Here is a 72089-nt window from a genome sequence, read left to right on the forward strand (position 1 = left end):
AATTTAAATTGAAGTTTCCTCTGAAGAAAACACACTGTTCATGTGAATCAAAAATAGTTTACCTTATAATGTCAAAGGTGAACTCAAGCTCTAAGATTCTGTAAAGAATGATGTGATGCCTACAACAGCTCTTTTAATGATAATTTATTGTTACAGAGAAGAAAAATGGATCGTCTGTACTTGTTTGAAAGGCATCAGGTTTCATTTTTTTACTGCAGTGTTCAGTTTTCTTCAGGTCATAGGGAAGAAAAATGAATAATAATTGATTTTCAAGGTTGCCAGCAGCCACTAATACTTCCAAGTTGGCATTCAGATATTATTATATTTTACATTACAAAATCTTAAATAAACAATAAAGAAAATTAAATTTTGACACAGAATCATATGTCAGGGTAATACACACAATATTTTGACTCTGTGTAGATTCTGTTGTTTTTGACAATGTATTAATGAGATCTTCAGTTCAGTTCATTTCAGTCGCCCAGTCATGTCTGACTCTTTGCGATCCCATGAATTGCAGCACGCCAGGCTTCCCTGTCCATCACCAACTCCCAGAGTTCACTCAAACTCACGTCCATTGAGTCGGTGATGCCATCCAGCCATCTCATCCTCTGTCCTCCCCTCCTCCTCCTGCCCCCAATCCCTCCCAGCATCAGAGTCTTTTCCAATGAGTCAACTCTTTGCATGAGGTGGCCAAAGTACTGGGGTTTCAGCTTTAGCATCATTCTTTCCAAAGAACACGCAGGACTGATCTCCTTTAGAATGGACTGGTTGGATCTCCTTGTAGTCCAAGGGACTCTCAAGAGTCTTCTCCAACACCACAGTTCGGAAGTATCAATGAGATCTTAAAAATCCTCTAATAACTTTTGCCAACTTAGTAAACAAAATAAATGCTAGTAAATAGTAGTTAGTGAATATCAATTGAAAGAAGAAAATAAAAAGGAAATAAAATATTTTGTCAATAACAAAAATGTTAAACTTGTTGCAAAATATCTAATTTTAAATACTTAATTGTTGGAGACAAAATCTAAAGAAACTAATGTAATAAAATATGTACCAGTGAATATTAAACTGTAAATACCAGGAGGTATATGGAGTTAGACATAGCTATGATTATCGTAATGCAAAAAAAAAAAAAAAAAACAGTGTTTTTCACTTTTTTAGTTTTCAAGTGAAACAAAGAAAATAATATAGAAGTGTACTTTGATTAAATGTATTTTCAATCATTAAAAATATTATTTAGCTTGGTTTCTAATTTGAACTCTGAAACTGCAATCTATGTAATTTATGATACCCACTAAGTGATTAAAAGTTTAGTCTTTTCTAATATTGAATTAGTTATATAACTACCCATCTCTTGTTTATACAAGTGGAATATTGTAATGATCTTCGTTTAAAAGGTGCATGCATTTCTTTAGAAATGAATAACAGCATCATGTTACTGAAAAGCCAGACACTGTTTTCTTATATTCTTCTTACTAATGGTATTAAATAATAGCATACTATTAATGGAGTGAAACAGATTTTAGGTGATTTAAAAAGATTTTGAATTGACTGTATAGACAATGGTGTTGTTTTTGTAGCTGTTGTTTAGTCACTAAGTCCTGTATAGCTCATTTGCAACCCCACAGACTGGAGCCCAACAGTTTCCTCTATCCATGGAGTTTTCCTGGCAAGAACACTGGAGTGAGTTGCCATTTCCTTCTTCAGGGGATATTCTAGACCCAGGGATCAAACCCACAACTCCTGCATGGCAGGTGGATTTTTTACCACTGAGCCACCAGGGAAGTCATAGACAAATATTATAAAATATATTTTATGTATTGTCAGTGTTTACTAAGATTAACTTTTTTATTCATTACTTCTCATAAAAAGATACTTAAAGTGTTACTTGTAGTCAGGGGTAGTATCAGAATCGCTACGGCCACTCCCACTGTAAATAATTAGAAAGATGAGCAAAAATATAGGCAACTACAGTTTCCAACCTTTGCAAAGAGTTAGTATAATTTTATGATTGTTCAGAGAAGGAAATTGTTGATTTGGACTTCTAGTGAGGGAGAGGACACAGAGCAAGATAATGATGAAGACCACAAAAAATGGAGCTGTTTAGCAAAAGGGCTTTAGGAAAGCTCTACCTAGGGATCCGCTTGAGTCTTTGCCTAGATACTAATCTATGCATCTATGAATGGAATTTCCAAAATGCCAGACAAAAATTAATTTCCAGGTTAAAAAAACAACTATCAAGGAGCTGTAAGTTGAAAGAATTACCATAGCTCAAAAAGGGCTAGAAACTGTTGGACATGCCAACAGCCAAAGTGCAAAGACCTTGCTAAGTATAGGGGCCATTCAATAGAAAGCCCAGAACAGTCTCATCAGAGTAATGGGGCTGAATGAGCCACAAAGTAAAGACTGCTCTGGTTTGGCCAAAATAATAAAAATAAACTTCCGGCTGTGCAAATTCATGTTTAAATAACTTAGATGCCTATCAGTAAAAACTACAACTTTCCTTAAAAGAGTACAACAATATCAAGTATTTGGCAACATAAAATTTATCACTTTTGACATCAAATGAATGTATGAAACAGGTGAGGTAACAGAAAAATATGACCCATAGCAAGAAGAAATATCAGATTAATGGACAGAAATGAAAGTTTTAAAAGTTATCATTCATATGCTCCAAAATTTTCATGAGAACATGTATATAATGAAGAGTCTATAAATAGGCAAAAGTTTTCCAAAGATAAAGAGACATGTGGAATGGATATTTCACTGAAGAATTAATAATTAGTCAAACTGAAGATCTAACAATGAAAACTATGAAATAAAATCATAGAAAGAAAGAAATAAAGCTAAAACACACATATATGCATGCATACATACACAGGGACAAATATTAGGTGGATTTTGGAACAAGAGTAAATAATCTGATATATATGTAACTGGCATACCAGAATGAGAATAAAGACACAAGAATAATTAAGAAAATAACACCCAAGTTTTTCCAAATGAAGTAAAAATGATAAACTCATCATTCCAAAAATTAACAACAAAATAAAGGCTTATGTATTAAGCTCTAAAAGAAGCAACATTGAAAATTAAAAATATTTAAAATTCATATTTTCTCTATTCTATTCAACTATTCTTGATCTGTTTTTTTTCCAGTATTGTACACATGGTATTCCATTTTCTTAGAATATCATTATTCTAAATAAATACTTTTAAATCTACCAATGCTAATAATTTGGTCAATGATTCCATGTTTTCCCATATGTGAGTTGGTTTCAGGCCTAAGCATTTTAATAGCATCCCATATTGTTTTATTATTTACTCCTTTCTGCTACTGCTGCTGCTGCTGCTAAGTCGCTGCAGTCATGTCCGACTCTGTGCGACCCCATAGACGGCAGCCCACCAGGCTCCCCCGTCCCTGGGATTCTCCAGGCAAGAACAGTGGAGTGGACTGCCATTTCCTTCTCCAATGCATGAAACTGAAAAGTGAAAGTGAAGTCGCTTAGTCGTGTCCGACTCTTCGCGACCCCATGGACTGCAGCCCATCAGGCTCCTCCCTCCATGGGGTTCTCCAGGCAAGAGTACTGGAGTGGGGTGCCATTGCCTTCTCCATTACTCCTTTCTATAATTTCTCAAATATTTGTCTATTTATGCTTCCGCATGTTGCTGTTTGTGGCTAAGTCATGGCAGTGCTTTTGCAACCCCGTGGACTGTAGCCCCTCAGGTTCCTCTGTCCATGGGATTTCCCTGGCAAGAATACTGGAGTGGATTGCCATTTCCTTGTCCAGAAGATAGCCCCAACCTAGGGTTTGAACCCATGTCTCCTGCTTTGAAAGGCAGATTCTTTACCGCTGAATCACCAGGGAAGCCCCTCTGCATGTTAAGCGACTTCAGAGCATAGACAGCATGTTGCTCATTTTTGCTACATCCAGCTCCTGCTTTCATCAACACAAAGTTACAAGAAAGAAAATATGAAAGATAATATCATCAGTTATCTAAATTCCTAAAGGGTACCATTGTCTTTTTTTAGGATTCTACCCTCTAATAGTAAATGCAGTCCCAAAATGTATTTAACTATAGGAGATAATGATTTCTACAAAATAGAAATAAATATTTAAAATCTAACCAAAATCCTATATTGAAATTATAGCAGAAAATGGTTGAACTGGTATCAACAATAAAATCTCAGATATATCATTTTCTTATCATGACAAAGTGCACCCCTCTGAACTGTATGCCTGCTATTTCCTGTCAGTTCAAAAGGGGTCTCTTGACAGTAGGAAAAAAAAACTGTGAAAAAGTGAAAGAAATATGTACACAGTAGCTATTTACATTGTCATGGATTATCTATCATTTTGAGAGTTTTGTGCCCTGAGCAGATATGGAGTAATAAAACATTACTGAATAGGACAGAAATGAGATAAAAGTGGCTTCAGCCCTTTAGTAGGGTGTAACCCAGGGCAAGTGTCTTGACCATTCTGATCTGCCCTTTAATAGTCTCAAGATTAGGACTGAGATATGACCAAACTTGCATGGTTTCATGGTTTAATGAGGACTCAGTTAAGTAACAACAGGAAACAGTATTTGTGAAGTTTTAGAATTTGCTCAATAAATGTTATTTGATTTTTAATATTAAGAGTGATATAACTGTAGACATATTGTCACAGATGTAGAAAACCAAACTTATGGGAGAAGAGGGGAGAGGAAAAAATGGGGAGATTGAAACTGACATATACATACTACTGTCTATAAAATAGATAACTACTAAGAACCTACTGTATAGCATAGGGAACTATACTCAGTGCTCTGTAATGACCAATATAGGAAAGAACCCCAAAAAGAATGGATATGTGTATAACTGATTCACTTGTTGAACAGCAGAAATGAACACAGCATTGTAAATCAACTATACACCAATAAAAATTATTTTTTTAAAAGAACAGTACAATTGCATATTTCCTTTTGGCTCCACATCTACTGTCCATGGGGTTGCAAAGAATTGGACATGACTTAGCAACTGAACCACAGCAACAGTAATCACAATCTACCAGGCAAGTCCTGCAGGCATTCTGGCAGATCCACTCAGTGTATTTAAATTCCTAGCTTCCTCACCTTCATTTCCGTTCTCCAGCTGAGGCCTTGGGCAGACACAGGCCTGTATTTGGGGAAAGAAGGGAAACCTTGAAAAGAAAACTTATCCCCACTCTGACTTAATACTTAACTACATTCCCATAGTCTTTTGGACTCTGTGGGAGAAGGCGAGGGTGGGATGATTTGAGAGAATAGCATTGAAACATGTATATTATCATATGTGAAACAGATCGCCAGTCCAGGTTTGATGCATGAGACAGGGTGCTCAGGGCTGGTGCACTGGGATGACCCTGAGAGAAGGGATGGGGAAGAAGGTGGGAGAGGGGGTTCAGGATGGGTAACACATGTATACCCATGGCTGATTCATGTCAATGTATGGCAAAAACTACCACAATATTGTAAAGGAATTAGCCTCCAATTAAAGTAAATAAATTAAAAAAAAAAAAAAACTTAACTACATTCCCATGCCCGGCCCTCCCTAAGTTATGTCACAGCCCCATTCACCTCCCCAACCCCTAGCTTGGGGTGCCTAAAACTGCTGGAGCCTTTTGTTCAGGGCTTCCTCCAAAGCAGAACAGTGTCCTTATCTACCTGGCTCCACATGCCATTTCATGGGGTAAAATGCAATGCAGGCCTGAGCCTTTCTCTTATTTCATTGTAGTAAGTGATTCAAGTCTTAACTCTTTCATTCCTGCTCTATTGCTTTTACTGGCTACCCCAATAACTGGTAGCTCCCCACCCTCCAAGCTCAGCCAAGCTTCTGACACCTATTAAAATAAAACAAAGCCAGAGGTATATAAATTCCTATATTTAAATAAAATTTCTTTGAATAAAAGGCTTCCCAGGTGGCGCAAGTGGTAAAGAACATAAGAGATGCAGGTTCAATCCCTGGGAGGGGAAGATCCCCTGAGAAGGGAATGGCAACCCACTCCAGTATTCTTGCCTGGAGAATCCCATGGACAGAGGAGCCTCGTAGGCTACAGTCCATAGCAAAGAGTTGGAGATGACTGAAGCGATTGAGCACAGCAGCCATGCATGCACACACTTTAAACAAAATGTAAAAGGAAATGATTTGTGTGCTCAGTGGCTCAGTTGTGTCCAACTTTGCGATCTCATGGGAATGGATTGCTGTTTCCTTCTCCAGGGGATCTTCCCAATCCTGGGATAGAACCCCCATCACCTGTGGCTTCTGCTTGACAGGCAGATTCTTTACTTCTGAGCTACCTGGGAAGCCCACCCAAAACTACACAATGCATCTTACTTAATTCATGAATATCTTTATAAGGAGCATCATTTTTAGTATTATATTTTTTAAATTAATTTTAATAACATTTTATGTCTTTTAACAACATTTATTAATAGAATGCAGTATTATAATAAACATTCCTTTTGGCTGAAATGTAATATTTATTTGGATTTTTATAACAATTATATATATTGGAAATATACATGTTTTCCAATTTTTAAGAAGACAAAGCTTTCATATAAGAAGCCCCGTCTGCAAACCTCAAATATTTGCTTATCTGTCGATTTGAGAAACTGATATTGAGTATAAAAAAATTAGTTGCTGTTCTTATGTGAGGAAAGGCAGTAAATATCCTTTTTTTCACAGGATAAGTGGATTGTCAAGGAAAGTTGCAATTCAAAACAATGTATTCTTTTGATGAAACTTGCAAACCTTATTCAAAGTCAAGAGCAGGAAAGAGACCCCTTGTCTCCATGAAAATAATGTAAAATAATTTGCTGCTGTGTTTTTGTTTGCTTGTTGTATTTTACCTTGTGTTATTAAGGGAATTGAAATTGCAAAACTACAAGGTTGAAGCTAAGGTTTTAGGTTTTAGGGCATTTCAAAAAGTCTATTTGCAATGGGGTTCTGAATCTGAAATTTTTTTTTCCTCTGTGATTGTTTTCCTTAAATTTCTCACTACAGAAGAAACTAAAAAAAAATGTGAACAAGAGGGTACAATACGTGCATGTATGCATGCTAAGTTGCTTCAGTCGTGTCCAGCTCTTCGTGACCCCATGAACTGTAGCCCACCAGGCTGCTCTGTCAATGGGATTCTCCAGGCAAGAAAACTGGAGTGAGTTGCCATGCCCTCCTCCCAACCCAAACCCATGTCTCTCAAGTCTCCTGCATCAGCACGTGGGTCCTTTACCACTAGCGCCACCTGCATACGTATACAGTATGTGAGTCCTGATACTTTTCTTCCTCGGCTGGTGAGCTCACTAATAAAGCTGCGTTTGTTGGAGACAGGGGTTGCATAGTTACAACAAGGCAGACTCATGGTCATTTTAAAACTTTGACATTTTGTGCATCTTTATCCATGCAAAGTGTTAAAGTATTTCAATTAAATACTTTAGTGGAGAACTGTAAAAAACAATTTAGAAACCTAAATTGAAGATGTTTCCTTTGTTATTCAACATGTAATGTATTAGAACACACTTTTCTTTCCATAAAGAATTGATTTTTAATCAAATACTCAACATTTGTAGGGATTTTTTTTTGAGCTAGCAAAGTAATTCCTTTATTCAAATTGGATTAATGAACCTAATTTGAATTAATGAACCTAATTTCAAACCTTTTGATATATTTTAGTACACATGTATTCATTTCTTGTTAAATTATATGCATACAATTGATTGATATTTTTAGAAGTCTTCTGATAATGATTTCTTCAAGGAAAGTATTAAAACTAGAAAATAAAAGTCATTTTGTGTATTATTTGTGTTTAGTTTTTATAACAACAGATCATATGTAATTTATCACCCTGTGTTGACTTATTTGATTGTCAAAATAATCTCTATTTCTAATTTTTTTTTATTTAAGCAATTTACCTTCATTTTGCATGAATTAAATTGTAGCAATAGAATTAAGAATATATACTCAAACCATTAGATTAAATATTTTGTATCAAAACTTATTTTTTATTATGGTAGTTATATTATCTTCTCACCTCAAAATGATCTACATATGGAATTTTATGTATACATTACTGCTGGATTTATTTTAATCTGGTAACAAATATTCATACTAAGGTTATGATTATTTATTAGCTCATTATTTTTCTTTGTGGTTACATTTTTCTGATAACACTTTTCTCCATAACATAAACAAAGAACTTTCAGAACATATGTTAGAAGGTGAAAAACACTATTTCTAAGTATAAAACATTTTTAATTTCAGATTTATTTGTGTAAAGGGTTAAGGTTATGTGAATGTCGTCTCTTTATGAAGTACTACACTTTAGTTTTATTACTAATTCCCCTCTTCATCAAATCAAACACTGCATATGGTTATAACATTGATTTCTTAATTTTATGAAAATTACTCTACCAACAGCTGGTCTCTTGAACAAATGAATATGTCAATGGCTGATTACAGATTAATGATATAGCTATTTTTCAAAGGTGTAGCATTTCACATTCAAATTTAGCCTCTTAGTAGTTTAGAATGTGTATTTAAAAGGAACATTCTCTAACTTATGCATTTAAATACTTTTATTGATATGAAATTGAATGCATTTGAAGGCAGAGCATAAGCACTTTGGGAGGAAAAAAGGACTGAAAGAATTTAAATTTAGGGTTATTGAAAAGCACATCTGCCTTGAATGTAATGATTTATCAAGATCAGCAGGAAGCAACTGCTAATCAAATTTGCCTGAAGACATCAGACAATATTCTATTATCAGACAAGCTTATTTAAGGTCATTTTTTAAATGTTTATTCAACTTGTAAAAATTTTAAAGTTGAATTAAAAATCAGAAAGTGCACTGAAATTCTCCTTGCCAAGCATATTCTGAAAAACTTGTGTCATCAATGCATTTTAAATGATAAGGGCTGTTAATCATAGCAATAGTTTTCTTACCCTTTGGGATGCTACAATAATTTCTGAAAATGAGTACTTTTTTTTTTTTTACCATTTTACTTTTTGGCCTATCAGCTACTGTCATAAATGATTTAACCATAAATGATTTAACTATATACTTGAAAAATATATTTTATATTGGGTCTCCAGACCATGGTTAGGTAAGCAATAACAAAGGTAATGGAATAAAATTAACAAATAAACCTATTCTTCATATTAATACATTGAACATACCACTGTGATGCTTCATAGTTTTGAAGAATTTTGCTTTCTTGTATTACTATGATTGACATATTGAAAGATGAATTTCATTTGAAATTCATCTTGCCTGCCATTCAGTTTGGAGAAAACTTTTACTGATATTAACACACAATGTATTGAATGCACATAGATAAATAAAAGTCCTCCAGAACTGAAAAGTCTGCTGAAAAATGCAAGTAGTTGAAGGTGCTCCAATGAAAGCTATATTTTCACAAAATTACTATTTAAAGTCCTATAGATTTTTAAATTGCCATTTAAGTAAACCTGTAAATTTTAGTTACTGGAGCATGAGTTTATTTTGTCACTTAAGTGAAACTCACTCAGTCGTGTCCAACTTCTTGTGACCCAATGGACTATATGGTCCATAGAATTCTCCTGGCCAGAATACTGGAGTGGGTAGCCTTTCCCTTCTCCAGGGGATCTTCCCAACCAGGGATTGAAACCAGGTCTCCTGCATTGCAGGCAGATTCTTTACCAGCTAAGACACAAGGGAAGCCCTGTCACATAACTTTTCTACAATTTAATTCTAGCAATGGCAAAAATGTCAGCTGAGATCACAAGAGCATTTTAAGGAACTTAAAACAAATATACCAAAACATAGTTATTAATGTTATCTTTTGAACAGAAGACAAATTCTTTTAAGTGTATGTTACTGCAAATCTCAACTGCCCAAGCTGATGAGTAACCGATATACTCACACATGTAGTCACGTACTCAAATTTAGTCAATTTACCTGTAAGTTTTTAGGTACTTGTGCAGCAAATAAGCTCCATAACCCAAGCTTGAAACTCTGCTGTTGTTCTAAAATAGTGTCTAAATGAGGTGCGAAGAGCAAACTCATTTGAAAAGACCCTGATGCTGAGAAAGAGTGAGAGGAGGAGGTGAAGCAGTTGACAGAGGATGAGATGGTTGGATGGCATCACCAACTCAATAGATATGAGTTTGAGCAAACTCCAGGAGATATTTTAGCACAGGGAAGCTGGCATGCGACAGTCCATGGGGTTGCAAAAAGTTGGACATGACTTGGTGACTGAGCAACAACAAATGAGGTGATTGAGGAAAAGGGAGCATACTTCAACCAAGGTCACATGATAACTAAGTGGTGGAAACACTTATACAAATTATACAAATATAACTTAAAGACAAATTTAAATGCTTAGAACTGAATTTTTAACTCTCTACTTGAGGACTTTCCAAGGGTGCTATTTTTGAAAGACACTGTTTTAATTAGTTCAGACTACTATAAAAAAAAAATATGTCAACTGAGTGGGCTATGAACAACCAAAATTTGTTTCTCACATTTTCTTAAGACTGGAAACTGGATATCAAGATGCCAACATGGTCAGATTCTGGTGAGGACCCTGTTCCAGGATGCAGATCACTGATTCTCATAAACTCACATGGTAGAGAGAAGAGAAGGAAGCTCTCTCCTGACTCTTAAAAGGGCACTAATTCCACTCATGAGGGCTTCACCCTCATTACCTCATCCAATCCTGGTTACCTCCCCAAGGTCCCACCTCCTAATTCCTATCACATGGCAGGTAGAGTTACAACATAGGAATTTTCAGGGGGACACAAACATTCAGTCTGTAACAGTCCCGATTCTATGCACTAAAAGCAATGTAAGAACACTGAAGGAAAATATTGATTTTAATTATAATTTTCTTATAAAATTAGATCTAGAAAACCTATAATTAATATGATTCAAATATTAGAATTAGAGCATAAGCCCTCACATAAAATAATACCTTGAGCACAAGCTTTAAAAATATTTATTTGCATTCCCATCAAAAACATAACACACTTATATCTTGGGCTATAGAACTTAGATAACATTTTTATAATTTTTCAGTTATCTTAATACATTTTAGAAAGCCAGAAAAAATCACTTGCAAATATATGGAGAAAGTCATTTATTTTAATTATTAAAATTCTTTTCTATGCACAGGTGGTATTAATATTTTTAATTTACTATCTCCCACTTAGACTAGAAATAGACGTAAAAACTTGCATTAAATACACAGCTGTGCTTAATGCTGTCTAATTATGTTTTTTTCTCATTTGTACTTTTTGTATTTATACAAACACAATTAATTATATTGATTAAACCAATGATATACAATAATTCTTAACAGCATCCCAAAACATGTATAGTTTTTATCAAATTAGTAATTATTGCAATTACTTTAGTAAGAAATATTCTCAATAGTAGAAGATTCAAGAAGCTTAATACTCAAGGAAAAACAAATTTGGGGGTATTTGGGGTGTAAAAGACACATATATGGAATAGATAAATCTTTCAATGGGGCTACCATATGCAGTTTGCTTTAGAGCTGATAACAGAGGTATTTACTATGAAATAGTCTCAGATTCTTAATTCATTATTTTAGTGAAAAGTTTTACTAATAAATATAAGGGAAAGTTACCCTCAAAACCTATTATCAAATCATTTCTTTTCCATGGTTCTAGAACTATACTTGTGTTTCTTAAATAGAACAGTGATAATTTCTCCAAGAACAGGATCAATATGAATCTTTATAATCATATGATCTATGCATAAGTTTTTTTATTTTAATAATACATTAGTAATAATTCTGTCACATTTTGAGATTTACAAATTTTCTTGAGACTCTTTTATATCATCCTCAATGTTATATCATTACCACTAGTCATTACTGCCTAAGAGTGAGTGAGTGAAAGTGGCTCAGTCGTGTCTGACTCTTCTCCAGGCCAGAACACTGGAGTGGGTAGCCTTTCCCTTCTCCAGGGGCACTTCCTATAATATGTAAGTAACTATGAATAGTTCTTAAGCATGAACTGGTTAAGTATGGAAAATATTGTACTCTGAATGAAAAATACTCATAAATGCATATGCATAAATAGCCTGTATTGATATTAAAATAATTGTATTAATGGTTTACAAAATTTTACTTTCCTCAGAAAATTTACACATACACATTTATTTAATGTGGATTTCTATGTATAATTGATTTGGCGAAGGCATTCAACAAGCAGTTTGTATAGGTATAGAAAGAAACTCTGAGGATGTAGAGGCCTGTGTGTACTTTTTGTATCAACTACTCTTAGTGCCTTAATTTCAACGTAAGAGCCCCTTGTAAGAGTCAAATGCCTTGCCTTTTCCTGTTTCTTGTTTTCAATGTGTTCAGTCTTCTTTTACTTTTAAGTATAATGTTAGCTGTAGTATCATCATGCTGCTAAGTCACTTCAGTTGTGTCCGACTCTGTGTGACCCCACAGATGGCAGCCCACCAGACTCCCCCATCCCTGGGATTCTCCAGGCAAGAACCCTGGAGTGGGTTGCCATTTCCTTCTCCAGAGCATGAAAGTGAAAAGTGAAAGTGAAGTCGCTCAGTCATGTCTGACTCTTAGCGACCCCATGGACTGCAGCCTACCAGTCCTCTCTTCTGTTCCAAATTCAGCCTGTTCCCTAGAGGGGAAAGTCACATAGCTCTTTGATCTTACTGCCTTCCTCACTCCGAGGTCAATCTCCTGGACCACTGTTGTGGGGCTGGGATGTGGGCAGAGCCAGTGGCCCAACTCTCAGAATGGAATCTCTGCTTCACAAGCAAGGTTCTGGACAAGGGCTGTAGCTTGTGATCCTCTCAGCTTGCCTCTAGAGCATAAAATCTCTACCTTATGAATACTGTTTCAGCTTCAAATATTGAAACTAAAGATCTGATACTTTGCCCCCCAATGTGAAGAGGACCCACTGAAAAAGACCCTGAGGCTGGGAAAGATTGAAGGTAAAAGGAGAAGGGGGAGGCAGAGGATGAGATGTTTCGATAACATCACTGATTCAGTGGACATAAATTGAGAAATCTCTGGGAGATAGTGGAGGACAGAGGAACCTGGCATGCTGCAGTCCATGGGGTCACAAAGAGTGGGGCATGACTTAGCAAGTGAACAACAACAAATGGATGGTGTTAAGCAGGAATGTTAGGAGCAAGTATTCTGGGACAGCCGAACCTGGAACAGAACCTTCTTAGGAATCAGAGACAGATGGGAAAAGGCAGTTTCAGCTCTCTCCCTGTCTATTGCCTGTAATACAGCTCCTATAGCTTGGAGGTGGGAAGCACAGGAAAAGCTCAAGCTCATGCCCTGCATGTCCTGGAGTAATACTGTACAATGGGCTGGGATCCAGAATGATGGAGAACCCTGGCCACATCCTCCTATAGTGATGCCATCATATGGAGCTGGCTGGGTTTGGACAGCACTATGGCTCCAGTGCCACAGTCTCTGGGTATTCTGACCAGTATTTAGTACATTTCATTTTTTTTGTCAATACATTTTCTATTCACTCCTTGTATGTCTTTAGGGCAATATTCAGAGGTTTTAAAGTTTGCTTTTTAAAAAAATAATTTTCACTGATTATGATTGTTTCTCTTTGAAAAGAGTCCATTAACATTTCAGATGTCAAAAGGCATTTTTTTCCCAAAAAATTTATACTACCACAAGAAATCTAATTATCATAATTGTATGTGAATAATTATATGTGAAATATGTTCTGGGTAATGAGCTACTGTTCTCAGCAGTATATAATGATATTTTCTGTATATTAAATGATGAAACACATGAAGTTATCTAGCATAGGATTTGACATGTAAGTGATTCTTGATAAAGTTCTCCTCTTCTTGAACTGGGGTGGGGGGGCAATTTATGATTATGGATGATCTAGAATTCATCTTGCCTGCAATAAAGGGTCTTGAAAGAACCTCTTAAGTTTTCTGTCTCATCAAAAGAAAACAGATGTTGCTAGGGAGATTTTCTGGAACTTACAATGTCTCACATTTCATTTGCAAAGGTGTGAACTATGTTTAGTTGTATATGGTTTCATATCAGTAATTATTTTATGCTAAAGTTTCCATATGCATATTCTTCTACCATCTGTTATGTATGCCTGTAGAAGTATATCCAACTAGTACTTCTAAGACTATAGAGCCTTCAAAGAACCCTGTAGGTGAAAGCAATAAACCCTTTAATGTCACAAGAGTGACAGCTTCCTCCTAGGTTCATTCTTATATTTGATCAAGTTGTATCAATCCTATCTTTTCCTGACCTCCAATATTTACTTCAATCTTATTTGCCTTTTAGATTTGTGCACTGATTTCAGTTTTTTCTGCTTTGCCCTTGGAACTTATTAAGTATGTAATTGAGATTTACCTTTTTGGCTTTTCTCCCCTTTACCTATTTATGAGATTTGATATTAATCCTGACATCCTAACCTGCCATGAGCAGAAGTTAAAAAATTAACTCATCCCTTTGCCAATTCCTAAGCCAAATACCTCTTCCAAATTTCGAACATTGTTACACACCAGAAGAATTTTTTATAGAATATTTATTTTATCATTTGAATGAATTATTTTTACTTGCTTGAATTAGACATAAAGTTTAATACATAAACTTGACTAATATTGTTATCTTTAAAAGTGCAACAGGAGTTATAGGGGCTCTCTCCCTTGGAGGAAGGGTACCTGGGGTAGAAATCAAGAAGAAAGTGGGGGATAACCCAGACCTGAAAGGATTCCATTAAGAGAAGAGAATACTGAGTGAATTAATGAACACTGGTGTAAGTGAAAAACTTAGAATCCATAAATCACTCCAGAGATACTTAAGGGCTAAAGGTTTATTGGCAGCAACACTGGAAGATAATTTTTGAAAGGCAAGCTGAATTCAGACTGTGAAAGATTTAGGTTTGAATAATATAAGAACTCAACACTTAATTCTACTGCTGTTGCTCTGTTCTCCAGAATAAAGGAAGTTGATACATCAGGGAAATATCAGCGAATATTTTGAAATACAGATAAAAGAGACGTGGACAGAGCCACAAGTTAGGGATATGAGTTAATAAGCAGTTAAACAAGGGGAATGGAAAGAAAGGAGACAGCAGTGAGAAAAATCTTGATGACAGGACCAACAGACCTTCAGATGGGAGAGAGAAGTGTCAAGTGTGACCAAAGCTTTAGAAAATAAAATAGGAAAACAAAAACAAAACCAGAGAGTAGTTGATCATGGGGATTTAAAGTTTATGTAATCAGTGTACAAATGTTTATTGCTTCAAGGTAATATTCTGCATTACAACAAGACCTAAAATTTAAAGTAATAAGCAGAGAACATGGTATATGATATCCAGAGATAATAAAACTGTATAGCCTCAAGTGTCTGCTGTGAAATTTCCTTTATAAAACATTAATTATATGAATGCATCACATTAAGCAGTTCTTGGAAAGAATTCTTATGTTCCACTCAGAAAGCTGGATTGATTTTTTTCTGCTCTTGAACCATGAAAATTTCATTAAAACATCGCTTCTCGAGGATCTTACTTTCATGTGTAAGGGGTTATTTAATATTGGCTATCAATTCAGGTAACAATTATTTCCAATGGGCGATCTGTTCTAAAGATATATGGAACAGATTAGAAAGTCCCTGTAGGTTGAATATTTATTTATGAACAGTTTAATTCATTAAATTTCTCCTAATATCTAGAGTCTGAAATGTTGCAGAAGTCAGAAAGATATGCTTTTCCTTTCAAGACACATGATTTATCAAAAATTGCTCAGTGTGGAAAAAATATTGTAACTCCCCATATACTAGAAGTTTATACTTTTGGCAAAATGTAATAGTGCTTGTGATTTAGCTGACTTGAAATTTATTAATTTTCATTACTGGAACTAATTATGGCCATTTCTACTTACTATTTCCCTCATTAGAAAGCTCTAGTGTATGTCATTGTCAGTTAATGACTCATCTCTCACTACCTCATCTGTGTGTTATATTAACTTCATGAGTAGTGAAGGGTTTAAGCATGTAGGTAGTTTTGGTTATTATTATTAATTGTGGGTGGAAAGAGCAACCTTGAAGTGTAGCAAGATGATCTGCATCACATCCAGGTTTTCTCATGCCTAAAGCTTACATTTATGGAGGCACTTTTTAAGAGAAATAACATTTTATATGTATTTATAAAGATATAAATTCTTGAACATTGGAAAGGGCCTATGCAAGTGTGAAGTCCTAAGGTATGCATCATGTTAAATGTGCTTCTAAAAATAGTTGTCAATATAATATTTTAAGGGCTAATTCAGTTCCATTGAAGGAAAAGCCTTTATAATGTGGCATACTAGAAAGTATAGATGAACTAATGACCTCTTTTTTGGTTACATCTTAATTAAGCTTGTGGCTCAAAAGTGGTGTAACCTCATCCTTTGATTTTGTATTATCAAATCACCATACAGAATATTTATCAAAAATCAAAACCTTGACTATAATGTGGTAACTAGTAATCAACCCAATGTCATATCAATATCTACCCTGGAAGAGAGAGAAAACCCATAACAACTGTAAAAGCAGATATTACCTCCATAGAAAACTATCTGTAACACGTGTATTTGACAAAAGGCAAATATTAAAAACATACAGAATCTCTACAAAGTACTGAAAGACAGATAATGATAGAAAAATGAACAAATGATAATTCACACAAATATACTAAATACAAAAATACAATCTGTAATGACAAAAAACAGATCAGAAGTTATCAAAGGATGGGGGTGGGAGGAGGGAAAAAATTTGAAGGGACACAGTGAAACATCTGGGGTTGTTGGAAATGATTGTTATGTTTGGTTTTGAAATGGTTTCATGGAATGGTTTCAGGTGTATGTCAAAACTCATCAAGTTGTACACCTACCACACATGAGTCTATTGTGATTAATTGTACCTAAATACATTGTTACCCAAAAAAAAGAAAGGATGGATGCGTGAAAGGAAGGGACAAAAGAAAGGGAAAGAGAAATAAAGAAGAAGAGAAATAACCAAAATGGAGAGTAATCATCATATACTGCTGTTGGCTGAGAATACCTGTGTCTGCTCTGGAAGAGTATCTCAGTAAATTTTATACTATATCCTAAGGCTATAAATGGGCACATACCCTATGACCCTGCAATTCCACGCTTGGGTGCTTGTTCAATAGAACTACAAGCATCTATTCTGCAAGTAGTGTTGTGCTAGAATTAGGCTTATCTTTTGTCTGAACTAGTTAATCTTTTATAAATTGTACTGTTCATAATACAGCAAAACTTGAAAGTAAAATGTCCATCATCAGTAGAAAGACAAGTAAATTGTGAAATATCTATGTAATTAAATACTATATAGATGAAAACAAGTTAGATAATGCTTGTACAATATGGATTATGATCACAAACATAAAATTAAGAGAAAGAAGTCAGAAAAGAAAATATAATGAATAATAATATTTACAAAAATTCAAAGACCCACAAAATTCTTCTTTAGAGACTGGTACTCTGATCTCCTTTGTGGAGGAGGGAGGTGGCCTGATAAGCCTTCTGAAGTCCCATCAGTGGGAAGGTTTCTTCCTTGGTTTCTCAGCGATCCAAACTTACCTTCATGGTCACTTATTTATGCCTTTTACTTCTCTTTATGCTCAATTTAACAATAAAAATTAAACAATCATCAACAAAGAGATGAAAGAAAGAGAATATTCAAAAACTGTAACTTTTAGTTTGTTTTTGTTTCTTAAATAAGATAAACAAAAAAAAATGGTGATTACACGTATAGCAAAGGGACATTTAGAAATATTAGTATTTTAAGGTCATGTTTAGTTTCAGTTCAGTTCAGTTCAGTCACTCAGTTGTGTCCGGCTCTTTGCGACCCCATGAATTGCAGCACACCAGGCCTCCCTGTCCATCACCAACTCCCGGAATTCACTCAGACTCACGTCCATCGAGTCTGTGATGCCATCCAGCCATCTCATCCTCTGTCGTCCCCTTCTCCTCCTGCCCCCAATCCCTCCCAGCATCAGAATCTTTTCCAGTGAGTCAACTCTGCATGACGTGGCCAAAGTACTGGAGTTTCAGCTTTAACATCATTCCTTCCAAAGAAATCCCAGGGTTGATCTCCTTTAGGATGGACTGGTTGGATCTCCTTGCAGTCCAAGGGACTCTCAAGAGTCTTCTCCAACACCACAGTTCAAAAGCATCAATTCCTCGGCACTCAGCTTTCTTCACAGTCCAACTCTCGCAACCATACATGACAACAGGAAAAACCATAGCCTTGACTAGACGGACCTTTGTTGGCAAAGTAACATCTCTGCTTTTGAATATGCTATCTAGGTTGGACATAACTTTCCTTCCAAGGAGGAAGCATCTTTTAATTTCATGGCTGCAGTCACCATCTGCAGTGATTTTGGAGCCCAGAAAAATAAAGTCTGACACTGTTTCCACTGTTTCCCCATCTATTTCCCATGAAGCGATGGGATCAGATGCCATGATCTTAGTTTTCTGAATGTTGAGCTTTAAGTCAAATTTTTCACTCTCCTCTTTCACTTTCATCAAGAGGCTTTTTAGTTCCTCTTCACCAAGAGTCCCTTCATTTTCAAATATGAGGAAAGTGAAATGTTTGTGGTTTAAATGCAAATATTGTAGTTCAAATTCAACAATTGTGACTACTTTTGCAGTGAATGGCAAAACAAAAATATACATATACATTCTTTAATGCTATGAATGCTTTCCATTCTAACAAACTTCTGAATTCAAGTTCTTTGAGGTGTCTATTTACACTTAAGCAAACCTCATGTTTAATATTCATGCATGTTTAGTTTAGTGAATATTAAACATGAGGTTTGCTTAAGTGTAAATAGACACCTCAAAGAACTTGAATTCAGAAGTTTCTTAGAATGGAAAGCATTTATAAGCATTAAATAATGTATATGTGTATTTTTGTTTTGCCTTTCACTGCAAAAGTAGTCACAATTGTTGAATTTGAGCTACAATATTTGCATTTAAACCACAAACATTTCACTTTCCTCATATTTGAAAATGAAGGGACTCTTTGAAAGAGAAAATGGGGAAAGACCTTTAAAAAATGAGTTTCGCTGAAAAAAAATGTCCTTACCAGCAATTTGACTTAAAGTTTTCATTTTCTTCTTATAAAAACATGAAAGCTGGCCATGGCATGTTCACAGATCCTGGAAAATGGTCCATATGGCTGGGTTTGCCTTTATTTGAACAAACCAGTGTTACATAAATGGTGCTCAAAATGTGGGTGCTTAAAGTTTAAAAAGTAGAAATACACATTAGAATTATTTTGATTTTTTTAAACTGAATTTGACTGAAAAAAATACCTCTACCATGTTTAAATAAAACATAGTTGTGGATCCTACAGCATAAATTAGAATTATTTTTAGGATAATGTGTAGTTTTCTATTTTTTTGAGGCAATGTAAATATTGGTTAAATTTGATGGTCTCTAGATGCCCATCAGCAGATGAATGGATAAGAAAGCTGTGGTACATATACACAATGGAGTATTACTCAGCCATTAAAAAGAATACATTTCAATCAGTTCTAATGAATGGATGAAACTGGAACCTATTATACAGAGTGAAGTAAGCCAGAAAGAAAAACATCAATACAGTATACTAACGCATATATATGGAATTTAGAAAGATGGTAACAATAACCCTGTGTACGAGACAGCAAAAGAGACACTGATGTATAGAACAGTCTTATGGACTCTGTGGGAGAGGGAGAGGGTAGGGAGATTTGGGAGAATGGCATTGAAACATGTATAATATCATGTATGAAACGAGTCGCCAGTCCAGGTTCGATGCACGATACTGGATGCTTGGGGCTGGTGCACTGGGACTACCTAGAGGGATGGTATGGGGAGGGAGGAGGGAGGAGGGTTCAAGATGGGGAACACAGGTATACCTGTGGCGGATTCATTTCGATATTTGGCAAAACTAATACAATATTGTAAAGTTTAAAAATAAAATAAAATTAAAAAAAATAAAATAAAAATTAAATATATATATAAGTTTAATATATATATATTTCAGATGAGATAACCTTACTGTTCTACTAGATAATGTAACAATATGACCACATTTCTGAAAAATAACAATAAGGAAGAATAAATTGGGTGAAATCTCTCTCTCACTAAAATTTCCTGGTTGTTTGAAATTTAATTTGGAAGAACTAGTGGGTTGCTGGTAAATATAGTAATAATAAGGTAAAATATTCTTCAGTTTGATTGATAAAATATTTAATTTGAAAAATTAAATATTGACCAGGTTTGATGGAGGATGCATGAAAAAATGCCTAATATATTTTTTAAAACTTTTGTATAATAATTGAGGGTCTTCCCAGGTGGCTCATTGGTAAAGCATCTGCCTTAAGTACAGGAGTCACAGGTTCCATTCCTGAGTCTGGAAGAGCCCCTGGAGAAGGAAATGGCAACCCAGTATTCTTGCCTGGGACATCCCATGATCAGAGGACCCTGGTGGGCTACAGTCCAAGCGATCTCAAAAGAGGTGGACGAGACTTAGCAACTTAACAAACAACATAATAAATAAACTTCTGCAAAAAATTAAAATGCATAAAAAAATTAAAAACTCATACTGGGTGAACAACTGCTATACACATCTCAGTAGAGAATTAGCTTAGGGGAGAAACTGAACAAGTAGAGGGGGAAAGTTTTGAAGGACAAAGAGGAGAGGTTCTGGTTTCCTCAGGATGAATGTCTTTGGTTCTACTCTGTTTGGGAGCACTGTCACATGTGCTAAGTTGGTTCAGTCATTTAGGACTCTGCTACCCTATGGATTGTAGTGGACCATGCTCCTCTGTCCTTGGAATTTTCCAGGCAAAAATTGTGCAGTGGGTTGCCATTTCCTCCTCCAGGGGCTCTTCCCGACCCAGGGATCAAACCTGTGTCTCTTTCTCTTACATCTCCTATATTGCCAGTTTTTTTTTTTTTTTTCTTTTACCATTACTTCCACCTGGGAAGCTGTCAGCCAACTCGAAATCATAGTAACAAGACAAGCCTAAACTGGGACTTGAAGAGAACCTTGCAAATACAAGGACTTCCCTGGTGGTTCAGACGGTAAAGCATCTGTCTACAATGCGGGAGACCCGGTTCGAGCCCTGGGTTGGGAAGATCCCCTGGAGAAGGAAATGGCAATCCACTCCAGTACTATTGCCTGGAAAATCCCATGGACAGAGGAGTGTGATAGGCTACAGTCTATGGGGTCGCAAAGAGTCGGACACGACTTCACTTTCACTTTCACTTTGCAAATACAAAAGTCAGGGAGATTTTAGACACCACAGAGATCCATATGAAGGGCAACCACATACCATTGTCAAACTAGGAAACTAAGACAGAAAGAGTTGCTGCTAAGTCGCTTCAGTCGTGTCCGACTCTGTGCGACCTCATAGACGGCAGCCCACCAGGCTCCTGAGTCCCTGGGATCCTCCAGGCAAGAACACTGGAGTGGGTTGCCATTTCCTTCTCCAATGCATGAGAGTTAAAAGTGAAAGTGAAGTCGCTCAGTCGTGTCCCACTCTTAGCGACCCCATGGACTGCAGCCCACCAGGCTCCTCCGTCCATGGGATTTTCCAGGCAAGAGTACTGGAGTGAGGTGCCATTGCCTTAAGAGTTACCCATTCATAATTATTCCAGACAAGCATAAGCTCCGACTGTCCTGGGCAAATGACAGTTTATAGGCACATCACTGATGTTGAACTTGAGGGCAGGTTGGTTTGATGGGTAGTTTGGCAGAGCTAGTGTAGCCGAGATGCTCTACAAAACAAAACAGTTTCAGGGAAAAAAGGAAGTCTTTAAAAACATTCAGTGAAGTCACAGGCACTGGACCAGTGGCATTACTGTCCATGTTTGAAATGTTATATATGCAACTGCTGTGATCTGTGGTCAAAGGAAAAGTGCTCAAGTCCTGAGTATTTGTAAATCCGACATATGTCACCAAAGAAACGTGAGTAACAATAGAAACAGAGAAGTGATTTTTGAGATGACTGTTACAGCATGTAACCAGTCACCAAACAGGATAATAAATGAAAATGAAGAAATAGCAAAAATATGTCTGTTATTCAGAAGCAGCATGAAAAGTTGAGTAAAAGAAAATAGTTTGTCATAACTAGTACCTACTTAGGTCCAGGGAAGAAGGCTACTGCCAGGGATGTTGTGCTTTAGAGGAACAGCCCTATAAATGGTCCAGGATCTTACAACATAAAAAAGCCAATGACATAACGGGCACTACTGTCGCTAGGGATTCAGAGCCTTCAGTTGACATGATGCTACTGGAAGGTGGAAAATACCCATTCCCGTGATCAACACTATTAAAGCTTTAGAGAAAATCTATATAACATTTGCTTTGCACCCTTGATATGAAAGGCAACAAGTTTCAAATAGCCAGAAGTTTTATGAAGTTTGCTACAGCTGGCATAAAATTTTCTTCTTAAAGTGGAAAGAATTTAAATACCAGAAAAACTTAAAGGAAAAAAATAATTGAATTTTCATATTTTTTACCAGATTCAATGAATGTAAAGGATATTTTAATATGGAATGTTATTTCCCTATAATTCTGTCAAAGCTCTACACTTTGTTACACTCAAATTCATGATTTCTGATAACTCACAAATTACTATAATATTTGCCACAAATTACCCATGGTGGTAATTGTCCATGATGGTAAGGAAATTTTTCAATATTAGCTATTCATTGTTATTCTTAAATTTGGGTACAAATAACTGCACGTAATAAGTACAGTATCTATTATTCAGATCAGAAACTAGAATTCCAAACAGCTTTAATATAATGTTCAAATATCATACACCAAATCAGGTTGATTTAAACAAGTTTGATTTTAAAAGTTGATATATATTAATATATATCATTATAATTTATATTTTACCTATCCATTTTAATGCACACTTCTGAAATATTCAGAGAAAAATTGTTAAAAATAGGTTTGAAACATTTTTTAAGGTTTTGAGTTTTTACAGTTAATTCTATTCCTATTTTTCATGAAAACACATTTAAATTTAGTATACTTACAGTATACTTGTATACTTGTAGTATTACATTACAATTTAAATCTTTATATTATATTAATAGATTGTATGATAACTATGATTAGAACAACATATAACTAATTTGTTGATACATGGGCAAAAATGAATTTTATTGAATAAATATAATTTATGTATATCCTTATTTTATTACTAATACCAACATTGATAGTATATCAACAGACCACACAGAAATATGCAATATTAGTTTCATTCAATCTTATGACATTTTGTAGATTTTTAGCTTTATAAAATCATAGCTTTTGTTTTATTTGTCCATTTTGTTGAAATGGAGGTATATTTTTTCATAATACAAGGAAAAATATTTTAACAGTTTTTTGTTTTCATTTATCTTGGAGTGTAGTTGATTTATAATGCTTGGTTACTTTCAGGTATACATCAAAGTAATCAGATATACCTATATGCACTCTTTTCTTTTAGATTCTTTAACAGTTAGCTTTACTTATAAATTTAAATTTCTTAGACATATGGTATGTCAGCTTCTATTTGCACAAGTCTAACAAATGTTAAACATATCTGAATAATCCTCATTTTGTTAGTGGGTCCTAAACAATTTAATAAATATCTGTTGATTTGCAATTCCAAATGGAAAGATATTTAAACATAAATAACAAATAAAAGAGGCTAAATCTAATGACTTCTACCTAGATTCCATGTGGGGTTTTCAAAGACTACATCGGTGTCATTATAAGTATTTCTTGAGTATTTACAGTAGTATCAGGGTAGGAGATCAAAGTCACATTCTTTCCACAAGATGCAGTTAGGATTCAAATTGTAATTTCTATGGCTACACACTGTTCTTTTTCCACTATGCTCCCTTTGAAGACTCAATTGATTGGTGTAATAAAAGAAATAGTTCGCTATAGTATATTTCTCAGTTTCCTCTACTAAAAGTCGTACACTTACTAAAGAAGTAGATTCAAGATAATACTTTTTACATATGAACAAACAACTTTATTTTCTGCAATCCAAATTAGTAACATTAAACCATAATTCTATATTTCCATTAGAATAAGCAAATTACTGAAATTAACAACTTGGTATAAATGTTTACAGAATGACCTTGATGCACGATTCTTTAAAATGTTGATAAATAAGAGAAAGGTGCAGAAATTACTCATGACAGACATTAGGTAAGCCAAAATTATATTCTTGCTTTTGCAGAAACCCTGACATTGTGATTATTTTCAAATTTGAATTTATCAGTGTTCACATTAAGTGATTTTTATTCTAAATATCTATAAATATTATATGAATATTATTAATTTTTTGGTCTTTGGGTCAATAAAAATAATAGCATAATAATAATATCATAGACCTTGAAGTACCTCTGTTTTATAGCACTAACATAAAATGCTGCTGTTTGCTTTTGATGAAATTCTAAATATCAAGGTGTATTTCCAGACTATTGGGAAGTAAAGCACTTTTATGCCCTTTACCACTTATCTCTTAGAAATATTACTTTATCAATCTTTTAGAGAAGATTTTAACCTTATACTGAATCAGACTTTATTGTTTTTGACAATGTACTTCTGTTTTTAGAAGGCAGAAGTCAATGCTTCATAAAATGTAAAATATAAATAAATACATAGACTACCATAAAGCATTGTCTCTATATGAAGTTTAACTGGGTTCAAAAAACTTCAATACAATATATGTTGCAAATTTATTTTTCAGTTCAGTATGCAAACTTTTATTTGATATGTTCTACCAAGGAACAAGTTCTTTTTATAAGGAATGTTTACAAAAATTGCATCGATTTCTTAAAAATATATAGTTCACATGAATAATATTTACAGGTAAGTTTTGAAAACATTTACCTTTTCTGATACTTTGAACTAAACATCATTAAAATAATATATCTAAAAGCAATGCTTAGAATAGGTTTTTAGAATAATATAACTTGATTATAAATATATTTACACTCTTTAAGAGCAAATAAAAATCTAATTTACTAAATTAAAATCCTATTTTTAGAAGGTAGTCTAAATATTATGTAAATAAAACTATGATAAACCTATTGTTTCATATTCCATTCAAATTACTGAGTCAACCATATCAATTCCACAGTATATTATCACCAAGAAAAAATATTCACAGGGATTAATCACAATATCCCTGGGGAGTATTATGTTTCTCATAATAATGATCACAGAGTTAATGTCAAACAGGTTAATAGGCCTATAGTTATGAAGTAACACAGGACAATAATAATATTTCAGTTTGCTATTGATGTGTACACACTGCTATTTTTAAAACAGATAATCAACAAGGACCTACTATTAAAAAAATAAGAAAGAAGTTATCAGTAAAATGCTATTAATTAAAAAAACATAGTTTTCAGAAAAAAATAATCCAGAACCCATATTGTAATAATTAGATAATGATATTCTTCTATTCAGGGGCCATTAACAACAAAATTAAAAAGTGAAAGTCACTCAGTCTTGTCTGACTCTTTGTGACCCCATGGACTCTAGCCTGCCAGGCTCCTCCATCCATGGAATTCTCCAGAAAAGAATACTGGAGTGGATAGCCATTCCCTTCTCCAGGAGACCTTCCCAACCCAGGGATCAAACCCATGTCTCCCACATTGCCGGCAGATTCTTTACCATCTGAGCCACCAGGGGAAGCAATATGTGGGATCTTAGTTCTCTGACCAGGGATTAAACCCTGGCCCCTTGCATTGAGAACATAGAGTCTTAACCACTGGACTACCAGGGTAGACACTTAGTGAAGTCACTTAGTCGTGTCCAACTCTTTGTGACCCTATGGACTGTAACCTATCAGGCTTCCCCTACCATGGGATTTTCCAGGCAAGAATGCTGGAGTGAGTTGCATTTCCTTCTCTTTTTTTAAATATAAATTTATTTATTTTAATTGGAGGTTAATTACTTTACAATATTGTAATAGTTTTGCCATACATCAACATGAATCCACCACAGGTATACATGTGTTCCCCATCCCGAACCTCCCCTCCATCCCCATACCATCCCTCTGGGTCATCCCAGTGCATCAGCCCCAAGCATCCAGTATCATGCATCGAACCCGTTCAATGCTATTTCCTTCTAATTGGTATAAAAATGACAGAATTCAAGTCCTGAATCCATCCTTTAAAACTCATCCTGCACAAATCCTACACACAACACTGCTTATAGCATGACTTCTTCATCATCAAAATAGAGAAGTGCATATCACATGATGTTGTTTCAATAATTAAAAAGGTTAGAGAATAATTGTGATGATACTTTTCACACATTTATATTATAAGCTTTCAGTTCAATTCAGTCACTCAGTTGTGTTAAACTCTTGCCAGGCCTCCCTGTCCATCACCAACTCCTGGAGTTCACCCAAACTCATGTCCATTGACTTGGTGATGCCATCAAGCCATTTCATCCTCTGTCATCCCCTTTTCCTCCTGCCCCCAATCCCTCCCAGCATCAGAGTCTTTTCCAATAAGTCAACTCGTCTCATGAGGTGGCCAAAGTATTGGAGTTTCAGCTTTAGCATCATTCCTTCCAAAGAACACCCAGGACTGATCTCCTTTAGAATGGACTGGTTGGATCTCCTTGCAGTCGAAGGGACTCTCAAGAGTCTTCTCCAATACCACAGTTCAAAAGCATCAATTCTTCGGTGCTCAGCTTTCTTCATAGTCCAACTCTCACAACCATGCATGACCACTGGAAAAAACATAGCCTTGACTATGGCTCAGATCATGAACTCTTTATTGCCAAATTCAGACTTGAATTGAAGAAAGTAGGGGAAAACACTAGACCATTCAGATATGACCTAAATCAAATCCCTTATGATTATACAGTGGAAGTGAGAAATAGATTTAAGGGACTAGAACTGATAGATAGAGGGCCTGATGAACTATGGACGGAGGTTCATGACATTGTACAGGAGACAGGGATCGAGACCATCCCCATGGGAAAGAAATGCAAAAAAGTAAAATGGCTCTCTGAGGAGGCCCTACAAATAGCTGTGAAAAGAAGAGAAGTGAAAAGCAAAGGAGAAAAGGAAAGATATAAGCATCTGAATGCACAGTTCCAAAGAATAGCAAGGAGAGATAAGAAAGCCTTCCTCAGCGATCAATGCAAAGAAATAAAGGAAAACAATAGAAGGGGAAAGACTAGAGATCTCTTCAAGAAAATTAGAGACAAGAGAACATTTTATGCAAAGATGGGCTCGATAAAGGACAGAAATGGTATGGACCTAACAGAAGCAGAAGATATTAAGAAGAGGTGGCAAGAATACACAGAAGAACTGTACAAAAAAGATCTTCATGACCCAGATAATCATGATGGTGTGATCACTGACCCAGAGCCAGACATCCTGGAATGTGAAGCCAAGTGGACCTTAGAAAGCATTACTACGAGCAAAGTTAGTGGAGGTGATGGAATTCCAGTTGAGCTATTTCAAATCCTGGAAGGTGATGTTGTGAAAGTGCTGCACTCAATATGCCAGCAAATTTGGAAAAAATTTAAGCCTTAGCACTACTTAATGTAAAGTCAGATTTACTATCCCTAAAATCAGAAAGTATAACTAATTTTACCAAGATGTTATAAATTTTTGCTTCATTCAAATAGAGTTTCACTCTATGACATGCCTGCAAATAATTTAATTTTTCATACCAAAATTGGCATGCTGTAGTTATTTAATGAATATCCATTTCTTTGTGAGTTATTTTCTATATAGCAATTATTTATCTTTTTTTTCTTTTCTGATTATTATTTTTTATTTATTTATTTATTTTCTTACTTTACAATAGTGTATCATTTTTGCCATACAACAACATGAATCTGCAATGGGTGTACATGTGTTCCCCATCCTGAATCCCCCTCCCACCTCCCTCCCCATCCTATCTCCTGAGTCATCCCAGTGCACCAGCCCCAAAAACCCTGTATCATGCATCGAACCTGGACTGGTGATTTGTTTCACATGTGATAATTTACATGTTTCAATGCCATTCTCCCATATCATCCAGCCCTCCCCTTCTCCCACAGTGTCCAAAAAACTATTTTATACACCTGTGTCTCTTGCTGTCTTGCATACAGGGTTATCATTACCATCTTCCTAAATTCCATATATATGCATTAGTATACTATATTGGTGCTTTTCTTTCTGGCTTACTTCACTCTGTATAATAGGCTCCAGTTTCATCCACCTCATTAGAACTGATTCAAATGTATTCTTTTTAATGGCTGAGTAACATTCCATTGTGTATATGTACCACAGCTTTCTTATCCATTCATCTGTTGATGGACATCTAGGTTTCTTCCATGTTCTGGCTATTATAAACAGTGCTGCGATGAAATAGCCGATTGTTAACATCAGTCTTTACAGTGATAGTCAAAGATACAGAGAGTAGGGGAGACTTATTTAAGTCAGGCTCAAGTCAGGCTCCTAGACTTCCCCATCTCTTTTACCAAAGTGCTTTATTCTTTTTTTATGGTAAAGTTATTACTCTCGTTAAGGAGATTTTAAAGATATCACTCTGAAATTTTAAGAATTATTAACTAATGCCATACTTTTGAATTAACAATTTTCTGATCCCTGAGAGAATTATCTCAAAAAAAATGACATTGAATGTGGAAATGCCTGAGTTGATATAACAGAGAGTGTATATTTATCTCTAAGGTGTATAATTGGAAATCTGAAGTCCAGAGAAAGGAAAATGTTCACAGAAGGATTAAGGCAGTCTTCTGGGCATACACACGGAGGAAACTAGAATTGAGACATGTGTACCCTAATGTTCATTGCAGCACTGTTTATAATAGCCAGGACATGGAAGCAACCTAGATGATGTCCATCAGCAGACAAATGGGTAAGAAAGCTGTGGTACATATACACAATGGAATATTACTCAGCCATTAAAAAGAATACATTTGTATCAGTTCTAATGAAGTGGATGAAACTGGAGCCTATTATACAGAGTGAAGTAAGCCAGAAAGAAAAACACTAATACAGTATATTAACACATATATATGGAAGTAAGAACAATGGTAATGATAACCCTGTATGCAAAACAGCAAAAGAGACACAGAGGTATAGAACAGTCTTTTGGACTCTGTGGGAGAGGGCGAGGGTGGGATATTTGGGAGAATGGCATTGAAACATGTAAATTATCATATGTGAAACAAATCACCAGTCCAGGTTTGATGCATGGGACAGGGTGCTCGGGTCTGGTGCACTGGGAGGACCCAGAGGGATGGGATGGGGAAGGAGGGGGAGGGGGGTTCAAGATGGGGAACACATGTACACCTGTGGCAGATTCATGTCAATGTATGGCAAAACCAATACAATATTGTAAAGTAATTAGCCTCCAATTAAAATAAATAAAGTTATATTAAAATAAATAAATATTCACCATCCTGTACAAAGGTTCTAAATTTCTAGAGTGTTTAATTAGCATATAAATCCAGGCTAGTCATTGAATATATATTGATAAAATAAATATAGGAATAATTATAGGTTAAACATCAAGTAATCTCACTTGTAACATCCTGTCAGTAACAACAGTGTGAGAAGCTTGGTGAAACTCTCTTCCAGAGAAACTTTTAATGCACTATTCAAAATTAGCAGAGACAATTTTTCAATGCTTTCTGGATTGTATAAAGGGCTTAAAATAAATTGAGAAGCAGTTACTGCACAAGGTCTACAGATTTTTAACAACATTGGAAGGCCATGGACTTCATGCTAGGAGCAGCATTTTCCTGTGGAGAACATTTCCAACGTCTTGGCAACAGCATGTTTTTTATTGACTTACCCAGCTCTGTGGTGCAAGAGAGCTCTTCAGGGTGATTTGGCATCCACCGAACATCAATTCCATCTCCCAGGCTCTGTAGTCTGGAAGACATTTATTGAGGAAGATGAGCTATAGAAGCTGAGTAGTAGCCTAAGTTCTACCTTCTCCCCACATGTATACACACAGTTCCTTCTCCATAGGGAAGATCTGGGTGGGGCAGGATACAGGGAAGAACACATCCTCTATCCCTCCCACCCCTAGCTCCTGCTCATGAAACAGAGGTCTTGCCCTGTCCAGGGAGAGTCAGAGCTAGCCTTAAACTGACAATCCTTTGATCCTGCCTGAAGGGTCTAAATATATTTGCATTATACTGTGGCACAATGAATGTTTCAGGGATGTGCTTATAGCAGTAAAGATATTAGCTAGCGACCAGTGGCAACTAACAGTGGTATTAGTGTGATATAGTAGAGGCATACCCATCAGAAGCTTAACAGGAAGATTTGGGAAAGATCTAGTCAAAGAGGCCTGTGCTAAAACCACCATCCAACCTATGTGGTTCAGAAGACTATGTTCATACTAAAGATGCTGTCCTCTCAGATGTAACCCTGTGATATTTCGCTGGATATGGAGCAAACCCATGAACTCTAAATATGAAAGCAGTCTCCCAGCCACACACAAACTCAGTGGTAAATGGTGAAAATCTTTCTGACTCGGGGACTTATTTTCAGCATCTTGTATGTAAAAATCTTCTAAACTCTGCTGACACAGTGGCAACTGTTAGGGATCTAGGCTTAAAAATGAAACATATAAAATAAAACTCAAACCAGGGACATGAGATTATGTGCAATGTGTATAGACTAAACCGATACAGTAATCAAGACAATGTGGTATTGGTGATAGACAAGTAAGTCAATGGAATGAATAGAGAGCTCCAAAACAGAACCATATGAATTTTGTCAATTAATCTTTGGCAAAAGAGCAAAGGCACTAACATGATAATCTTTTCAACAATTGGTTCTGGAATAATTGGATATCCACACACACAAAATAAATATAGACATAGAACTTTTATACTCACCACAGAAGTTAACTCAAAATGAATCACAGACCTAAATGTAAAGTGCAGAACCTTAAAACTTATAATAAATAGCACAGGAGAAATCCTAGATGACCTTGAATATGGCAACAACTTTTTATATTTAACATCAAAGGGATAATCCATTAAAGAAATACTTTATACACTGGATTTTATTAAAATGAAAGCATCTGCTCTGCAAAATTTGTTGAACCAAGATACTAAACAAAGAGAACAGTGAACGGAATATAACAAGCTCTGATATGGGGCAAGAAACAATGTCCTGTATTTCTACAGAAATAATTTAAATATCTAGTTTTTAACAAACAAGCAAAGAACCTACAAGACAAACAAGGACACAGAAAAATGTGACAGTTTTACAGGAAAATAGGCATGCAAGAGAACTGTAATTGATTGGGCCTTGATGTGTGTTGGAGAAGACTCTTGAGAGTCCCTTGGACTGCAAGGAGATCCAACCAGTCTATTCTAAAGGAGATCAGCCCTTGGTTTTCTTTGGAAGGAATGATGCTAAAGCTGAAACTCCAGTACTTTGGCCACCTCACGCAAAGAGTTGACTCATTGGAAAAGACTCTGATGCTGGGAGGGATTGGGAGCAGGAGGAAAAGGGGGACGACAGAGGATGAGATGGCTGGATGGCATCACCGACGTGATGGACGTGAGTTTGAGTGAACTCCAGGAGTTGGTGATGGACAGGGAGGCCTGACGTGCTGTGATTCATGGGGTTGCAAAGACTCGGACACGACTTAATGACTGAACTGAACTGAACTGAACTGATGATGCATTTACAAGACAAAGACTTGGAAAGAGCTTTTATAAATATATGTTCAAAGAATTAAAGTAACTATGTTTAATGGATTCATTTTGATATTTGGCAAAACTAATACAATTATGTAAAGTTTAAAAATAAAATAAAATTAATTAAAAAACGAAAAAAAAAAAGAATAAAAAGAATTTACAGCACAGAAAACTATATTCAAATCTTATAATAAACTATAATGGAAAAGAATCAAAAAGAACATAGATATATACATGTATATGTATAAACAAATTGCTGTGTACCTGAAATTAACACAATATTGTAAATCAACTATACTTCAATAAAAAAGAATCAAAGGAAGGTATGATGACAATCATTTATCAAATAAAGAATATCAATTTATAAAATATTATTTTTTTTCAATTTATAAAATATTATTTAAAATATAAAATTATAAAAAATAACCAAATTGATATAATGGACTTGAAGTGTGCATTAACCAAATGAAAAGTTTACCATAGGATCTCAAGAATAGATTTTAGCTAAAAGAAGAAAAAAAAAATGTTCAGCAAACTAGAATATAAATTGATAAAGACTATCCAATCTGAAAGAACAGAAAGAATAAATGCAAAATGAACAGAGCCAAAGAGAAATGTAGGTCAAATTAAGTGTGCCATTAAAGGATAATCAAAGTATCAGAAGAAAAAGATAGAAGAAAGATGCAGAATAAATATTTGAATAAACAATAATTTGAAATTCATCATGTTTAAAGAAACACCACTGTATATAACCAAGAATATTGAAAAACTCAAAATAACATAAATATTAGAACCACACCCAGACACAGCATATTCAGATGCTCAATGTCATAAATAAATGACTTTAAAAGTAGAAGAAAATTATGAAGCATATGTATAAGATAAATATTAATAGCTGAGTTCTTATGAGAAGTGACAAAGGCTAGAAGGCAGTTGAGTGATGCACCCCAAATGCTACAAGAAACAAAAATCTGTCAGTGTTGGATCTCATAGCCAGCAAAACTATATTCCCAAAATTAAGCTGAAATGGACATTCTCAGGCAAACAAAAATTCAAAAAACGTGATGCTGGCCCTTGGACATTTTTGGTGCCAGGCTCTGCCTCATTTGGATATTGCTAACACTACTAGTTGATGGCAATGAATCACCAACTGGTTGCAGAACCCTGGGAGCCTTGAGAATAGTGCTGGGTTCACCGGTGGGTGGAGCTGGGGTCCAGGAGATCTTGGAGCTAGTGCCAACCCACTGGCAGGCAGACTCCGATCCTCGAGTCTGGCTACAGGGTCTAGAAGTCTTGGAGAAACTCAAGATTAATTAACTCATAATTACAAAATACCATTGAGTTAAAGAATTTCACATATGAATGCTTATGCAAGTATTTTTATTTTTCTGTGTCTGGCTTATTCCATTGGGTAAAACGTCCTCTAGATTCATCCATGTTGTTGGAAATGGCAGGATCTCTCAGTTTCTTCAGACTGAGTCATATCCATTGTCTAGAATATTTCATATTTCATTATTCTTTTCTCCACCAGTGGGCCTAAATGTTGTTTTCATGTCTTCGTGGTAATGAATAACGCTTCAATAAACATGGTGTGCAGATATCTTTTTGAGATACTGATTTTATTTCCTTTGCGTATGTATCTAGAAGTAGGATTCCTGGATTTGTATGGTAGTTCTATTTTTAATTTCTTGAGGAAACTCCATACTGTTCTCCATAATGGCTGCACCAGTTTACATTCCCATGAAGACTGTATAGTCTTGTCTTTTCTTGACATCGCCACCAGCCTTTTTTTATCTTTCATCTTTTTGATAATAGATATGGCTACAGGTGTAAGGTGGTATCTCTTTGTTTTTTTTTTTTTCCCTTTATGCCACTTTATTTTTTTTTTATTTTTTTTATTTTTTAAATTTTTCTCTGATAATTAGTGATGTTGAGTATCTTTTTATGTACTGGTCGGCAATTTGCATATCATCTCTAAAAATATCTGTTTAGGGCCTTTGTCTATATTTTAATCAGACTATTTATTTTTGCAGCAATTTGTGTGAGTCCCTTGCATGTTTTGGATTTAACCTTTGTAGATACATGGTTTCCAAACATTTTCTCCATTCCATAGATTGCTTTTTCCTTTTGTTGATTTTTTTCCTTTGTTGTATAGAGCTTTTTAGTTTGATGTAGTCTCCCTTATATGCTTTTCCTTTTGTTGTATTTGCTTTTGGTATTATTGCCAAGACCGTTGTCAAGAAGATTTTTATCTGTTTTCTTCTATCAGTTTTATGATTTCAGGTCTTAAATCCTTTTGAGTTAATATTTGTGAGTGGCATAAGATAGGTATCATATCATTCTTTTGCAGGACGATATTTAGATTTCTCAACAACATTTATTGAGAAGACTATTCCCATTGTGTATTCTTGGCACCCTTGTGAAAGAATCATTGACAATTTAAATGTTAGTTTATTTCTGAGCCCTTGATTTTGTTTCCTTGGTCTGTGTATCTTTTTATTGTAATGCTATATTATTTTTATTGCTATAGTTTTGTACAACAGTTTGAAATCAGGAAGTATGATGTCTCCAATTCTGTTCTTCCTTCCAGAGATTGCTTTGATTATTGGAGTCTTTCGTGGTTCTGATGAATTTTAAAATTGTTTTTCTATTTTTGTAAAAATGGCTTTGGAATTTGGTAGAAAATAAATTGAATCCATAGATCATGTTGAATATCACGGGTATTTTGATAATACTACTTCTTCCAATACATGAATATAGGATATGTATTCATTTATTTGCTTCTTCTACAATTACTTTTAAAAGTTTTATATTTTTTTAGTTTACACACCTCCTTGGTAAAATTTATTCATAAGTATTTTATTGTTTTGGTGTTATGGTAAATGAGATAGTTTTCTTACTTTCTATTTTGGATGATTTGTTTTTAGTTTTATAGAAATATAATTAATTTTTTGTGTTAGTTTTGTATCCTACAATTTTCCTGAACTTGTTAGCTCTAACAGTTTTTTGATGGAAATTTTAGAGTTTTCTATGTATATGATCATGTCATCTACAAACAGACAATTTTACTTCAATAAATAATTCACAGAGTACTGTAAATTTGCTAAGATAGTAGATTTCAGGTACCTATGAAGATTCTATTCACTACAATTTTTCAATTGGTATGACAAAGTAGGGATGGTTCTAAATGTTCCACACTCATGACTAGGAAGAAATGTGGATATATTAAAATAATATTAATTCCACATACAATAACACTTTACCTTCTATATCTTGTGGAGACAAAAATAAAGCACACTCATTGTATCTTTAGAGTAAAATATTGTACTTATTTACAGAATTTTCAAAGTACAAGATTCAGATTTTCCATTCAAATAGTAACATGCTTGTGTGATAGGCAGACTTTTCTCCCATGATTTTGCTACCTGTTCTTATGCCTATACTAGGATAACTTCCATGGCAAGAGAGACTGCAGATTTAATTAATGTTATTAATCATCCACTTTTATTAAGGAAACTATCCTGGATTGTCAGGGGCACAGTGCAAGCTCAGAAGCTCTTAAAGGCAAAAGATTTACAGCAGTGTATTTGATTGCTTTGCCTGGCTTGATGCTGGAGATGGTGGTATAAGAAGGAACACAGGTAGCCTTTAGGAAAAGAGAACATTCCTGGTCAACAAACAGCATAGAAAAAGGAATGTTACTCCAGTGGCTACTGAACTGGACATGCATTAATTTGGAAGTGGATTCTTCCTTTGAGATTCCAATAATAGTTCAGTCCACTTTAACTTTGGCCTGATAAGATCCTAATAAATAATCTAACCATGACACGTTGGATTTCTAACTTATATACCTATGAGATATTAAATGGGTGATGCTTTAAGCTGCTAAATTTGAGGTACTTTGTTAACCAACAATAGAAAATTAATATGCCTGGGTTCCTGAGACTTAAATTTCAGAAGGAATTTATATGAAGGTCAGCTATGCATAAATAATTACATTACTCATCACCTTACTTAAAATTAATCAGAGAAAGGGTTTGTTCACGACAGTACATCTGCTCTTTTTCTTTATTATCTTTGAAAACAAATGATATCCCATTTAATATCTTGGCAATAATTAATATTCCTTCAGGATACTAAGTAAACTTTATTTTTATTACATGTGGGCTTGTTTTAAATAGTTGATATGATTTCTAAAAAATTTTCCACTCAAATCTAACCAATACCTAAAATGGTGTTTAAATGAATGAGTTAGACGAAGAGAATTGATATATCTAATCACCACCCAGGTAAAAAAAGAGAATGTGACATTCAACCGGAGATGGCTACTACCTTTGGGGTACGTGCCCCCTTCCCAAGGAATGGACTGTGGAAAAACTGATGGAATGTCACTTCCATGATTATGTCATGTCTTGCTAGCAAATTTGTTCCGTAGCATTTTATGAAACAAACTACCATGAATTCTACCACAGTAAGGAAACTAGTCATCCAGGAGAATAAGTGAGCTGGAATCAGACCTTTTCCCAAGCTACTCAAAATGACAGCCAGATCCTTTGATTGCAGCCTGTAGAGAATCCAGCTAAACTGTGCCAGATCCCTGACCCACACAACCTGCAATCTAATAAATGTGTGTTGTTTTAAGCTTCTAAGCTTGTGGTAATTTCTTACACAGCCATAAAAAATAATAAAGAGTCCATTAACAATATCCCAGAAAACACAATTTTTCCCATTTTAATTACTATTTACTGCTTTATTCCTCAGATATAACCATTACCCTGAATTCTAAAACTCAGTATTTTCTATTTATAAATTTCACTTGAGTAAAATAACATAATCAATAGTCTTTGAGTCTGATTTCTTTTGATTAATATTATGTTTCTACAACTCACTCATAATATAGTATGCAATATAGTTCATGTGTTCCCTTTGTAATATGTTTTTTATACAGATATACTACAAATGTTAATTTTGCAGTTGGTAGTTACTTGAGTTGCTTTTTTTGGCTTTTATGTAAAATGACATTCTTTTTTTGCAATATTTCATATAATATACATGTTAAGAATAAAGTTAAGCATCCTGCTTTTATGTGTCTACCAGCTATACATTTATACCTCTAAGTAACAAAGCACTGGATTATAATTGTTAATCTACATCCTACAGCACATTGTGACATTCTCCTGTCTAGATGCACATTTTCTACAATGTTGCTACCACTGCTTAGCAAGGGAAATGGCATTTATCATCATTATATGCCAGAAATGAAAAATAGGGCTAGTCTTTTGAAGGTGAGCTAAACATTGAAGAAATATTTGAACTTATATATAATATAAAGAATTCAAATCTGTACATATATCCTATATTGTGATTAAAATAGAATAAATAATTGAATCAAATCATTCATAATCTGATGGCAAAATAAATACTTTCAAGCACAGTTCTAAGTAAACAGGCAATAATGATATGCATTAACTTTTGTCCTTTGAGACAGCATGTATTCTGCTCTCTCTAGCACTAAACACTGTCACAGAACCCAGAGTTTCAACATTTCTAAAAGTTGGTGTTTTTTCAGATGCAAGGAAAGTTGGCTGATCTTCAAGTCCAGAAAATTAAAATTCTGTATTTGACCAGGCATGGAGACAGGAAACAAAGTATGGAGAATAGGACTTATCTTGGTTCTTCAGCCAAACACCTGGGTTTCTAATTAGTCAGGCATTATATCTATTGAAATTACCAAAGGAAATCAAAACATCTGAAGAGACACTAAGAGGACACTAATGACTCAAAAGGAAGTGAAACTAATATAAACCATAAGAGCAAAAAGTATAGATATCCAGAGATAGGTCCTAGTAAAGGAGAAAGGATAATTAGTTAAGAAAGATACATTTATTTGAAATATAATTAATTTATATAAATGTAAAAATGTAATTAAGATAGATTTAATCAGAAGGCTATAAATATGCTATTAGACTAGTTAAAGTATTGCCATCATAAATATTAACACATACTTAAAAGTGCACACTTTGATAATTATAAAAATATCTAGTTTTTTTTCCTAAGGACACTTTTTATTGTTATTACTTGACTAAAATGGTACATGAAGAATATAGTTTTTGTCACTGTATCACTGTTTGACATTTGGCATGTAGCAAATGTACACACTTGACATGTGTAATTTGATAATATTGACATGTGTATTAAACCTATGAAATTATCTCCAAAATCAAAACAATGCCCATATATATTTTGACATTAATTTTTAACATTATTGTTTAACACATGTATGTTATTTCATCTTTTATTTCCCTTAGAGGAAAATGGCACTTTCCCAAATATATAAGAATCAAATGATAAATCATGACAAAGTCATGCAGTGTAACAGGAAACCACTATCTTCTAAAAGAAACAGCGTTAATACAAATGTAGTCTGTGCATTTTTGTGTGAACATATTTTATTTATGCATTTATAAAATGCATATAATATACTAATTTAAAATACCATTACTTAATACTATCCATGGAGTGGAACAAGTGAGTGTACCCTTCATGTTTGATCATCTTTTATTAATTGGTGTATGTAACCAGAGGTTCTACTTTGAACCTCACTTCCTGTACAGAAAGTGAAGGAAGTAGAAACAGGTTTTTGCATGAGAGTAACCTTTCACATCTTTAGCAAAAAAGTTTATTAAATTATATCTGTGAAATATATACAGCCTTGTATCTGGCTTAAGCACACTCATTCAATCCTGTAAGACCATTAGAGAGAACTCAGTTTCCCAAATTCTTCCCTCTCTGCCTTTGCTGATGCCATTGGTTTCACTTTGAAGAACTTTCAGACCTTGCGTCTCTTGTTAAGATTCTAACTATCCTTCAAAATATCATAAATATATCATCTTAGATGAATTATTTTTTGATTCACTAAAAAAATAGTGCTTTATTTAAAGTTTAATATTTTGATAGGAGGAGCAAAGTATTCTTGACATTAACTCTTAATCTATATACTCTTTGAGGACTTTGCTAAATTCTATACACTATTTGAGAACTTTGCTAAATTCTGAATATATAAACTCAGCCCCCGCTCCACTTGGAATTATGTCTTAGTGAGGACCATTACAGATAACTTTACCAATGATCTCTTTATAGCATGATCAGTGATATCATAATGATAATGCTGGATGCTACAGGGATGAAATGTATGGACACTTAACCTGGATAATCCAAATTAGTTTCCAGGAAGAAGATATATCTAAGCTAAGAAATAAATGAAAAAGAGTTAGGCAGGTCAAATATATGGAAAGTGAGGTTTATGGAAACGGAACACAGTCTTCACAGACTCAGAATAGATAGCAGAGGATGTCATACTGGTAAAAGGAAAGTTGAGTGTGACTGAATGTATTATGTGATAGTTATTTCAAGGGAGTCTTACACAGGCCCTGTAAATGAGCTTAGAATTTAAATATAATTTATATGTCTACTGGTGATTAAAGAAGGGCCTGGCAACCCACTCCAGTATTCTTGCCTGGTGAATCCCCGTGGACCGAGGAGCCTGGCAGGCTCTAGTCCATAGGATCACAAAGAGTTGAACATGACTCTTGGCACACACACATTAGTGATTATATGTTTCATAAATTTCTAAAAGAATTCTTACATAACAAGGATCTTTTTTCCTATATTTTTATTGGTTCAGAGATTTGGAGTGGAAAATAAGTAGCAGTTCTGAAATGCGATTTAATAAATTTTATGTGCCAAGCACACTACCCACATCATCTAATTTCATCCTCAGCCAGAATTATAGATTTTATTATCTAAAGGGAAAGCAGGCTTAGAAAGTTTGGATAACGTGTCTCCTGTTGCTCAAGAAATCCCAGAGCTTAGATTCCAAGGCTCTCTGACTTCAAAAATTAAGATGTCTCCATTTGTGCATTGTGTCATCCATAAACCATATTTTTTTCAAGTGTTAAATAAACTCTTATCTCTCAATTGCCTATACATTTATCTATTATAGTTTTCTTTTTAACTATTTTGGGGACCATGTATTAATGCATAATTGAATTTTTATAACTTGCAAAAGCCCTTCAAACAGATTCATCATTGTGAGAAAAAACTTTTAGGAAAAGAGGTAATCGTATGTTCCAAAATAATAATGTAATCCTAATTATTTCATATTACTCTAGCACATGTTTCCTGCTATTGTTATATCTAATTTAATTATTTTTTACACACACTGATTTGTTATGAGTCTGAGTGTTTTAGGGGAAAAAAATCAGGCTCTAGAAGTGAACAGTGTGTATTAAAATAGTGACAACTTTCTTGGAATTTTGACTCTGACAAAGTGCCATTTAACTTATCTGTGGTTCCCTTTTCTATTACTGAGCTTCCCTTGTGGCTCAGCTGGTAAAGAATCCGCCTGCAATGCAGGAGACCTGGGTTCGATCCCTGGGTTGGGAAGATCCCCTGGAGAAGGGCAAGGCTATCCACTCCAGTATTCTGGCCTGGAGAAGTCCATGCACTGTATAGTCCATGGGATAGCAAAGAGTCGGACACGACTGAGCAACTTTCACTTTCTAATACTATCTATAGTGATGATATTAAAGATTTTAGAGGGAGGAGTTGAAATTCATGACAGCTTTATTTCCAGGTAGAATGAAATTTCCTAGTGCTGTTGATCTTTTAATATCAAGTGTTAATTCACCAACGTTATCCTGCTATTGTTTGGGTTATATGGATACTTTATGAATTAATACATTCATATTCTACTCAAGAATTATCAATATAATAAATCTTTTTCTGTCTTAAATGATTGTGATATTTGCTAACAGGTAAACATGTTACTTAAAATCGTCAGTACACTGAGCTGCAATACAAGAAGGACCACTGCTCTCACTAGGTCTCTCTTATTTCAGGTTGCTACTTCTATTAGAAATCATAAAATTTATACCATAATAAATAAAATCTATTAATTAAATGCGTTCCAATTCTAAATATTTTTGCTATAAAACATCACTTAATGAAAGCAGGAAAGGGATAAATATTCAAAACTAAATCAACAGTGACAAACTGAAAAAATTCCAGGAATGACTTAATATTCCTTTCTTAGTATGTAACTAGTTAGAGATAAATCCTTTTCTTCACAATTGTTTCGTTTAAGATAATCTTGCACAACTTGAATTTTATCTGAAGCAAAAACAAATAAAAAGGCCTCTAAACATGTGTTTTTTTGTGAATGTGTGTATAATAAACAAGCTGTGCTTCCAACTTGCAATCTCCTACTTACTCCAAGTAAAAGCCATAAGCCTAATTTCCATAGACTTCAATCCTAGTTAAGCTATTTTCTTTTTAAAAATGAGGTTGTAACAGGCACTTTTCTCAAGCAATCTGGTTTCATCCATATGTAAACTTTTATGGCACACAATTCCGTTAATTATGTACTTTTTTCCAAACCACTTCAGTTTACTTGGCTGCTGTTTTACATAAACAATTGCAGTGGGTACTGCCTCCAGTCATCAGGATTACCAGAACAAAATTTGTGTTAAGAGGACTCTGTCTGGCTTGGCTTACAATATCAGGCATTTGTATTCTCATGCTTCAATGATATTGTCAGTGCTTGACTTTCTGAAGCATTTAGGGTTTGTATGTCTATAAAAACAACAGACCTCTGAAAGCAATATTTTCCTTAATTTATGGGTGCTGCTTATGTCCAACTATATTTTCACCTGGTAAGATTTCCCCACCCACTATATAATTTTTTATCTATATTAAATATATACATATGTTTATAAATATATATGTATATTTTGCCTATATTATTTTTAAGAGTAGTTTTAGGTTCACAGAAAAATTGAAAGGAAGATACTGGTATTTCTGGTATACCCTCTGCCACCCCTCCCCCCACAAGCCTGCTGCTGCTGCTGCTAAGTCCCTTCAGTCATGTCCAACTCTGTGCGACCCCATAGATGGCAGCCCACCAGGCTCCCCCGTCCCTGGGATTCTCCAGGCAAGAACACCTTAGTGGGTTGCCATTTCCTTCTCCAATGCATGAAAGTGAAAAAATAAAGTGAAGTCACTCAGTCATGTCCGACTCCTAGCGACCCCATGGACTGCAGCCCACCAGACCCCTCCATCCATGGGATTTTCCAGGCAGGAGTACTGGAGTGAGTTTCCATTGCCTTCTCCGCCCCACAAGCCTAGCTTCTCTTATTATCAGCATCATTCACCCAAGTGACTCATTTGTTACAGTTAATGAACCTACATTAACACATCATAACCACTCAAAATTCTTGGTTCACATTAGAGTTCACTCTTGATGTTGTATGCTCTATGGTTTTGGACAAATGTACCCTGACAAGTATCCATCCTTTATGGTAACATATGGAGTATTTTCATTGCTTTAAATATTTTGTAAATTGTTCACTTATCTAAAACATTCTATATTCTTAACAAAGCAATTTGCTTAAAGTCAATTTTTAAATTCATAGAATATGATATTTTGGGGTTTTTATTTATGAACTTCTAATTCATCTATGAGCCCTCACCTACTAGTTCATCAGAATAATCATTGTCAGCATCATCTGTTTTCTTTCAGCTTCTGTAAGGTTTCTTAAGAGTCTTGGAGCACTGTGAGTACTGAAAATGTAAGAGAGCTTCAGTTATCTTTCTATCATAGTGGTTATTGAAAATATCATTGTTAAAGACTACACAGTCCCTCAATTATCTAGGTCACTCAATTTTTTGTAATGAGTAGCCTGTATGTAGTTTTATAAAACAAGAAAGCTTTATGCCTAGAATCAATTCTTCCGCATCCACCCAGGAGTCACAGCATCAGTGGTCTTATCCATCCCTCTCTTGTGCCCTCAAAACAATGTTCTCAAAGTCCTTTTCCCTTTCTCTCTGGACACCCAATATGATCTCTTCTTGAGAAACACCTTTGGATTTTATATAATCTTTATGGTGCCACAGCTTTCCTAAGATAGAAAAAAATCTGGTTATCCACTTAAAACAGAAAGGGGACAATCTATTTAAAAATCAATAAATCTATTGGCTCATATTTCAATAAAGTGTACCACCACTACAATTCAACTTACTGTACTGCAACCAAAGAGGAAACTATATATTATTCTGTAGAATGCTGATTCTTTGTTATTAATGCTATGAAATCTTATTAATGCCAGCATCTATAGCTATGACAAAGATATTTTGCTATTCCTTTCTATATTGTTGTTAAAAGTACATTCATTTCAGATCACTCACTTAAAATTAATGATCCACAAATAGGAAAAATAAAATAAGCTGCCTGTTTGTGGTGAGCAATTGTTTTGATTTTCTTACGCAGATTAGTATTGATTTTTCCTTCAGATGTATATTAAATTAATATGTGATGTCTCTTGCATAATTGGAATGAAGTAACTTATTCATTCAACCATTTATTTCGCTTTCTATGGATCAATAGGTGGATATAGCAAAAATAAAAACAAACATAGGCGCCCTACTAGGTGCTGGGGTACAAAGGCCCTCTTAGAGCTTATATTTTTAGTGACCACTAAGTTAAAAGGATCTCTTTTGTTTTCATTAATCTGTTGAAAATATTTCAAGGAAAATTGCTTATGTGAGGTATTAGGAAATGTTATATATAAACACAAATGTTATGTAAAATACAAATTTATTCATTTCATGGACAAATACAACAGGAATGGTACATTAAACTCTGACATAGGTCGTTTTTTTTCTGGCAGGACTTCTCCATTATGCTAATATGAATGATGAATCCCTTGCAGAGAATATAGTCTATGTAGCAATTCCAAACTTATTGGCTACAGAATAGTCCCATTACAGAACATTTCAAAGGATTTTGATTTTGTGGAACACTCTTTATAAAATGTTTCAGTATTATTCCTTCTTAGAAAGTGCAGGGGCCTACATAAGAGTTACAATTTCATCCTTAAACAGCCTTGCTGTGTTAACCCGACCATCTCCTGGAATTCTCCTGTACCTGGAATTTTCCTTTGAAAATGGAACACTGCCAAGACTGCTATTCTATAACATGGGGCTAAGATACGATGTTAATGCTGAGTACAAATACCTCTCACAGTGTTTGATATTTTTACAGTCTGAAACTTCTGAACTTTAATATTGTGTGCACTTCTTAAAAATTATTTCTTGTCCTATATCTATAAATTTTTTAGTATACTGATATTTGATTGGCTTTCATTTTTAATAGTCACTCAATAATCTAGATTTTATAAGCAAAGCTTCATGAATTATATTATCCCTGAAAAAAAAAATCTTTGAAACTGAGCAGATGGATAGATTTAACATATTGATAGACAAAATAGTAATATATGGATAAGCCTTAGTTTCCATCTTTGAATCTACAATATCTTTTCCATTCAATATAATTGAATCTTGCTCTTTAGTTCAATTTAGAATTTTTAAATCTCTGAATTTTCCCTTTCCTATGCTACCCAGACAGGAGTCCATAGGACATTGTTCTGGGTTCTCATCATGATTTAAAAGGAAATTTTCAGTGTCCAGAGGCTTTGATTTCCTGCAAATGAAGTAGGAGGATGTCCCAAATTCTTTGCAGCAGGAACCCCCTTAGGTGGCATCAAGCCTAGACTTCCAAATGGAGCCGTCATCTATGATAAAAGGGGAAAGTGATGGCATTACCTCTAAATCTGGAGAGCACCTGGGAGAAGCTTCTGCTGTCCACTCCTGCAGTTTTTGCCATTGAAAACCTGGCTGATGTCAGCATCATAACCTCCAGGAGGACCAGCCAGCGAACTGTGCTGAAGTCTGCCATGGCCACAGGTGCCATTGCTGTGCTGGGCACCTCACTCCTCCTCACCTGAGCCAGGCAGCCAGCTCTTCAGGAGCCATAACTCACAGTGATTCCCAACCCCAGGGCTGTCCACCAGCGCAAGAGGCATGTTCTGTGAACCTGCCTTCCCCTGCTCCCTGTAACACACACGAGTCTCTGTGCTGTGTGGACACTGCCATCCTTACAACAGTAAAGGAGCTAGCTCTGTGGGTCTGATGTAATAGATGCTGACCTGGGGAGTTCTGGGTGTGCGTGGTTCCCTCTTCCATGAGCACCCATGGGTGGGTGTCCCATGAGAATCCTGAGGGTGTCCCACACACTTTCTACTTGAGCCAAGATCCTCATCAGGTGGTGCAGCAGGGGCGGGCCACAGCTGAGAAGGCTGTGACCAGGGAGAAATGCAGGGTGGATGAACTGCCCCAGCTCCTGAATTGCCTGCTGTCCAGCCTCCCAGAGGTGGCAGCTGGTCTGAAGGTGGCAGGTGCCCTCCATGCTTGCCCAGCAACCCCCACTGAGGACAACAGCGCACAGACACCAGTGAGAATGCCACTGAAGATGGACTGCAGATCCTGCTGCTCAGGCCACACAATAGTAGAAGCAGTCATTGAGTGGTCTTCAGCTGTTCTACTGCAGACACTCAGTAAGTAAGTTGACAGAAATTAAAGTGTCCAAAAAACTTATGTTGAATCTCTGACTTTTGACTTTTTATTGGAGTGATGAGTCCATTTGTTGCCTATATTTATTAATATGACTGACTTTGTGACTGCTATTTGTTTTTTATGTCTTGTCTTTGTTGCTCCTTTGTTAGCATTATTTCTCCTTCAGTTCAGTTCAGTTCAACCGCTCAGTAGTGTCCGACTCTTTGCGACCCCATGAATCACAGCACACCAGGCCTCCCTGTCCATCACCAACTCCCGGAGTTCACTCAAACTCATGTCCATTGAGTCGGTGATGCCATCCAGCCATCTCATCCTCTGTTGTCCCCTTCTCCTCCTGCCTCCAATCCCTCCCACCATTAGAGGCTTTTCCAATGAGTCAACTCTTTGCATGAGGTGGCCAAAGTACTGGAGTTTCAGCTTTAGCATCATTCCTTCCAATGAACACCCAGGACTGATCTCCTTCAGCGTGGACTGGTTGGATCTCCTTGCTGTCCAAGGGACTCGCAAGAGTCTTCTCCAACACCACAGTTCAAAAGCATCAGTTCTTCAGCACTCAGCTTTCTTCACAGTCCAACTCTCGCATCCATACATGACCACAGGAAAAACCATAGCCTTGACTAGATGGACCTTTGTTGGCAAAGTAATGTCTCTGCTTTTCAATATACTATCTAGGTTGTTCATAACTTTCTTTCCAAGGAGTAAGCATCTTTTAATTTCATGGCTGCAATCACCATCTGCAGTGATTTTGGAGCCCCAAAATATAAAGTCTGACACTGTTTCCACTGTTTCCCCATCTATTTGCCACGAAGTGATGGTACCAGACACCATGATCTTCGTTTTCGGAATGTTGAGCTTTAAGCCAACCTGTTCACTCCTCTTCACTTTCATCAAGAGGCTTTTTAGTTCCTCTTCACTTTCTCCCATAAGTGGTGTCATCTGCATATCTGTGGTTATTGATATTTCTCCCGGCAATCTTGACTCCAGATTGTGCTTTTTCCAGCTCAGCATTTCTCATGATGTACTCTGCATATGAATTAAATAAGCAGGGTGACAATATACAGCCTTGAGGTTCTCCTTTTCCTATTTGGAACCAGTCTGTTGTTCCATGTCCAGTTCTAACTGTTGCTTCCTGACCTGCATATAGGTTTCTCAAGAGGCAGGTCAGGTGGTCTGGTATTCCCATCTCTTTCAGAATTTTCCACAGTTTATTGTGATCCACACAGTCAAAGGCTTCGGCATAGTCAATAAAGCAGAAATAGATGTTTTTCTGGAACTCTCTTCCTTTTTCCATGATCCAGCAGATGTTGGCAGTTTGATCTCTGGCTCCTCTGCCTTTTCTAAAACCAGCTTGAACATCAGGAAGTTCATGGTTCACGTATTGCTGAAGCCTGGCTTGGAGAATTTTGAGCATTACTTTACTAGAGTATGAGATGAGTGCAATTAATTGTGTGGAAGTTTGAGCATATTTTGGCATTGCCTTTCTTTGGGATTGGAATGGAACTAACTCATTTTGGGCTTCCCAGGTGGCTTTAGTGGTAAAATAACCTGCCTGCTAATTCAGGAGACATAAGGGATGTGAGTTAAATCCCTGGGTGGGGAAGATCCCCTGGAGGAGTGCATGGCAATGCAGTAGTGTATTCTTGCCTGGGAAATCCCATGGGCAGAGAAGCCTGGCTGACTACATTCCTGGGGTCTCACAGAGTTGGACATGACTGAGATATTTAGCAGCAGCAGCATCAACTAACTCATTTCATGTTAAACAAAATGTTCTAGCATTCATTTTAACTCCTCTGTTGACCTTCTATTTGTTCTAGGATTTATAATAGGAATCAATATATTATGATCTACCTCACATTAATACTGATAAAATATTGAAACTTTGCTCTATTACTGTTCCATTTCTATCTCCTTTTTTGTTCTGTTTGGCTGTATAGCTTACAAATTATTATATGAAATGAAGTAAGTCTCTCAGAGAAAGACAAATGCTGTATGATCACTGTCATATATGGAATCTAGATATATATTTATATTTATATGATGGTTACCAGAGGTGGGGGGTAGGGATTGGGATAAACGGATGAACTCTTTTTATAAAATAAATTGAATTTAAAAATTACAACTGTGTATGTTAGAAAACTAAGAACAGAGCATTATAATAATTGCTTTATGTGGTCTTATGTCTTTTAATAAAATTGAGAAATATATATATATATTTATATGCTTTTCTGGTGGCTCAGACTGTAAAGAACCTACCTGCAATGCAGGAGACTCAGGTTCGAGCCTTTGGTGGGAAAGATCCTCTGGAGAAGGGAATGGCAACCCACTCCAATAATTTTGCCTGGGAAATCCCATGGACAGAGGAGCCTGTCAGGCGACAGTCCATGGGGTCGCAAAGAGCTAGACACGGCTGAGCCATTTACACACACATCACATACATACATACATATATATATGTGTGTGTGTGTGTGTGTAATCTATATTGACTGACAGATATACCACTGCAGTGCTTTTCATTTCTTCTTGTGGATTTGAGTTAGTTGATCATTCTCGCTCAAGATTTATCAGTTTTATTGATCTTTTAAAAGAACCAGTTCTTTTTTAAATATTGATTTTTCCTATCAGTTCTATGATTTTGTCTTTGCTGCTTTTATCTTTATTATTTCCTTTCTTCTGCTTGCTTTGGGCTATTTCTCCACGTTTTTTATTGTTGCTTCACATGAAATTAGGTAACTGACTTGAGACCTTTCTTCCTTCTAATGACAAGCAATTAACGGTGTGTAATCCCCATAGCACTGCTTTAGTTATTTTCCACAAATTGTAGTATGTAATGTTTTCATTTTCATTCAGTCAAAATATTTTTTATTTCTCTTATGAATCTCATGAGTTATTTAGGGGTATTTCTTTGATTCCAAATATTTGGCACTTTCCATATATCTTTCTGTTGCTATCAACAATAATTGCATTGTGCTCAGAAAATAGACTTTGAGTATTTTCAATTCTTTACAATGTATTGATTTTTATTTAATGGCTCAGAAGATGTTTTATTTGGGTAAGTGTTCCAAAAGCTTTATGGAATATGTATGCTTGCTTTTGTTTGTTGGAGGGATTTATACATGTCAACCAGGTCAACATCTCTTTATTGTTAATTGTATGTCTACTTGTTCTATGGACTTCAGACAGAGGAGTATTAATATGGCCAACTTTAATTGTGGATTTTTCTTTTCACTTTTCAGTTCTATCAGGTTTTGCTTTGTGCATTTTGAAGCTTTATGGAGATTATTATGTTTTTTCCCTCAATATACTGTTTTAGTTCTGGTTATATTCCTTGTTCTGAAGTCTATATTTTTTATATTAATATAGCCAGTCCAGATTTACTTAATATTTACATATTATATTTTTCCATATTATGGCATTTAATCTTCCAACAGCTTTAAGTTTGAATTGGGTTTTAATAGACCATACATAGATATGTCTTTTTAAATACAATTTTTCTCTATCATTAATTGGATCTGCAAACTGTTTATATGTAATGCAATTACTAATATATTTGAATCGCCAACTTATTTTCTCTTGTTTCTTCTATCAGCTCTTTGTTCTCTTTTTATTTTTAGCATGATAGCTCTTGGTTCAAGTGTTTCTTTTTCATTTCATTCATGCTTCACTATTGGTCTATTATTTATAGCTGTGAAAAATGGTGGTAAACTTACAAGTGGATAATTATAATTACTCCTTCATTCATCTGTCTTCTTTTAATGGTATATTTAATTGCATTTATGTTATTAGCCACTTAATTTATTTTTAATATTTTTCTTTCAAGGAGTCAAATTTCTATTAAATCAAGTCTAAATAAGAAAAAATGTAGTTACTGTCACTTTTTACAGTTCCAGAGATAAATGTTAAAAAATCTAGAATTCTGCCTGGTATCATATAGATTTGATATAAAAAGGATTTTTTAATATTTCTTGAATCAGATCTACTGGCTCAGTTTTCCTCAGTTTATGTTTGTCTAACAAAGCCTTTTATTTTTTTCTTTGTGTGTAATATTTTGCTGTCTCCAAGATTATTTTTTATCAGTGGTTTTCAGCTGTTTGAATATGCTGTACCTTGATTGTATGGTATGATTGAAAATATGATTATTCTTTACAGTTCTACACTAAAATTCTTTATTTTCCATAAAATTCAACCAATTTGAAATTTAATATTTTTAGCCCAAAAGCAATAGAAGCAATTGTAATATAATAAGGTTTTGTGGACTACAGCTAATTTTTCTTTAGTATTCTAACACATATATTGAAGTAGTGGAAACTTTACACATCCTTGTAGTATTTCAAGTATCTTTCACTCAAATTCTTAAAACAGCTTTACAGAACACCACCTTGTCTGATTTGTATAGCAAACAGCTTGTGCATCAAGTACAGTGTATAAAATCTCATTAACATTATCCAAAAAGTATGTAATCCCAAGATATATAATTGAAATAAAAGACAATGAGAATAGATTCTCATTCAGCATGCCACAGAGACTTTTTTTTCAGACTGAGATGCCAGCAGGTTAATGTTTCCTTTTTTTTCTTTTCTTTTCTTTTTTTTTAGGAGATATTGACTTGGAAGCTGAAGCAAAGAACTGAACAGTATCTAGTGCTGAGAGATTTTTATCTATCAGTTCAGTTCAGTCATTCAGTCGTGTCTGACTCTGCAACCGCATGGACTGCAACACCCCAGGCCTCTCTGTCCATCACCAACTCCCAGAGTTTACTCAAACTCATGTCCATTGAGTCAGTGATGTCATCCAACCTCATCCTCATTCATCCCCTTCTCCTCCCACCTTCAATCTTTCCCAGCATCAGGGTCTTTTCCAAAGAGTCAGTTCTTCACATTAGGTGGCCAAAATATTGGAGTTTCAGCTTCACCATCAGTCCTTTCAATGAATATTCAGGACTAATCTCCTTGAGGATTGACTGGTTTGATTTCCTTGCAGTCCAGGGGACTCTCAAAAGTCTTTTCCAATACCACAGTTAAAAAGCATCAGTTCTTTGGTGCTCAGCTTTCTTTATAGTCCAACTCTCACAGCCATACATGACCACTGGAAAAACCAAAACTTTGACTAGATGGACCCTTGCTGGCAAAGTAATTTCTCTGCTTTTTAATATACTGTCTAAGTTGGCCAAAATTTTTCTTCCAAAGGGCAAGTGACATAATTTCATGGCTGCCATCACCATCTACAGTGACTTTGGAACCTCAAAAAATAAAGTCTGACACTGTTTCCACTGTTTCCCCATCTATTTGCCATGAAGTGATGGGACCAGATGCTATGCTCTTAGTTGTCTGAATGTTGAGTTTTAAGTCAACTTTTCCACTCTCCTCTTTCACTTTTACCAAAAGGCTCTTTATTTCTTCTCCATTTTCGGCCATAAGGGTGGTGTCATCTGCATATCTGAAGTTTTTGATATTTCTCCCGGCAATCTTGATTCTAGCTTGTGCTTCTTCCAGCCAAGTGTTTCTCATGATGTACTCTGCATATAAGTTAAATAAGCCAGGTGACAATATACAGCCTTGACATACTCCTTTCCCAATTTGGAACCAGTCTGTTGTTCCATGTCCAGTTCTAACTGTTGCTCCCTTACCTGCATGCAGATTTCTCAAGAGGCAGGTCAGGTGGTCTGGTATTCCCATCTCTTTAAGAATTGTATCTATAGCACAGCTGTTAAAGATTTGATGTTGCTATTTCCTTTCTATGAATGAGTAAACTGAGTCTCAGAGAGGTCAAGTCACTTAAAATCACACAGATATTAAGTGGCAGGTTTTTCATTCCTGTCTAGATCCTAAATATAATGTTTTCACTATCCCCACACAAATTTTAAACCTTTTGAAAATTTATATTTGCAAGCATATTTAAATTATATGAAACTTTAAAGTGTCTTATAATACCTGGAAAAATAAGTTTATAAATAAGTAAACTAATGTAAAAACACTTCTAAGTTTGCTACTTGGCCAAAGATCAATCATAGATATTAACCAGCTATGACACAGGGGGAGAATATATTGGATTGATGGGAGTGTCTAGAAAAGTGATTATCAAGGAGATGCCAGAGATTTGAAAAGCACTCTAGTATTTTTATCAGAAATAAACATGACTTGCCACCCTATAGAGACTAGGCATAGTGAGATCAATGGTTTCAAAAAAAAAAAAAAAGAAGAAACACACCTTGTTTGCAGTTGTTGTGAAGACAATGGTTATAGTCAGATAAAAGCAACTTTCAAAATAATTCTTAATTTCTGCACCAGGAAATACTGAATGTACAGTCCTTAAAAGTTGAGAATCCTGAGCTAGAGAAAACATGTCTGTGACAAAAATTTATCTGGGTTAAAAAATACAGAACAGTAATGATTATACTATTTTTGAACTATGGATGGATGTTCACAACATTGTACAGGAGTAGTAATTAAGACCATCTCCAAGAAAAAGAAAGGCAAAATGGTTGTCTGCAGAGGCCTTACAAATAGCTGTGAAAAGAAGAGAAGATAAAGGCAAAGGAGAAATGGAAAGATATACCTATTTGAATGCAGAGTTCCAAAGAATAACAAGGAAAGATAAGAAAGCCTTGCTCAATGATCAGTGCAAAGAAATAGAGGAAAATCATAGAATGGGAAAGACTAGAGATCTCTTCCAGAGAAGGCAATGGCACCCCACTCCAGTACTCTTGCCTGGAAAATCCCATGGGTGGAAGAGCCTCGTAGGCTACAGTCCACTGGGTCGCTAAGAGTCAGGCACGACTGAGCGACTTCACTTTCACTTTTCACTTTCATGCATTGGAGAAGGAAATGGCAAGCCACTCCAGTGTTCTTGCCTGGAGAATCCCAGGGACAGGGGAGCCTGGTGGGTTGCCATCTATGGGATTGCACAGAGTCAGACATGACTCAAGCGACTTAGCAGTTAGCAGAGAACTCTTCAAGAAAATTAGAGATACCAAGGGAATATTTCATGCAAAGATGACCACAATAAAGGACAGAAATTGTTTGGACCTAACAGAAGCAGAATATATTAAGAAGAGTTGGCAAGAATACACAGAAGAGATATACAAAAAAGATCTCCATGACCCAGATAACCACGATGGTGTGATTACTCCCCTAGAGCCAGACATCTTGAATTCCAAAGTCAAGTGGGCCTTAGGAAACATGGCTATGAACAAATCTAGTGGAGGTTATGCAATTCTGGTTGAGCTATTTCAAATCCTAAAAAATGATGCTGTGAAAGTGCTGCACTCAATATGCCAGCAAATTTGGAAAACTCAGCAGTGCCCATAAGACTGGAAAAGGTCAGCTTTCATTCCAATCCCCAAAAAGGCAATGCCAAAGAATGTTAAAACTACCTCACAATTACACTCATCTCACACACAAGCAAAATAATACTCAAAATTCTCCAAGCCAGGCTTCAATAGTACATGAAATTCCAGATGTTCAAACTGGATTTAGAAAAAGCAGGGGAAGCAGAGATCAAATTGCCAACATGCATTATATCATAGAAAAAGCAAGAGAATTCCAGAAAAATATCTACCTCTGCTTCATTGACTATGCCAAAGCCTTTGGCTCTGTGGATGACAATAAACTGTTGAACATTCTTAAAAAGATGGGAATACCAGACCATCTTACCTATCACCTGAGAAACCTGGATGCAGGTCAAGAAGCAACAATTAAAACTGGATATGGAGCAACATACTGGTTCCAAATTGGGAAAGTAGTGCATCAACATTCTATATTGTCACCCTGCTTATTTAACTATGCAGAGTACATCGTGTGAAATGCTGAGCTAGATGAAACACAGCCTTGTATCAAGATTGCCAGGAAAAATATCAATAACTTCAGATACACAGATGACACCATCCTTACAGCAGAAATCAAAGAAGAACAAAAGATCCTCTTGATGAAGGTGAAAAAAAAGAGTGAAAAAATTGGCTTAAAACTCAAATATCAAAAAAAGATCATGGCATCCCAACAGTCCATGACAGATAGATGGGGAAACAATGGAAACAGTGGCAGACTTTATTTTCTTGGGCTCCAAAATCACTGCAGATGGTGACTGCGGCCATGAAATTTAAATATGGTTGCTGTTTGGAAGAAAAGTTCTGACCAACTGCCAGGGTCCAGCTGCGGTGGATCCAGGGAATTCAAAGGGGAGTCAGCTTCGGCGATCAGGAAACAATAGATCAATTAAGTGTTAATTAAAGATATAAAAGTGGTTAAATAGGGATAGCTCAGTAGGAAAATTCAGTGGAGGAAAGAGGCTGAGTAACTTGGTTTATGCGGAAGACCAATAAAACTTAGAGATAAGACGTTTGCACCACTTACGTAGGCCACAGGTGTCCTTCCATTCTCCATTGGGAGAGGAGACACTGAGGCCTCCCGGGTCGGACCTTAGAAGCTCAGGCAAAATTAGTAAGCTTGGCGGGCCTCCACGATCCAGATGGGAACTCAGCCAGATGTTGAGAGAAAGAATGACATGAGGAGACCAGTCTCTCTGGGAACTGATCCCATTCTTTATTTTCCAGGGTCTGTTTTTATACACTGAGATGTTATACAAAAGTCACGCAGGGTCAGCAGTCCTGACTTTTATTAAAGTCAGGTGCTTCATACAAATGTATACAGAGGTCTTAGGGGTGTTACATCATCTTCTGGCCAGGGGGCCTGCTGACAGTTTATGACCCTCTCCTTTTGACAGTGGTCAGTCAACCAGAACACTTATTTCTCCAGGGGTGATTATACTTAAAACAGACGCCACCTTCCGAAGGTACCAGATAAAGTTACATTCCTATAGGGTGAGGGTATAGTGGGTTTTAATTAAGGAAAGAATTTGCTTAGCCTAAGGTCTAACGTGATTAATATCAAAGGTTAATACTTATTTCTTCTATATATTCATTAATGTGTGTAAGGGCAGGGGATGTGGAGACTTAGCAGCAAACATTGGCTCAACAAATGAAAAACCCTTCACCAATACAATTTCTAATCAGCCCATTATACTTATAGTTTTCTAACTTCTTTAAAGAATCTGTTTTTAGAAGGTTTAAAGCATTTCATGCCTCTCATGGTTGGGAGGCTGTAAACAATCACATGTGGCCGGACAAGCCTGTCAGGCAGGCTAGAGAACCTTTAGAGGAGTTTGTAGGTTGAAACACTCTTGTCATACCCAGGAATTTTTATTAATTGGAGCTCCAAGTTAACTCCTTCTCTGAAAGAGGTGGTGCGGGACAGCCCCCCATAAAGTCAGAGGTGTAGGTGAGAGCACAAAGCAGTAGAGTAGGCAGACTCTGTTTTGGGGATAGATGCTTGAGAATTTCCAGGGGGACTCCTGAGGCTCGATCCCGCCTTTGAGTATGCCGAGCCTCCTTCCTCATGACCTTTACCATGGGCGGAGTTCCTCACGCTGGCTCCCGGCAACCAACCTAGATAGCATATTCAATTCAGAGACATTATTCTGCTGACAAAGGTCTGTCTAGTCAAGGATATGGTTTTTCCAGTAGTCGTGTATGGATGTGAGAGTTGGACTATCCTGAAAACTGAGCAACAAAGAACTGATGTTTTTGAACTGTGGTGATGGAGAAGACTCTTGAGAATCCCTTGGAAGGCAAGAAGATCAAATCAGTCAATCCTAAATAAATCCTGAATGTTCTTTGGAAGGACTGATGCTGAAGCTCCAATACTTTTGGCCACCTGGCGCAAAGAACTGATTCACTGTAGAAGGCCTTGATGCTGGGAAAGATTGAGGGCAGGAGGAGAAGGGGATGACAGAGGATAAGATGGTTGGATGACATCACTGACTCGATGGACATTAGTTTCAGCAATCTCTGGGAGTTGGTGTTGGACAGTGAAGCCTGGCGTGCTGCAGTCCATGATGTTGCAAAGAGACAGACACGACTGAGCAACTGAATTAAATACTATCTTTATTGCAGTAATTTATTCAGAGATCCTAGATCTAGTTAAAATAGTTTTACACACTTTTCCCTAATACTTTGTTCAAAACAGAATGGACAATTTTTAATGATTTGTAGACAAGAATGTAATTGAAGAATTACCTGTACCCCAGAAGATTAATGTAGAAGCAACATGAAAATTTGGATAATTTAAACACGCATTATACTTGTCAACTTAGTGGCTATTATAAGATATTCTTTCTCAGAGGAGCCAAACAGTGCTGATTATTCACATTTTATCTCTAATTTCAACTCCTAAGTGTATAAGGAATCCATTATATATTATATCCATTTTGAAACTCTTATGAGTTAAATTTGAAGTATTCCTGTAAAAAGTGTTTGAAATATATTCTGTGTTTCTGGTGCTTTTCAAAACATGTTTAACGTCCAGTGACAATATAACATATAACAAAAGAACAAGCCAGCAAGCAAGGGAAATGACCTTCAAACAAAAGGAAAAATGATTAGAGATTAGTATTTTTGCCATGTTCACATGACATTTCTCCAAGAAGAGAAAATAAATGCTTTATATCTTGTTTAAATGCATAAATGTTCTATATATTTGGACTTGTTTTAAAAAAGCTGACAAATATGCATTTCTTATTTTGAATTATATAAATGTAAATCTACAAAAATGGAGAGGTATTTTCATACGTAATTATCATCAGCAATAGAGAAAGGATATGATTTTGCTTGATGCCATTTAAGTATGGTTATTGTTTTACTTTGAAGCCATAATTTTTTATGATAATGGAGAAAAGAGGGTAAGGTTATTCGAATTTGAGCATTCCTCTCCACAATTTGGGACTAAAAATGTATAATCCTTCTACAAATGTTAATGATGTTGTAGGCAAGGAAAGTGTTCCACACGATTTAACAAAGACAGATAGGAAATGTATTTAGAAATATTACATGTGACTTTCAGAGAGTTTAAAAATTTTTTGGAAAGACTGAAAGAATTTTTGCCAATTATTTGAAAATTAGAGTAATATAGCCAATTCTACCCATTTCTATGCTCAATTTGGTTAATCTCTGTAAATAAATCTTAACTAATCCCATTTTTCTGTCAGTTCCATAGCCAATGGTTTTTAAGATTCATTGCCTACCATATGTTAACAAAAAAAGTTTTCCAGAAGGAGATTTGAATTTCTAGTTCAGAGTACTCATCTGGACATATGTCAAAACATCTGTTCTTCCTGAGGGTAACCACCTTCAATTTTTAAGTGTCTATAGAAACTTTCTAAATCTCACAGAACATTAATAAAGGTAATATCTCAAACTGTCTTTCAAAGATGTTCTAGAATAGGTTTAGAAACATGCAGTGTATCTTGAGCATTTTAGAGAGTATGCTAAATGAATCATCCTATATAATAGCATCATCTTTACATATATTAAAAAAAAACATTCAGGCGTAATGAAGATAAGACCATCTATTATCATTAAAATATGGGACTTCTTTGAAAATACAATTTTTATATATACTTTTATTTAAATGATTAAATGTCTGTTTCAACTATTCTGATTTACAAAACAAGTGAAACATACATTGTGTGGGTTTCCCTTATTTTCTGTAACTAATTAGTGTGTGTAGATAGCATATCATCCATAATAAGTAATTTATTAGGAATAGCTTTTGGTAAGATTTAGAGCTATTTCTTGATAAGAAGGCCATGGACAAAATTATTACTGGCACATGCAGTGCACTCAATAAATGTGCTCATGGGTAAGACAAATAGTTTTTATAGAAAACCACGCTATGGCAGAGCTGGTGAAAACTGCATATGAAACATTTGGAAATGTCATCTTTTAATATTGCTGTCACTATCAAATCAATCTCCATGAAGATATCTGTCCACACAAGGAGCTTCACTTGTGACTATTAGGCTACAGGAGCACTAATAACAGGTTACTCCTCAGCAGTAAAGAATCCACCTGCAATGCAGGAGACACAGGAGACCCCAGTTCCATCCCTGGGTCGGGAAGATCCCCTGGAGGAGGGCATGGCAAACCACTCCAGCATTCTTGCCTGGAAAATCCCATGGACAGAGGAGCCTGGAAGGCTACGGTCCATAGTGTCACAAAGAGTTGGACATGACTGAAGCTACTGAGCATGCAAGGATGACATTTCCATCCTTCTTCTAATTAGGGATATAATTCCTTCTTTCTGCCTTCCTATAAGATATATCATTTCCTCAAGACAGGTGCATTTTGCTCATTATTGTGTTTTGCTTAAAGGTCTCCAAATGTTTTGAACACATTAAATACACATATTTTCCTTGAATTAGAGATAATTCAGTTTTGTTTTTTTTTTTTAGGGTGGCCTAAAAGGACTTTTATTTTTTATTTATTTTTTATTTTACTTTATTTTTAAACTTTACAATATTGTATTAGTTTTGCCAAATATCGAAATGAATCCGCCACAGGTATACCCGCGTTCCCCATCCTGAACCCTCCTCCCTCCTCCCTCCCCTACCCTCCCTCTGGGTCGTCCCAGTGCACCAGCCCCAAGCATCCAATACCATGTATCGAACCTGGACTGGCGACTCGTTTCATACATGATATTATACATGTTTCAATGCTATTCTCCCAAATCTCCCCACCCTCTCTCCCTCTCCCACAGAATCCATAAGACTGATCTATACATTGGTGTCTCTATGAAACTGGAACCTATTATACAGAGTGAAGTAAACCAGAAAGAAAAACACCAATACAGATAATTCAGTTTTAAGTGTGTCAATAAAATTCAAGAACTTTAAAAGATTGTGTTGTTTTCTTTTTCATAAACCAACTCTGCATGCGCTCCTGAACAACAGATTCATTGCTGGGAGAGGCGGTAAACACATTTTTAGAGCAGAACAGGGAAACCACTTAATATTCTGCAGGCAATTAATTTAGTGCATAAATCCTGAGCCCTCCATTAAACATCTTGGAGAGAAAGTGTAGAATTAATTCAAGTGGAGAAGTGACAAGGGTAGGTCTAATAATCCAGCAGGTTTTGTATAGTCATATGGAAGAAGGCTGGTGGACGCCAGCAACGTTTGCAGTCCTCGCTGCATGCTAAAACTTATATTAATAGATTTTCTTACTTTAATCCTTCTTTCCATTTGGAGAAAAACATGCTTGTTGATTATTTGGTGTGCCGATCTTTTATCTATCGTTACTGAATTTGTGCTCTTAAACAAATGTTAATTTTTTTTCACACTGCTCCTGATTTCCCTATTAACAAATAACTTGCCTTAAATTTAAAATTAAAAAAATGGTGGACATATTTTTCTTTTCTCCTTTCAGCTCCCCTTCCTCTACTCCCTCTCCACTCCACCCTCCTGCCTTTTCTCCTAATTCTCTAGATTTTTCTAATCTTTGAAGAAATGGCAGAGGTTACCTACAAAATCATCAAGTTTTTCTGGGGATGGATTTGTAAATGGTGGGTTACTTTTTAAATTTATAAACGAACTCAGTATGTCTATAAATTTATTTATAAGAAGCTCTCTAAATTTGAAAACATGATTGCCTTGACATATTTGCATGTCTAGTATTGCTTTTTCTTTTATTATCCTTCTTCATCCTGTAGTTTCTCTTTATCATTTCTTTCTCGCTTTCTTTCAATGCAAATCTCAGAGTTTTTCCAGTGCTTTCCACACTTGACTGTATATTGGAACCATCTGGGAGACATAAACAATTCTGTGGGCTGGATTGGGGATTACGAGTTTAGCACAAGTTCTGAACACTTCTCACATGAGGCTAATGCTCACCATGTATGAGGAAAACACTAGTGGGTTTTATTCACACTTTCAAGAAAATCTGGATTTGTTCACCCTCTCATTGCTTCCCAAGTCCCTATATATTCAATGAGGCATTCATATTTATTATATCATTTGCAAAAATCTTTAGATTGGTGCCATTTTTCTTTTCCTAATTTCATGATTTAGATGGTTAGCTCATTAATTTTCTATTTTTTTATTTTAATATGTCCCTTTACAATCATACATTTCTGCCTAAATAATACCTCATTTGCTTTTGTTCAGTTCTAAGTTTTTCCTACTTTAGAATTTGATGCCTTAAGAAGTATGTGTGTATACAAACACAGGCATAAATATGTGTGTTTTAATTTTAAATATAGAAATATTTTCTGGGTTTCTCTTCACAGATAATGTAGATATTAACATTCACAAGATTTTCCAAACTCAGAAAGCATCCACTTAGTCAAAAAGTGCTAACAATCCTGTCTGATATTTCCAGCTAAAGCAGATTTATTGTGAAACTAATGGAATATAAGCTTTAGGTTCTATCATTTTGTACAGTAAAGAGTTTAACTTTGCCCATTTTGAGGTCTGGACTTTGCCATGGTACAATCTCTAGGTCCTTGGAATTTTCTTTTTTTTTTTTTTTTTATTGTCACTAGTTACTCTTTTTTTTTTTTTTTTGTCTTTAATAGAAAATTATTTAATTAGTATACATGTGTTCCCCATCCTGAACCCTCCTCCCTCCTCCCTCCCCACACCATCCCTCTGGGTCATCCCAGTGCACCAGCCCCAAGCATCCAGCATCGTGCATTTTCTATTTGATAAAATTTTTGCTTACTTAAGGGTCTTCAGCTGATACAGACAACCTAACAATGATATCTCTGGGTCATGTGGTATTAGCTCAATATGTGGAAGGGCTACAGATTTAGCTTAGCTATGTGGGCAGTTATCCATGTCTGCAAGACAGAGCCCCAGTAAAGATCCTGGACCCAAAAGTTTAAAGGAGGTTTCCTGGTTGTCAATTTCCATATTGATATATTCTATATATGTTACATTTTGTTTCCAGGAAATTTATCAGTCTGTGACTCCATGATAAGTGAAAAATTGGAGACTCCAAGTGTAGAACTTTTACACTTTTCCAAGTGGGCTCTGCCCGATGTGTCACTTCCCCTCACTAATTCATGGAATGACCATGACTGGGAGTATAAGTTTTCAGAGAGATCTTTGAATCTCTCCAATAAATCACTGAAACTAATGGTGGTTTAGGGGACATCTAAGCATTGGGATCAGAAGTGAGGGTGAGATTGTGGACTGTTTCATACCTTCCCACACTTGCATGGAGCCCTTCTTCTCTGAGAGACCTTAGTATGGTGGTTTTTTTCTGTAAAATGTGCAAAAGTAACATATCTTTACACCAAATTTTTAAGATGGCTACATTTTTCTAATTTGTCTTCCCCTCCATGATAATGGACATTCATGTGCTCATAATAAAGGTTGGAGACAGTTCAAGTACAGCAGAATTTGAGGATATATTTACTTGGAATTTAGTATATTTTGTAGTCTGTTCTATGAAAAGGTAAATTATCGACAACCATTCGAGGTTTAAATGACTCTCAGGATACTTCCTACTATCTAGTGTGCTGTGTTACCTAGTATTATTTCATTAATTTGAAAAGTCAGAGGTTTTAGCATATCATGTATGTGTCTTATGCTACCTGGTACTAAAATATTTGAATAATAGAGGAAAAAACTTGATTTGAAATATTTAGTTGTGAGAAAGTTATGTATAAAAATTTATCCTAAGAAATCATGACATTTATAAGAATTTTAACTGGAATATTCATTACTTATCAATATTTAGCAAAAACCAGAATCCAAAAATCATAATCTTGACTGTTTATAATGGTAAATGTGTGAGATAGTATTGTTTTTTTTTTCATTTTTGATAGGAAACAAGGAAAATTCATCAGAATTCCTCTGTGTGCAAGGCTCTGAACTTTAATAGTATAAACACTGATATTATCAGTTACAGCTAAAATTTAAAAAGCAAAATTGCTTGACATAAATTTTCCCCGAACTAATAACAATAGCAAAAACTTACACAGCATCAACAAAAAGTAGTTGTGAAACTTAAGGAATTGATCTTCACATAAATCATGACAAAAATATTTGATCCAACATAGTAGAAGAAATATTATTTTAACTTACTATTCTCAGGATGGAAATCATCTTCCTAGGAAGAGGCAATCGGAGAGTATAGAAGCAAAAATTAAGGATATATATTACAGAAGTATTTCAGAATACTGAGAGATTAAGGTTATCTTTTGATTGCTGTAGTGATTTTGATATTGGCCAAATTTATGTTTGGTGTGATAGTCTTTCTAACTGGAAATAAATGCACACTTTATAACTCAATTCTGTACATGCATTTTAAAAAAATATCCCTACTTACTGAAGGCTCAGGCCTGGCAAAATGTGTGCCATTCATGCACCCACTCTAGAATGACACCAGGACTTTGTACATAAACTATATTGACTATGACATGAATCTCTTAAGGTACTAATAATCTTGCATTATGTATAAATCCTGATATGTACCAGGAGAACATCATAATTTCAGTGAAAACAGTTACCTGTTGCTCTGACTAGAAATTAGATTTTTCATATAGGGGAGAGGATTCAGGTTCTCTGGATTTAAAAACTGGATTCTATATATACTAGCTATATAACTCTGGGTAAGCTAAAAGTGTTAAATCACTTTTACTTATATATAAACATGAGATATATAACCATCCCCTGGGAGCACAGAGTTAAAGACTCTGCCTGCCCATGCAGGAGACGTAAGAGAGGCTGGTTTGATCCCTGGGTCGGGAAGATGCCCTGGGAAAAGAAATGACAAACCACTCCAGAATTCTTGCCTGGGAAATCCCATGACCAGAAGCAGGCTGCAGTCCATGGATCAAAAAGAGTCAGACAGAACTGAGTGACTGAGCACATGTAACCATCTAGACTGTGGGAGAATTTTAAGATTTAAAAGAAAGAATGAATGCAATGTCTAATATATCTCTCATGGATAATTTCCAGATATTTTATGTTTTATGTATATATTTAAGCTGATGCTTTTTTTCTTTTTCTACAATATTTTTCATAGTTTTCTTCTTTCTTTCTTTCTTTTTATCAATCTTCAAAGCATGGAGATTTACCTAAGTTTAAAGTTTGCTAAATGGATATCCTTTTGTCACACATTTGATTGTTCTCTCTGCATACTGAATTGTATCCATGTCGGATGTATCAACCCACTCCAGTGTTCTTTCCTGAGAAATCCCATGGACAGAGGAGCCTGGTGGGCTACAGTCCATAGGGTTGCAAAAGTCAGATATGACTTAGTGTCTAAACCACCAAATTTTTGTGCAAATTTTAGCTGAAATTCCAATGTGAGGTAGCTTTCTTGTAGAATGCTTCTGATGGACCGAGAAGTGATACTCTCTCATCCTGCCCATTCTCTGATTTTTTCTAAGCAGATAGAATTTGATATTTGACGTTTATTTTATGAAGGCTATTCTTAACAACTTTTTAAAAATCTTAAAACTCAAGAATATATTACATTATGTCCTGTGTCATTTTATTTTTGGTTGATTTCTAAAAGCTACAGTTTCCAGCTAGCAAAAGGGAGAACTATATATACATACATATAAAATATAATATACATATATATATATATATATATATATATATATGTATAACACAGGTACGACAGTGGATTTGTGGATGAAAATGGAGAAAAAGTGAATAAATAGCCCAAGAAGGTGCATCTATGCAAACTAGATACAAATTCTCAGGTTTCTAGTTTTGAAACACTTTCTTTTCTGTTCCAGAGGACAAATAATTAAGGAGACTTCTCCTTGGCTCTTTAACATTCCTGCTCTGTTGCTACGAGTATAGCACATAAGAGTAGTAGAAACTTCCACCTACTGCTTAAAAGGAGCTTTTGATGATGTTTACATTGATCCTGAGGAATTATTTCCTAAGCCTAAGATTTATACATACAAACTGAAGTTTTGAGCCTGTATCTTAAAAGCCACTGGATGGAATTTGGAGATAGTTTTGACCTCTAAGGAGTAATCCATAACTAAGTGTGTCCATGGAAAATGAAGAAAAGGATAACCAAGTTATGGTAAAGAGGATAGAACAACTCATATTCACAAAACTCCACATGTGTTTTAGACACAATGTATGTAAATTCTTTATGCAATGTTTTCATTAAATCCTCATTATTCTCTAAGGAAAGTGTCATTCTTTCAAATTGACATAATAGGAATCTAACTAGATTGTCACAAATCACACAGCTTTAAAGTTCTGGTGTCTGACATTAATAACTGTGGTGCTAAAGGTAAAAATTTGAGTGTTAAATTCAATCTATAATGTCACAGGAAAGTGGGTAAGAATTACTGAGAGCAAAAAGGACTGAAAATGATGAACCATAAGTTCTAACCTTTCTAGGAAGGAATATTTAGACAGCTCACAGTGATGTTAACATTTAAACAGTCAACATAAACGCTGCTTTCCAAAAACACATTTCTGAACACTTAAACTCTATTGCCCCTACTCTCAAACATGATATATTTTCAAAGAATTTCACATTAAATTGCTGTGTTTTTAATCAAAGTGTGAAAATACCTTGGAGATTACAATAATTTCAACAAATTTTCTTTACTTCATGAAACTGTTTTCATGTTTCCTCATTTTAAAACAAATTTGAATGCTATGTGATGAAGTCTATTTTCTAATGCAGAACATTTTCAAAGGACGTATCTCCCAGGGAGAAACAGCTCCGGGAAGCAATCAACCTTTCTATTTCAAGCAATCTACATTCATGCTTTGGTATAAAGAGGGGCGGATACATCATCTTCAAGAAGAACCTGAAATAAAGAGGCCGAAGCAAATATTTAGATCCCGAGACACTCATATAAAGTCACAATATAAAATTGGTGTAAGTTCTCCTTGATGTTTGTCTTCTAAATTTTAGGCATTATATTGCAGCTGTTAAAATGTATTGTAAATAGTGCAAAAACAAAGCACAGTGTTATGAAAAATGAACTTAAGCACTTTTTTTCCCCTATTTCTCAACTTCATCTGTCTTGAGATTACCAAGGTACATAAACTAAGAAATCTGATTTTATATCCTATTTCATGGACATTTAAAAACAATGTATGCCTCCTTCTGCTATACAGCTGGTTCCCACTAGCTCTCTGTTTTACACAAGGTAGTGTACAAATATGTCAAGCCTAATCTTTTCATTATCCTACCCTCCCCTTCACCCACGTGTCCACATGTCCAAGAGGGAAGGTTATGTATATGTCTAGCTGATTCATTTTAATGTATAGCAGAGACTAACACAACATTGTGAAACAAATATACTCCAATTAAAAAAAAAATAAAACCAATGTACACATCAAGGCTGTATATTGTCACCCTGTTTATTTAACTTATATGCAGAGTACATCATGAGAAACACTTGGCTGGAAGAAGCACAAGCTGGAATTAAGATTGCCAGGAGAAATATCAATAACCTCAGATATGCAGATGACACCACCCTTATGGCAGAAAGTGAAGAGGAACTAAAAGCCTCTTGATGAAAGTGAAAGTGGAGAGTGAAAAAGCTGGCTTAAAGCTCAGCATTCCGAAAACGAAGATCATGGCATCCGGTCCCATCACTTCATGGGAAATAGATGGGGAAACAGTGGAAACAGTGTCAGACTTTATTTTTCTGGGCTCCAAAATCACTGCAGATGATGATTGCAGCCATGAAATTAAAAGACGCTTACTCCTTGGAAGGAAAGTTATGACCAACCTAGATAGCATATTGAAAAGCAGAGACATTACTTTGCCAACAAAGGTTCATCTAGTCAAGGCTATGGTTTTCCCTGTGGTCATGTATGGATGTGAGAGTTGGACTGTGAAGAAAGCTGAGCGCCAAAGAATTGATGCTTTTGAACTGTGGTGTTGGAGAAGACTTTGAGAGTCCCTTGGACTTCAAGGAGATCCAACCAGTCCATTCTGAAGGAGATCAGCCCTGGGATTTCTTTGGAAGGAATGATGCTAAAGCTGAAACTCCAGTACTTTGGCCACCTCATGCGAAGAGTTGACTCATTGGAAAAGACTCTGATGCTGGAAGGGATTGGGGGCAAGAGGAGAAGGGGATGACAGAGGATGAGATGACTGGATGGCATCACTGACTCGATGGACGTGAGTCTTGGTGAACTCCGGGAGCTGGTGATGGACAGGGAGGCCTGACGTGCTGCGATTCATGGGGTCGCAAAGAGTCGGACACGACTGAGCGACTGATCTAATCTGATCTGATCTGATACATGAAGAAGTGTAATTTAGGGATCTTTTTTCACTATGAAAATGCTTTAATGGTAGCATCTGTACAGCATGTGATGTTCAGACAGAAATAAGGGCAAGTGCCCAGGGAGGGCGCCGAGGCTGACAGAGAAGAGGTTGTGAGTAACTGGAGTTCATTTCAGTTCTGTGCTTTCTGGGGAGCAGACGCTCTAGGCTGCCTCCTTGAACTCAGCCTCATTCTCAGCCTTGGGGTGCTGGTATTGCAGGTACTGGGACACCAGGCAGTTCACCTTGTTCTCCAACTTGTTCTCCAACTCAGTGAACCCCATCTCCCCCATGGCCTCGCAGTGCAGGAAGGCCTTTGAGTTGCATGTGACCATGAACTGCTTTCAAAGGACTTAAACAGCTCTGGATGGATGGCACCCTTGCTAAGGAAGGTGACCAGTATTTTCAGCCCCTGGCGTGGGATGTCACTGACAGCTATTTTCGCATTTTGTGGAATCTGCTCCACAAAACAGCTGCTCTTCTTGTTTTGGATGTTAAGTGTCTGCTCATCCACCTGCTATATAGATACGCAGCCCCTGGATGTAGCTGTTTATATACTCTTTTTCAGGGCTTCTTTGGTAGTTCAGCGGTAAAGAATATGCCTGCAATGCAGGAGACTTGGGTCTGAAAGATCATCTGGAGAAGAAAAACGCAACCTGCTCCATTTTTCTTGCCTGGGAAATCCCAAGAACAGAGGAGTCTGAAGGGCTACAGTCCAGAGGGTTGCAAGAGTCAGACACAATGTAGCAACTAAAACACCACCACTATGCCTTCAAACATGATATCACTGTTATTTAACATGGTTTTCTGTTCACTTTATTGTGATTTGGTTATGATATATTTAATTTTAGTATCATCACAATTTGCTAAATTCTAAAATCATTTCCAGAGGTTTATTTTCAATAGGGATGAAAATGAAAATACTGACTTTTAAAAATATTTGTACAAAGCAAATAGTCAAAAATATTGTACAATTTCTAATGATTTTTTTTTAAACTAGAATCTGTATGTTGTAGACATACAAAAGCATTCTATACAAATGCAATTTACTGTTTGTGGTTCATCTGTTTGTTTGTTTCTATCTTAGCCTTCAAGGTAGAACCTCCAAAATAATAATCAAAAGTCATGATGCAGACTTCAGAGCTGAATTTACTATTCCTCTTAGTATATCTGTCGAGATATTCAATTCTTGCCATTTTAGCTGTAAAATTTCATTTAATTTTTTTCCTAAAATTTCCTAAAATATTTCCTAAATATTTCTGCCAAATATTCCACTTTTAATACCTTTTCTATATTTATCATAGCTATTTTGATCTTGTCCATTAAATTCTATGCATCTAGTAGAGCAGGAAGAGATGGGGGCTACAGAGGATGAGATGGTTTGATGGCATCACCGACTCAATGGACATGAGTTTGAGCAAGCTCCAGCAGATAGTGAAGGACAGGGAAGCCTGGCATGCTGCAGTTCATAGGATCGCAAAGGGTCAGACATGACTTAGTGACTGAATAACAACTTTGGATCTGTTTATATTTTCTTTCTTCTTTGCATTTGCATTACTGTCTGCAGATCTCTTTATTTTTGATTAAGCAGCAAACATTTTAATGAGACAAATAGAAGAGATTTTTGAGACCTCAAATTGTGTCATCTTCTTCCTCACATTTATTTTAGCTCCTGGGATACATCTTCCCTTTGCAACTCCAGATCATCACAAAAAAGAGTAGGCAAACTTTTGTCAAAAACCAGAATATAAATATTTTAGGCTTTGTGCACCATGCAACAGTTTCCTCAACTAATGAGCAAAATTTTTTGCCAAAAGGCTAATAGTTTTGTCTACATTTACTTTTAAAATATTAAATGTAAACTATTACTAAATGGAAATACTATTCTTAGCTTGTGAACTGTGCACAAATAAGTGGTGGGTCCAATCTGGCCTGTGCACCACTGTTTCTGATTTTTGCCTTATAGCAAAAGTTAAGATGCTTCTTAACTGGGCTTTAGACATTGTAACAGCTGGCTTTTTCCCACTTCGCCCTGACTCATAGAATAGAGCTTTTTGGTCCTACACTAAAAATGAATTGGTTAACAGCCACTTCTCTTTGCTATGTCTGTATTTTCTTACTTTCTTTCTTTCTTTTTTTTTTTTTTTGTGCCACCAATTCTCTTGAGTCTGTTTTCAACATAGTTGCTCAATCACATGACCTATTGTGAATCACTTTAAGAATTAGCAATTGGTTTCAGAGAAAATGTCACACTATAGTTTTAGCTACCTTCTCTGGCCTTTCTTATTTTCTTGGCTAGGCAAATCCTCAATGCAGCTGATGCAATCAAACTAATTATTTGTGTGTTTTAATAATTACTTGTATGTTTTAGTCTGATTTTTCTAATTGTTCTCAAAGAGAAAGTAACCTTTTTTTTCTTGTGAATTGAAATGAAAATGATCACATACTCTTGTTCTTCATAGGAAAAATATAATTCTCACACAAACCAATTTCTGCTAATGAACATCTATTGACTCACCTCATTTCAAGATTTCACCAAATATCTGAAAAGAAATTTAAATACTTACAATTCAGAAAACAATAAATAGATAACCAAGGCTTATTCTGAACTCCCCAAATCCTTCACAATCAAGGTAACTGTTAATTTTATTAAACTTTAGATATAAGCATCCCCCCTCCACAGCTCCTTACTCACAAAACTATGCATGTACTTATACACATATGATGGAGGAGGAAATGGCAACCCACTCCAGCATTCTTGCCTGGAAAATCCCATGACAGAGGAGCCTGAGGGGGCTAAAGTCCATGGGGTCACAAAGAGTCGGACAAGACTGAGTGACTGAGCAAAAAGCCACTCAAGGATGACTATACATAGTCTTAAGATATATATCTATGCTTATTTATTAAACATCATAAGTGTGACTTATGATGCTCTCAAAATGATATGATCTATCAGTAATAACCAAGATTTTAACACTTGCAGAGTGGTTGCATTTCCTAAAATATCTATCTCAGTTAGAATTTATGTAGTTGAGAACACATTTTTACTTTTCTTCTTTCAATAGCTAGTATTCAACTTTTCTTACCTGACTCTGCTTTGTATTTTATTAATTTCTTTAAGTATCCTCCATTATAGGACTTCCCAGGTAAGTCAACAGTCAAGAATCTGCCTGCCAATGCAGGAGATATGGGTTTGATCCCTGGGTGGGAAAGATCCCCTGGAGAAAGAGATGACAACCCACTCCAGTATTCTTGCCTGGAGAATTCCATGGACAGAGGAGCTATAATCCATGGATTTGCAAGAGTCAGACATGACTTAATGACTGAAACAATGATAAATCCTCCATTATATCATAGATTTTTCTATTCTCTCTAGGACAGAGATGAGAGAGTGAAGTCGCTCAATCGTGTCCGACTCTTTGCGACTCCATGGACTGTAGCCTAAACAGATTGCTCCGTCCATGGGATTTTCCAGGCAATAATACTGGAGTGGGTTGCCATTTCCTTCTCCAGGAGATCTTCCCAATGCAGGGATTGAACCCAGGTCTTCCTCATTGTAGGCAGACACTTTACCATCTAAGCCACCAGGGAAGAGGACAGAGATACATATGTATTAATATGTTTTAATAAATCTCTATCTTAAACTGGCTGAGTCTATAGAGCCACCATGCTTAATCATTTGGCAGATTTTTTCAGGAATGAATTGGCTGGAATTGATGTCAGCTAAAATTTTTTAATTATTTTACTTAAGTCATAATCATAGGCCATCATATACTTTAATTCTCACAGTCAGTAGCCATTTTAGTTAACAAAATTTGTACTTGAGTTTTTTTAATTTCATCATCTAATGTCAGACAAAGAAATTGTAATATTTATATCTGCAAGAAATCTGAAATCTAGAAACATCTTTTTCATAAATTTTCTGATCACTTAATCACAGTTTATAGAGGAAATGGCAGATATTGATTCAACACTAATATTACTTGGTAAGAAACTCTGGCTTACATATAATAATAACATACTTTACTCAGACTTCTTGGCTGTACTCTAAAATAAGATGTATATTACTCTCTTAAGTATTACTAGGTCTCCTTTCAAGATGGAACTTTCATATTTTCATGCCTTATTTTGATGTGAAAAGTTATTGATCTGATGCTTATGCTGGTTCCAAGAGCTCAGATAATTATGTTTTAGGATGTGAATCCAGGGTTGTTGAGGGTCTGGCAATGAATGAGGCAAGAGGGCATATGACAAGAGGATTGTTCTACATCAAACATTTTTTACAGGATAATTGTGTGAATAAAAGGCAGGTAAAAGAGTAATGGGGAGATTTGTTTTCAATTTTATTTATTAGCACATTAAAATATTGCATTTCAATATTACTATAGACTGTGACACATGCTTGGCCACGGTCTATAGTATTGCTCCTCAAATGAAAGGGAGGCAGTGACGAAGAAAAGGAAGATCATTAGCTAATCCTAACATTTTCTTTTAATGTGCACAGTGGTCACTAAAGGATTATCAACATCCAGATGGGGGAAGGGAAAAGGGTATTATATTTATTGTTCAAGGAAAAGGTCTCTTAGTTGATTATCATCTGTCCCAACTTAGTTAACACTTATTGTTCTACTAGGAGAATCAAGGGCAAATGTATTTTTATTTTTCTTAAAAGGACTAGATATAAATATTTATGAATAGTATTATGCAAAATAGATGATAAATGTCTTTACAGGAAAGAGATTTTGATATAAATCCTTGTTAAAGAAATACAAGTAGAATGATGTTGTGAAAGTAATCTTTCAGAAACTCATAAAAAATTTTGCAATGCTTACCACAGGAAAGGGGCTTCCCAGGTGGTACTAATGGTAAAGAAAATGCCTGCCAATGCAGGAGACAGGACGTAAGAGATGAGGTTTAGTCCCTGTGTCCAGAAGATCCCCTGAAGGAGGATATGGCAGCCCACTCTGGTATTCTTGCCTGAAGAAACCATGGACAGAGGAGCCTAGGGACCTATAGTCCACAAGGTCGCAAAGAGTCAGACGTTACTGAAGTGACTTAATGTGCATGCACACACCACATGGAATTGCATAGTTTATAAAATATATATTGAAAATTACTATGTAAATATATATGTACAACATTCATCACAAAATAGGAAAACCATATGAAATCTTCAGTTCAGTCACTCAGTCGTGTCTGACTTGTTGTGGCCTCCCTGTCTATCACCAACTCCTAGAGTTTACGCAAACTGATGTCCATTGAGTCGGTGATGCCTTCCAATCATCTCATCCTCTGTCTTCCCCTTCTCCTCCTGCTTTCAATCTTTCCCAGCATCAGGGTCTTTTCCAATGAGTCACTTTTTCACATCAGGTGGCCAACTACTGGAGTTTCAGCTTTAGCACCAGTCCTTTCAATGAACATTCAGGACTGATTTTTTTTTTTTAGGATGGACTGGTTGGATCTCCTTGCAGTCCAAGGGACTCTCAAGAGTCTTTTCCAACACCATAGTTTAAAAGCATCAATTCTTCTGCACTCAGCTTTCTGTATATTCCAACTCTCACATTCATACATGACTACTGGAAAAACCAAAGCTTTAACTAGGTGGAATTTGTTGGCAAAGTAATATCTCTGTTTTTTAATATGCTGTCTAAGTTGGTCAGAACTTTTCTTTCAAGGAGCAAGCATATTTTAATTTCATGGTGGGAGTCACCATGTGCAGTGATTTTGGAACCCCCCCCAAAATAAAGTCTGTCACTGTTTCCACTGTTTCCCCATCTATTTGCCATGAAGTGATGGAACCAAATGCCATGACCTTAGTTTTCTGAATGTTGAGTTTTAAGCCAAATTTCACTCTCCCCTTTCTCTTTCATAAAGAGGCTCTTTAGCTCTTTGCTTTCTGCCATAAGAGTGGTGTCATCTGCATATCTGAGGTTATTGATATTTCTCCTGGCAATCTTCATTCCAGCTCTGTTCTTCATCCAACCCAGCATTTCTCATGATGTACTCTGCATATAAGTTAAATAAGCAGGGTGACAATATGCAGCCTTGATGTATTCCTTCCCCAATTTGGAATTAGTTTGTTGTTTCATGTCCAGTGCTAACTGTTGCCTCTTGACCTGCATGCAGATTTCTCAGGAGGCAGTCAGGTGGTCTGATATTCCCATCTCTTTCAGAATTTTCCACACTTTGTTGTGATCCACACAGTCAAAGTCTTTGGCATAGTTGATAAAGCAGAAGTAGATATTTTTCTGGAACTCTCTTGTTTCTCTGATGATCCAATGGATGTTGGCAATAGGATCTCTGGTTACACTGCCTTTTTTAAATCTAACTTGAACATCTGAAAGTTCATGGTTCATGTATTATTGAAGCCTGGCTTGGAAAATTTTGAGCATTACTTTACTAGCATGTGAGATGAGTGCATTTATGCAATGGTTAGATCATTATTTAGCATTGCCTTTCTTTGGGACCAGAATGAAAACTGATTTTTTCCAGTCCAGTGGCCATGGGTCAGTTTTCCAAATTTGCTGGCATATTGAGTGCAGCACTTTCACAGCATATCTTTGAAGATTTGAAATAGTTCAACTGGAATTCCATCACCTCCACTAGTTTTGTTCATAGTGATGCTTCCTACGGCCCACTTGAATCTGAATTCTAGAATGTCTAGCTCTAGGTGAGTAATCACACCATCATGATTATCTGTGTCATGAAAATCTTTTTCTGTATACTTCTTCTGTATATTCTTGCCACC

The sequence above is a fragment of the Bos indicus genome, chromosome 16 (assembly GCF_029378745.1).
Source record: "Bos indicus isolate NIAB-ARS_2022 breed Sahiwal x Tharparkar chromosome 16, NIAB-ARS_B.indTharparkar_mat_pri_1.0, whole genome shotgun sequence".
NCBI classification, from domain to species: Eukaryota; Metazoa; Chordata; class Mammalia; order Artiodactyla; family Bovidae; genus Bos; species Bos indicus.